The sequence below is a fragment of the Helianthus annuus genome, chromosome 7 (genome assembly GCF_002127325.2).
Source record: "Helianthus annuus cultivar XRQ/B chromosome 7, HanXRQr2.0-SUNRISE, whole genome shotgun sequence".
In the NCBI taxonomy this organism is placed as follows: domain Eukaryota; kingdom Viridiplantae; phylum Streptophyta; class Magnoliopsida; order Asterales; family Asteraceae; genus Helianthus; species Helianthus annuus.
The window spans coordinates 140,643,088-140,715,176 of NC_035439.2; the positions used below are offsets into that span (position 1 = coordinate 140,643,088).

At 33.4% G+C, this 72,089-nt stretch overlaps 3 protein-coding genes and 1 non-coding gene across 6 annotated transcripts; 3 read left to right on the plus strand and 1 right to left on the minus strand.

Moving 5' to 3' along the window:
• Positions 1–8,275: 8,275 nt before the first annotated feature.
• Positions 8,276–8,348, minus strand: TRNAR-CCG. The gene has a single exon. It is a non-coding gene; the product is annotated as a tRNA-Arg (tRNA).
• A 3,139-nt stretch (positions 8,349–11,487) lies between these two features.
• On the plus strand, positions 11,488–17,010 carry LOC110868843 (telomere repeat-binding protein 5). Of its 2 annotated transcripts, XM_022118114.2 has the most exons (12): positions 11,488–11,667; positions 11,831–11,923; positions 12,080–12,172; positions 12,964–13,070; positions 13,162–13,867; positions 13,963–14,127; positions 14,764–14,826; positions 15,329–15,408; positions 15,495–15,718; positions 16,140–16,406; positions 16,478–16,541; positions 16,614–17,010. In XM_022118114.2, exons 4-12 carry the CDS (start codon positions 12,987–12,989, stop codon positions 16,773–16,775), a joined length of 1,815 nt encoding a protein of 604 aa, XP_021973806.1. In that variant the 5' UTR covers positions 11,488–11,667; positions 11,831–11,923; positions 12,080–12,172; positions 12,964–12,986; the 3' UTR covers positions 16,776–17,010. The 2 variants fall into 2 exon arrangements, with proteins under 2 accessions (XP_021973806.1, XP_021973807.1); XM_022118115.2 differs by lacking the exon at positions 11,831–11,923 and having other exon boundaries at positions 11,577–11,667.
• A 44,414-nt stretch (positions 17,011–61,424) lies between these two features.
• LOC110868845 (scarecrow-like protein 30) lies at positions 61,425–65,686 on the plus strand. Of its 2 annotated transcripts, none has more exons than XM_022118117.2 (4): positions 61,425–61,520; positions 62,086–64,374; positions 64,474–64,589; positions 65,482–65,684. In XM_022118117.2, exon 2 carries the CDS (start codon positions 62,093–62,095, stop codon positions 64,301–64,303), a length of 2,211 nt encoding a protein of 736 aa, XP_021973809.1. In that variant the 5' UTR covers positions 61,425–61,520; positions 62,086–62,092; the 3' UTR covers positions 64,304–64,374; positions 64,474–64,589; positions 65,482–65,684. The 2 variants fall into 2 exon arrangements, with proteins under 2 accessions (XP_021973809.1, XP_021973808.1); XM_022118116.2 differs by having other exon boundaries at positions 61,426–61,520; positions 62,082–64,374; positions 65,482–65,686.
• A 2,827-nt stretch (positions 65,687–68,513) lies between these two features.
• On the plus strand, positions 68,514–71,784 carry LOC110867036. Its single transcript, XM_022116182.1, has 4 exons — positions 68,514–68,805; positions 69,414–69,512; positions 69,607–69,896; positions 71,629–71,784. The coding sequence occupies exons 1-4, from the start codon at positions 68,514–68,516 to the stop codon at positions 71,782–71,784; spliced, it is 837 nt and encodes a 278-aa protein (XP_021971874.1).
• The last annotated feature ends 305 nt before the right edge of the window (positions 71,785–72,089 follow it).

Below are 72,089 nucleotides of genomic sequence, written 5' to 3' on the forward strand. Positions count from 1 at the left end.
ACAGATAAACGACAGTCTGCTCATCGCCTCAATGTTTCATGTCGTTACCCTAAGTCAATCGTCTCTTGCTCTCAACGTCATTGTTCGTGCAATATGATCATCGCCTCGTCGACCACAACATTGTTATTCATAAGAAAAATATTATGCCATGAAATGCGCTTGTTTATTAAGACATGAAAACTTGAGACCCTACATTGTCACTATCTCTCTCAGCAAATTTAAATCCGGGCGACACGGTTGTCCAAATCACTCGAACTTCGCTCGCCGCTCGCTCGAAATATTTACTGCTCGAAAAATGTTCGCTTGATTTGTGGCTCAGTTTTAAATGAGCCGCTCCGCTCGGTTCGGTTTGTAAACGAGCCAAGCACGAGCAAAGGTCCGCTCGGTTCAGCTCGGCTCGTGAACAACCCTAATTTGAGTCTCGGACAGTCGCCCAACCCTAAAACTGAACCTGATAAATATATACATAACTAATGTACGAGACGAGATGTAAGAGCTAGAGCCTAGCTCGAGTTTTATTAACAACTTACAAGGCAAACTCGAGCTTTATAGATAAAGCTTAAAACAAGCCAAGTTTGAGCTCTCTAAAATTATGCAAGCCATGCCTGAGTTTAGGCAAGCTCGGACACGTCTCAGTTCGTTTATACTCTAATTTTAACCAGGCTAACGCATGTTAATTTCCTATTATCCGCCCGTTCAGTTATGTTTTCTTTTTTGCAAGTACATGTTTGATGCACAGTTTTGATGTGCTTGAGCCTTAATGTTTCCATAGCCTATTATTTGAGTGGTTGTTACGGGACTAACTTAATCAATTCACCGATTTTGTTTGAAATTGAGTAAGTTCGTCATCGATTTCTTCTTTGTGTAAATATCGAGTCTTTATAACTCAACAATATAGAAAGTGAAACTTGAAGCTCCTTTATAGGACGCCCATTTTTTCAATATTAATGACTCATGATTCTAAAGTTATGCCTTTGTTGGTATAAAGGTGGACCACCTTCTAGCAATAACATGCTTGGTTTGCGAACTAGGGGTGTAACTCGAGTTTCATTAAGCTCGAGCTCAACTTGTTTAAGTTACGAGAGCTTGATTTTAAGCTCGAATTCAGTTTGTGAGAATTTTTTCAAGCTCGAGTTCAGCTCGAACTTTGTTTGTTTGTTATTATTAGTAGATTAATATACATTTATTAATATTTTTTATATAATTTCATTATGTTTTTTACATAAAATAATATCTATTATCTAGTTATTTTTAACGTAAATTTATAAATATAGATCATATAAATAATAGAGCTCGCCAACCAGCTCTAGCTAGATAAGTGAAGCTCGGACTTACGCTGTGTTCCAGAGATCTACTTAACAGGGGGAGGGGAGGGGAGGGAAAATGGTGTTCCAGAGATCCACTTAATAGGGGGAGGGGAGGGAAAATGGGGTTTTTTTTGCCTGAAAATAGTCTTTCCAATTTGGAAAGACATGGAGGGGAGGGGAGGGGAGGGGAGGGAAGGGGAGGGATTTTTAACTCGGGAACACAGTGTTAGTGTCGTTTATTAAAGAAGCTTAATTTTAGTCTTGAACTTGTTTAAGCTTCGTTTAATTCGAGTTTCGAAGAGCCAGGCTCGAGTAACTCACGAGCGACTGACTTGTTCATACCCATGGTTGTAAAACAAGGTCTCCAAGGCCGAGTACTCCCCGAGTAGTCGCTACAAGGTAGGCTGCCGAGGCGACTTTCTTCAACTCCGACTAATTACTCGAAATCGATCAAATGCGGTCAACATTGACCAAAATCGGATCTAGTAGGTCAACTCGAGCCGAGTTTGACTTAAAATAAAATAAAACATAATTTCTATGCATATCATATTAAAGAATGAATATCAATTTCACGTATTTTGTTATAAATATTAGTAAATTTATGTTATTTGACATATATTTAAGTTCCTAAAACTAATTTCTTTATAATTTGGCATCTCCGGGTACTCCCGTGTACTCTCCGCCTAGGCCGAGTACTCTCAACTCCCCGGTCGACCGACTAGGGAGCGTCTAGCGACTTTTACAACCATGTTCATACCCCTACCTTCAAATAACCAAAGATCAAACACCACAAAGTATCCTATATGAACTCTTACTACATTCACTTTTGCCCAAAAATAAGTGAAAATATACCACAAAACAAAAGCTCTCAACAAGAATGTATTGTTGTTATCTACGCTACAATTTCATAGGTTTAGGCAATTGTTTTTGACAAGATGAGTACATGTCTTAGTCGCATAAACTATAAATTATAAGATAAAAATAATACACATAATTGTTATATCAGTCGTGAAGACAGATCATTTCTAAATGAATATACTCATATCGTATCCAACTAAGCGAGTTTTATTTAAGATCAAATATAAGAGTAAAACGCCTAATAATATGTAACATTTAATTTAACAAATATTTTAGTAGATTTTCAACAATAATTCAGTATATAAAATATTATTAAAGACGACTTATATTTTAAACTAATTGTAGATGAAAAAGGCAGATGTATTAAGTTGAGAAGTAAATCATAATCGTATGTAAGTGATTCAAAGTTGTAGTTTATAATAAAAACATGATTATCATAGATGTATGAGTGTATGTATGTACCTATGTTTTGAAGAGGACATGGATAAAGTATAAAAGCTATAAATAGTGATAGGTCAAATAAAGTAAGAATAATTTCAACCAATTGATTTTCCATATGTTGAACTTGTTTGAGACTACTCCTTTTTTTCATATCTTGGATTCCAAGATTTTAAACTTTGTACGGCCACTCATTTTTGCACCATATATACCTCTATGAAGATCCTACTTTCTCAACACTCTTTTATATATATTTTTTTCGAAATGTGACTATTATTCACAACGCACACCCCTTATATATTTTATATACTAAATTACTAATTAATGCGCTCATGGCTTTATAGCCTAGTGCCATTTTGGGGGTGGGATAAAGTTTTGGGACCAATAGGTCCTGGGTTCGATTCCCACAAGAGGGTTTTCCCATATTTATTGGGTTTCCTCCTGAATTGGTGTATCGGCATTATGCCTAGTGGAGATGGATATGATCAGGTGGTTCCGCTCGTGGCACGATGATACTCCAGTGGTCCGTCAGTGATCCAAATTTGTCGTTCAAAAAAAAAAAATACTAATTAATGCTCAAAAATGAATTCATTATGCTTGTCTCTATACTTTAAATATGATATTCAAACATTGTGTCTTCTAGATTATACTAGAAAAACCAATCATTAACATGATTGTTAAATGTCTCCAACCTGCTATGCAAAGGGGACTGCTAAATCATTGCAACATTCTTTAACTTATACATGTCATAATCAGGTCCAAAATGTCAATTCAAATGAGCGTGTCTTGTACACTAAAAATATATAAAAATAAAAAGTCAAATCAATACGATACATGCAATAAAATAGATAACGTACTATTTCATGTCAAATATAAATAACGTGCCCTAAAATAAGAACATGTAATTAACATGAAACATAAACTAAAAGCTAATTAGGCATAAAATAGACAAATTTGTATTTTTTAACAACAATCTTTTACGCTTGAATACCACATAACATAACCTTCTACTTGCAAGGATTTTAAGCAAGGAACGCAAAAGTTTTTGATGGGCAAAACATTCACTTCAATCAAACGGCGGATATGATAAAAGAGAATTCTTTCCTTTATGTTTCGAGTAGATCGAACTTTTGTAATCTTAATTGGGAGAGATGGAGAGATTTTAACTAGCAAGATGTAATTGTGTAACATTGGGTTTCAGTTTCTAGCTGGCCCATTTTTCTATATTTTTATAGAAGTTTTGTCGTTCCAAAAATAAAAGATTTTAACTCATATCATTTACGTGGGTGTAAGTACCATACCACTAGACACTAATTTATACGTAGACATGCCTGTATTAGGTTTTATAATTTAGGTGAAATGTGAGTTGATACTTTAACTCATTTAGTTTTTCATAGTCAGTTTGGTTACATAATATAAACCTATTTGTGAAGGGTACTAGCTAACTAGCTGGTTAATTTTTATAAGATTTTAGTATATATATTTATAGAATTAAAAAGTGTCCTCTTTTTTAATTCAACGATTCATTGAAGTAGGGACCAAATTAATAGATATTGTGCCTTATCACTTTGGGCGGTTTAAGCAATCCCCACAAGAATTTCTTCTCACGAACTTCTTTAAGCAACTAAACTTTCGAATATATATTCGATTTGTTTATCAACTTCATTATGTTTTTTTTTTCTTTTACAATGATATAAATTTGTTATTAAAGTTAAACTGTAATAACAATTTTTTGTTTAATACTAGTTGTAAGGTCAAGTTATTAGTAGTTATGGTTAAAAGGTCTTCATCAAATCCGTATTCAGAATTTTTTTTTTTTTTTTTTTGAAAGTGAATTCCATTTTGCTAACCTACTGGTATTGGTTCGAATTTTGGGTTATTTCAAATAGACAAATGTATACAAAAATATAAAAGTAAATAGAGTAAATAGTTTATAAAGTATATTTCTTAATTAAGATACTTTGGCCGGTTTGTTCGAAGATAAAAATTCTAAATTCATTTCAAAATCTGAATTTGATGTCCTGACAATTTGGTCTAATGGTTAGTCACTTGGTTTTTCTTCTTGAGGTTCCAAGTTCAACTTCCACTAGCATCACTTTGAAGGACATTGGCGGTGAGAATGGAGTTTAGAACTTGGCCTCTCTGGAGGTTGCTAGTTTGAAGTCGAACCGGGTTTTATCGTAGTGGGCCTTCGGGCAGGCGGGTTTTCCCTGGAACTGGTGACTTTGTGGCTCAGACATGCATCCAATTTTGACCGTTATGGAGCAGGGGATGCATTTGCTCGATTGAAGGCATTTCAGGATATTTATCCGATGATTTAGTTGTTCGTTCAAAAAAACCTGAATTTAATATCAAGTTTGATTGCAAAACCGTGTCAGAAATTCAACAATAGAATTCTAATTCATTTCAATTTGGTTTTTCAAGTTATTACGAATAATTACACCAATTGAAATTTAATTTTATCTCTCTTTCATTCTAGCATCTCATCCTAACACATAATCATATGTCTTCAAAATTCAAATTTACATTTTTTCGTACTATTTAAATATAATTTTTCTATCTAAAATATATATTTTTTCGACATCATCGTATCATGAAGGGACCAAGGTCATATGGTCACCCTTGGTTTGCTTTATTCCATTGAGATTTATTGTACTAGAAAGCAACTACCAAACCAACTAACACTAACTACCTTGGATGGTAATTATGTCAAAAGAAAAAAAGCATCACTCTACCCTTTTTGTTCTATTACGAATATTTTGAATTTTTCTTTAATTTGAATAATATATACAAGAAATTGTTGCCATTCATTGTGATTCATAAAGTTTTTTTTATGTCTCAATATAATACGTATAATAGTAGTAAAAGAGTTGCTATTTAATTATAAGATTAATATTTACTCCCAAAACAGTAAGATTAATTATCATCTGTTTTTTTACTATTAGTAGCTAAATTATATAATTAATAGTGTTGCCTCCCATTATAAAGTCAGCTAATTATGATTTTAGTCATGCGGAACATACAATATATGATGGACCCAAGTCGTTTGTTATCATCGACTTTCTAATGGATGTTCTTCCAATTTTATTTAAAGTCTTAATATCGACTTTCTAATGGATGTTTTTCAAAATTTATTTAAAAGTTTGGAACATATGTAGACTAATAACAAAGAAATTTTGGTGCAACAGCTTTAAAAGTCAGTCTTCCAATCTAGTGTGTAATATAGTATAGATAGGATTTAGGAGAGAAAGCTTAGTTGTTCAAAAAAGAAAAACCTATGTAAATGAATTGTTCGGTTAAATTGTTCATGAACAATTCGACGAAAAGTTTGTTTAATTTATAAATAAATGAAAATGAACATAAGTTTTTGTTTATTTAATTAAACGAACAAACATGAACACATGTGTTGTCCGTTCATTTATCTTCTTAACAAATGTATACAAACAAGGAAATACCGTTCGTTAAATTGTTTGTGTTCCATCCTTTGTTCGGTAAAAGTTAGATGAATGAACACGAACATGCTTTGCTTGTGTTTGTTTGATTCGTTTAGAAATCTAACTAAAACACTCACCAAATATTTAAATTAGGTTAAAAAGGATGGCCAAATTCAAAATATTAAAGGGGTTCGGGATTCTTAAACTAGGTAATGTCAAATTATAACGAGTAATGTTAAAATGAAATTGAAACGTCAAATAACTATGGTTCAAAACCATATTTGCATAAAATGAAAGAGCCGATATTCATACTATATAACTAAGGATAACAGATTAAAATTATCCTCAAATAGAATGATAACTTAGGGTTTGTTTGGTAACTTCTATGCTAAGAGGTCTAACTGGGTAACAAACTCTAAGCCAGTAAGAATACACCGATGTGGTGGTGGTTGGTGGTGGAGGAAGCAGTGGTGGGTTGAGGAGTGGTGCATGAGTGGCCGGGTGAGGATTATGAATACGAGTGAAGGGACAAAGTCACAAAGGGGTAAATTTTCATTCAGCATCATTTTAAAACTTAATGGGTAAGAGGCTTGTTGCCCGATTTAGATATGTCATTCTAGTGAACCAAACCGCCACTTAATGGATAAGAGGCTTGTTGACTGATTCAGATATAGCCACTTAATGGAATCATTAAGAGGCTACCAAACCGCCCCTTACACTTTTACCTATATTTCAAATTATATTACTAAAGTTCAATTATGTTGTCTGAGTAACTGAGACATTGGCTTATTGGCGTTACAGTGAGGTTTATGGGATTGTTAATTGATTGCAACCACTTTTGTTAAGAGTTTAGATTTATATGTGTTCCAATTTCCAAATTAAGGTGGCTTAGTAGATGGGCTGGCTATCATTGTGCCAAATATTTGGGCTAAGGTGTTATTTAGATTTTAGGTTATTGTACCAACAAAGGTTCGGCCCATTCACTTTGTCATATATAATAAAGTTTGTACACATGTTATTGCTGGAATCTGGATGTTTGTTCAACATAGAAATTTCTATGTTTAAGCTTATCTTTTAGGCCCATATATTAATCACTAAAGTTTCTCATATAAGCACAAAACAGTGTTACAACTTTTCGGCCCATGCATTTATCACGAAAGTTTCCCATTAAGCCCAAAAGAATATAATTTAACAAAGGTTAGGCCCATCCACTTTGTCACCAAAATTTTGGGCCCGATTATTCTATAATAAAGTTTGCAGACATGTTATTTCTGGATGCATTTTAATCATTCTTGTAAAATTCCAGACTAGCCTCAGATTAGTCGTCAATTAATAGCTAGTCCCAGGTTCACCGATTAATTTTTATCGAATCGGTCAATTAATCAGTAGACAGTCAACATTGGTCAAATCCAATCCTAATTGGCTAAAAATCGGTGGCAATCTAGCGATTCCGGCCAAATTTAGGCTAGATTCTTGACCAAAACCTGTAATTTCGGCAATTAATCAAATCTACTTGAAAATATAGGTTGAATAAGGTGTTAAAACATGTCTACTTGAAAAATACATAAAAGAGTAAAATGCACGGATAGTCCTTGTGGTTTGGTGAAATTTCACCTTTAGTCCTCAACTTTTCAGAATTACACTCTTAGTCCCTGTGATTTGACAATTTGTTACTTGGATAGTCCCTAAAGCGGATGAAGGTTACTCGGATAGTCCCTGTGGTTTGACAAGTTGTTACTCGGATAGTCCTTGTCATTTCACACCCACTTAACTAGAAAAACTAACCTACATCAGCTTTGGGGACTATCTAAGTAACAACTTGTCAAACCACAGGGACTAAGAGTGTAATTTTGAAAAGTTGGGGACTAAAGGTGAAATTTCATCAAACCACAGAGACTACCCGTGTATTTTTACTCTACATAAAAAATGTGTGTATCTACATATAAAACTGAAAATTATATATAAAATTCCAATCAAATTAATCTCTATCTGGTACCTCAACGGCCCGACCAACGACTAGCAATTCTTACAACCTTGATTCCAACATACAAATTTCTCTGTTTAAGCTTATCTATGCATATTTTTTTTACAACCTTTAGGCCCATATATTTATCATTAAAGTTTCTCATTAAGCCCAACATACAAATTTCTCTGTTTAAGCTTATCTATGCATATTTTTTTATAACCTTTAGGCCCATATATTTATCATTAAAAAAATAGAATTAAAAATCATTTAAGCGATCACGGTGGGACTCGAACCCACAATCTCCCGCTCCGGAGGCGAGCGCCTTATCCATTAGGCCACGCGATCATTTTTGTTAGCTTTTGACTTTTATAATTCAAATTTAAAATACATACTAGTTTTCCAAAATGTATTTACGAAATCAATTCTGAAAGTTTAGTGGTTAAAATAAAATTATTAAAGTAAAGGAATTTAATAACCCTACGATGTAAAAGAAAAATACATGAAGTTTAATGATGATCGATATAGATAAAAAATAGTTTAATGATGAATGTAATATTGTGATTTTTTATTAGTCATTTTTAGCATCATAAGGGGGTGTTTGGGATTGCGTTTTCAACCTGATTATTTGATTATTGTGTTTTGAAATCGCAAAAAATCTATTTTGAGTGTTTGGTAAAAAATTAATAAAAAGTGATTTTTTACGTTTTGTAGAGTTCAAAACGTGATAATCCATAAGTAGGTCACCCCTTGCTGCAGGAAAACGTGATAATCCAAAAACTGATTTTTTACGTTTTCACTTATTTATTTTTTTAAAATATATATACTTGCCAAACACTCAAATAGTTGATTAACTGATTATTGTGATATCAAACAACATAATCAAATCCAAACAATGTTGATTATCTGATTATTGTGATATCAAACAACATAATCAAATCCAAACACTATCCCTCTGCAGCACGTTTTGTTACAGCTAATTATCTGATTCTGATTATTCAAAACGCATAATCTATTTTCAAAACTCAACCCCAAACACCCCCTAAATCTAAAACCACAAGGCCTGTGACAACTATAACATAGTTTTTAAATAGGTAGTTTATTGGTTTCGACTTTTCTTACACATTTGCCTATGTCGTATAACCCCTTTTTCTTATACATGGTAAATGTGTTAGAAAGGGTAAGATTCAAATGAAAACCATTAGTTATCGTAAAAACTCGAAAACTAACTAACAAACATAACTTTTTTTTGCATACCAAATTTCGCTATTTAAATTATATAAAAAACTTTTTTTCAAAAAAAAAAGTTGTAGTGCACATGTGTAATAAAATTATACATATATATATGTATGTATAAATAAGTGAGAGAGAGAGAAACCAAAGTTCGCGCCGCTATGCGTATCACGGCCATGCTCCATAACTCCCCATAACGCCCGGGGGGGGGGGGTGTTCGGGACACCATGGGACATTATAGCCCAATATAACGCTATATAACCTCACACGACACAATGCATGGCCTTAGAATATAATTCCCACATCTCAATATTCAATTATTCGAACAATTTTTAACGTTGTTTTTCTAGAAGTTGTACACTTCAATTAATCAATCATTTATGTCCTTTCTATAACTTGTTGACAATTAGGTTATTGGTGGATTATAATCAATATTCCAATTTATCTCGAACACAAAGGATATGGTCAAAGACGTAACATGAGTTTTCATTTTAGTTGAAAGAAATGATGATTGCATTTTCAACATATATGGCTATGGAAGAAGCGTTTAAATCACTGTATTGTTCAAATATTTGTATGTTGACCGTAAACAATAAGAAGGTCATTGCTTTCGTTTTTTCTTTGGTATTTCTAAATGCAACACTTTATATATAATTCTAAACATTAAAGTTGTTTGTTTAGGTTTATAACGTTTGAGGCGTAAATATAAGTGTAAACGAGCGCAGTCATAATCTATACTATATAAAAAAAGAAACCTGTTTTGGGACACTTGTCATTCTCTCATTTAATTGATTAAAATTATTAATAATACTAAAAATAATAATATTTAATCTAAATTAATACAAATTATTATTAATAATATTTAATCTCATGTCCCCTCATCGTTATTATCAATTGACTATCAAATATATTGTTTGATATTATTTATTTTATTAGTATATTATATTTTAAACTAAATATAACTAACATATAGAACATTTATCCCTATTTGAGTTTAAAAAAATCCTTATTTTTATAATGGATAAATTCTAGGTATAACTAATATAAACAATATTTGAAAAACATGTCTCCTCATCGTTATTATCAATTGAATATCAAATATATTATTTGATATTATTTATTTTTATTAGCATATAGATTTTATTACATAACTCATAAATTAAATTGTAAGACATTTTTTATTATTGGGTATATAAAATTAGATTCATTCAACCAATGTAATACACTTGATTTTATTAAAGATATATATTTTTTATTATTTACTATACAAAATTACATTTATTCAACTCATGTAATACATGGAGTTTTAAAGATATATTTTAATTATTATTTGGTATATAAAATTAGATTTATTCAACCCGTACAATAACTAGGTTTTTTAAAGATATAATATTATTATTATTTAGTATACAAAATCACTTTTATTCAACCAGTACAATAAATAAGGTTTTTTAAAAATATAACTTTTTTATTATTTTGTATATAAAATTATATTTATTCAACCCGTATATTACACGGGGTTCTTAAAAATATAACTTTTTTATTATTTTATAAAATTATATTTATTCAACCTATGTAGTAAATGAGGTTTCTGAAAATATAAACTCATGTAAAAAACGAGGCTACTAAAAATATATTTTTTATTATTTTATAAAACTACATTTATACAACCCATGTAATAAACGATATTTTTAAAAATATATTGTTTTATTATTTAGTATATATAAAATTACATATATTTAACCCGTGTAATACACGGGGTTCTAACCTAGTATAATTATATATGTCTGAGAGAAGGACCCACTCTCCTTATCTGCTCTCACGTTAAAAATTACACACACCAAAACAACCACCATAACCATTAAAATGTCCCCTCTCGTCGTCACTCGTCACCCTTTCGCCATGTCGTCTTCACTTGCCCGTCCGCGTCCGCTTTTCTCCATTGGAGAAGAAGGTCTTAGTCTCTTACCATAAACATAACATTTTTGACGTATGTAACATATAAATTTGGACCACAAAATACACTTGACAAAACCAAAAAACAAAAGTGGAATTATACAAGACTTGTAAACCCCTAACACGTGTCAAAAGCTATCCACATATCCAATAAAACTTGTTATTATGGCTAACGTGGTCCTAAAAACCGTCCCAATGGGTTAATAGTTTATGGTCACATGCTCTTTCATCTTGGAAATTACCCTTCTACCCTTCCTCCCCAAAGAGGTTTATCAATTAACATTAACCCCCTATTTCTATTTCTTCTTCAATTCTGTTCTTACAAAATTCTCCATAATTATCACATTTTTTTTGTTACTATTGTTCATGATTGCACAGATTATCATACAGATTCGGAATCAAACGCTCGTTGTACAGTTATAGTTGTGTGTAGTTTAGGTTTTAATCATAGATCAATCGGTTTTTTCATCTAACGCAGGTAATTTTCTCGATCGATCTATCGTTTTATGTGATTTCGTTTTTTTTTGTTGATGTTTAGCGGTTGAATGGTTGAATATCTGTCTTCCGATTCGTGTGAATTTGTGTTTTTATTATTATTATGCATTTTTTTTTGTTTTAATTCTCTGTTTCTGATCGCACAGATTGTCATACGGATTCGGAATCGCATGCTCGTTGTACAGTTACGTGTATATTAGGTTTTAATCGCAGATCAATTGGTTTTTCATCTAACGCAGGTAATTTTCTCGATCGATCTATTCTTTTTACTTGATTTAGGTCTTGTTGATGTTTAGCGACATGAATGATTGAATTTCAGTCTTCCGATTCATGTGAATTTGTGTTGTTATTATGCACTTTTTTTTTGTTTTAATTCTCTGTTTATGATTGCACAGATTGTCATACGGATTCGGAATCACATGCTCGTTGTACAGTTACGTTAAATTTAGGAATTAATCACAGATCAATCGGTTTTTCATCAAACGCAGGTAAATTTCTCGATCGATCTATCGTTTTTACGTGATTTAGGTTTTCGTTGATGTTTAGCGCTTGAATGATTGAATCTCTGTGTTCCGATTTGTGTGAATTTGTGTTATTATCCGAGATTTGGTCCGATTTGACCGGAATTAAGCTCTAGTTTAGGATTTGATCTTGTATTGTTGAAATTGGTGATGCAGAGATCGGATCGGGTCGGATTTTGGATAGTTTGTGAGGTGTGGTTTTGCTATTTGAATTGCTATTTCGTGAAATTATATATGTTCGTTTAATAATTATTAGGTTTATGCTGTATTATTTGTGGATGAGGGTTTATGCTGTATTATTTGTGGATGAGATTTCCATGATATGAAATTGATATTGAATGATGTCATGCTGCTTTTCATTTTTGTGGGGACTATGAACAGCTTTTTATAGATCCATCATATATCCTCATTTATATGTATTTGTCGTTATTGAACTTGCCTCCTAAATTAGGGGATCATGTTTCTGATGTAACAGTGGCTGTCAGTTATCTGGTTATTTAGTTAATTTTTGTTGAATTGCTGCATAAGTTAATTCTGATTGGAATGAGAAAGAAAGGGAAATCAAATATTTGGATCAGTAATCGGTCTAGCGACATGTGCTCGTATTAGTGCTCTTATTGTTTTTCGCATCCACTTAGCATTGACTTGAAGTCTACTACTTTGTTTCAACACATGGTTTGCTAAATTAAGTTACACATAAAAAAAAACGAAATGCTCTTCTATATGAAGCTTCTGATTCTTTTGTTATCGAATTACAGACTTTGGCATGTATGCATAAGAGATGGTGTCAAAGAAGAGACTATATTACGGAGGACTTGACGGTTTCCGTGCCCCTGTGGTACCTAAAGCTCCCAGATCCTTAAGGGTGAGTAAACGATTAGTATCCTTAATCCGAAATTCTAAACGTTCCCTGATTTGTGAGAACTTCTAATCAACACTGTTCTTCATTCTTTTAGAGGAATTCACACAAGAAATCATCAGCGGGTAGCGAACTTTGCCCCTTTGAGTTATTGGCAGCAGTAGCCGGCAAGTTATTACAGGAGAGCGAAAGTTCCATTTCCAGCACTGGTCCAGAAAGCAAAGAACATATTATCACCCCTAAAGAAAGTGTCAAACACGAACCGCTTGAAGTAAAATTCAATCCTTTAACATTAGATTATCTTGATCAGGGATGCTGCGGTGAGAATGAGTTTGTTCCCAAACCCTCTAATTTAGCGTTAAAGATAGAATCCCCATTGAAGGATTCGCTACAGTCCGATAGTGACTCCAGTTTAGAACATGCTTCTATAGTCTGCAATGGCAATAATGGATCAAACGGGGATTTAAAAGATGTGAAAATGAATACTAGTGGCGGTTATGTACAAACAGATACAGTACAGAAACAAAGTGAAGACTTAACTGCAGCTAAATCATGTGTGGATCATCGTGTATTAAATAAATCATATAACGGTGTACATAGGAATAATGTAAAGATAGGTATTAGAGATGATGATGATGATGATGACGAAAATTCTTTTAGTTTTAATCACCGTATTACCAAGATGAGCGGGATTAGGTTGCAGTCGCGTGCGGGATATAGAAGAATGAGGAAGATATTGACTACTACTAAGCACTGGAAATCGGTTCCAAAGCTGAAAGATTACGAACCCTCTAACGCTACCAGTAAGTGAAGAACTCTCTTTACACTGTTTCTGCAATTTCGTGTCATGTGATTGTTTTCTTATTAAGTCGTTATTTTGGTTTCTAACTTTCTATAGGTCTTGGAGTCAAACCCTTTGACCACAACGGGAAAAACATGTACATGAGAGAACGTTGTCGAGCAGAGATTGGTTCTAAGAGACGGAAGCTGTTTCATCATAATAGCGTGAAACCTGATTATGTTCAGGAGACGAGCAGTGAAAGCATATCTAATTTACCTACAGGTCTGTAAGACTGTACTATTTCCCAGTTTTCTTTTTAAATAGATTTACAATATTTAAACATTTAATTAAGGGTAATTGGTCTGTAATAATCCCACCTAAACCTTATTGGCCATTAATAATCCCACCTCAGAATATTCCCCCCACCAGTCCCACCTTTCCCCTATTTTTCCTACAGTGGTCCCCCGTTAAAAAAACTTAACGGAGTTAAGCTTTTTTCCAAATTACAAACAGTTTTTTATGGCTTTTGATTAGAACAACGATATGAGTCCATTGATGTAAACCTTGCCTCGAAACGGTGCTCCAAATGATGAAAACGGTGCTTCAATTCGGGTGTTTAAATTTCCAATTAACCAAAATCAAGTCACTTGAAGCACCATTTCGAAGTAAGTTTTACATCAATGGACTCGTATCATCGTTCTGATCAAAAGCCCTAAAAAATATGTTTGTAATTTGGAAAAAAGCTAAACTCTGTTAAGTTTTTTTAACGGGGGACCATTGTAGGAAAAATAGGTGAAAGGTGGGACTGGTGGGGGGAATATTCTGAGGTGGGATTATTAATGGCCAATAAGGTCTAGGTGGGATTATTATAGGCCAAAATCACTTTAATTAATGATCGTGTTATATATTGTCATGCAGCAAAAGCAGTGACATCTTCGGTTATCAACCATAAAAGTTCCTTTCAATCTAAAGATGGTCATGGTACCCTCTCTCTCTCTCTCTATATATATATATATATATATATATAGGGATACTTTCAAATGAGAACTCTCTTTGAGTTGTGAGAACCACGAGAACTCCTACTTCCCGTGTGAGTTTTTCAACCAAATTTTGCACAACGTAGACTAACATCTAAGGCATGTGAAAAAAAATTGACGAGTTGGCATTTATTCGACATGTAAGTTTGATTCACGCTGGTGTAAATGACTGCTGACGTCATCAGCCCAGAACTTTAAATTTGGTTTACGCCACCGTAAGAAGTCATTTACAATTTATTATTATTATTTTTTAGAAAATTTTCATAAAAAAAAAACTCGTCAATTTTTTTTCTCAAAAACCTTTGGATCAAAAAGTTTTCACAGTTTTCACAACTCAAGTTAGTTCTCATTTTAACCCTTCCCTCTGTCTATATATATAATGTATCTATGTATGGTTACATTTTTGTTCGACAAATTTCTCACATGCATGACGTTTCTTCATTCAGTGAAATTTAGCATAAAGTCCTTTAACATACCAGAACTGTATATCGAAATGCCAGAGACGTCGACAGTAGGTTCTTTAAAGGTATACATTCTGATTTTCAAGATCAATTACCATATATGTATGAGCCACTGTGTGATTTGTATTAAAATCTTCTTTTTATTTCACAGACGGCGGTTATGGAAGCCGTGACAGCTATTTTAGAAGGTGAATTACATGTAGGGGTACTTCTTCATGGCAAGAAGATTAGAGATGACAGCATAACACTACAACAAACCGGTATTTCTGTAAATAGTGATACTTTGGGATTTATGTTAGAGCCGAGTTTTCCCCAAGATGCACAAAAAGAACATCAGTTGTTGCCGCCATATGACTATCATGAACCGCCGTCCAGGTATAATATAAAATATTCCTTTGTAGGGGTGTGAATTTCTCACACCACCTGAAAACACAACACGAACCTAACATGAAATTTGTGGGTTTGGGTTTAGTCTAAACGGGTTCAGGTTAGTTTCAGGTTGAGCCCCCGAACCCATTTAAAAATAGAAATTGACATAATATCTGTATTATATACCTTTGTTTTTTTAGTAAAACTTTAATTTTAATATATTAATTTGCGAAAAAATCTTAAAGTAATAAAATTTGGGTTGAACGGGTCGTGTTCGTGTCAACTTGCGAATATTTGGGTCGTGTTCAGGTTCATATGTATGACACGGTTTTCGGGTTCGGTTTTGGGTTGAACCTGCCAACCCACGAACACGACCTGTCTCGTTAGTTGACTTTTTTGTTTGACCTTTTCATTAATGTATTTTCAGTTATCTAGCTAGTCCCATTATGAACTCTTCAGTGGATCATCCTCTAGCAACTAATCAAGAAAGTCAAAAAATGTCAACAGAAGAAATAGTGGATACTAAAGCTATCGTGTCGATCAGCCCACTGAATGCCGAGGCACTCTCAATAGTCCCCATGAACCATAAAGTGAACAAAAGATCCGAACTGTCACAACGAAGAACTAGAAGACCGTTCTCCGTTTTGGAAGTAGAAGCACTTGTGGAAGCAGTTGAAATACTTGGAACCGGAAGGTGTGTACTGAATGGAAATATGTTATCCATAAAAACAGTAGTTTGAATACTTTTCTTACTGTTTTTTGCAGATGGCGTGACGTTAAAATCCGCGCATTTGATGATGCAGACCATCGAACTTATGTGGATCTGAAGGTAAGAAATCAAAATTACATTATTTGTGGATTATATAATTTTTGTGAATTTGATTTCGTATATATTATATAGGATAAATGGAAAACATTGGTTCACACAGCAACTATCTCCCCCCAGCAAAGAAGAGGCGAGCCTGTACCACAAGATCTACTAGACCGAGTGTTGGCTGCACATTCCATGTGGTCTAAGCCACATGGGAATCATCAGACCGAACCCATTCCGGTTAAGGTTTGAACCTTTGGGTTGGGGATGGTGTGTACAAAGTTAAAATAGGTTTAACTTGTTTAAATTACTGTAATATCTCGTATTTTTTTCGTTTGGCCTAAAAAGTCCTCTTATGATGCAAGCCGAGAGGACGATAAGGGCCGTTTGGTAAATTAAGTTGGTTCATAGCATTCTTTTGCACATTATGTTTGTATGTATTTTGTAAAAAAATCTAATGTAATTGATTCATTTTTTTTTTGTTGCATTTCTTTTGCGAGTCTCTGTTTGTGATTTATGTGCAGTTTGCAATGAAGTATACCATAGTTAGCTCTGATAGAATTAGTTTAAATAGGGATTTTGTTTTCTAAACTCAATCTAATTGCATCATTATTATTCAATTAAAGGAGCTCAATTTTTTTCTAACTATAAAACCACTCAAGTTTCAATAATGTTCCATTGGTGTGAAACTTTTTTCTAAACAATTAAATTAAGTTATCTAAATGAAACACATGAAACATATGAAAGTTTGTTTACGTTTAGTGGTTGTTAATTTCACAGTTGACATAAGGTAAAGAAAAAAGACACTGAAAAAGACAAAGGTAAAGTAGGGTATGAGAAGGGTAAGATGTAGACAGTCTTACCTCTACTTGTAAAAATAGAAAGACTCGGCTCGAATACAATTCAATTTAAACAAATATATATATATATAAAGTTATGAGAATGAAACAACATTAAAACTTCAGCTGGGAAAAAATATGATTTAATTTATTAAATTAAATTACATTGAAACTTACATTTTATGGTTTTGGGCCTTTTGGCTCGTGTTTATTTTTTATTATTTTTTGATGATGATGCATTGATGATTAACACCTAAATGTAAAATTTTTGGTTTCCTTGATTGTTAACAGTTAATTATATAGGATTTAATTAATGTAAAAACAAAAGGATAACATTTTATAGATAACAAGACAAATTATATAGGATTTAATATAAAAACAAAAGGATAATATTTTATAGATAACAAGACTACAATAAGATAAGAAGACGATAAAAGGGTGGTTGGTATATTCTTGACGTTGCAAAGATAGTGGAATGAACATGTGGAATGTGGATCCGTATCTTCCTTATTAAGATTCTTTCAACTTTTCTGAATAATAAACATAAACAAATATTACTAAATTAAAAAAAAAAATACACCAACTTATTAAATTACAGTAACAAGTCGAACTATATATAATCCATCTTTATTTTTGGTGACTATTTTTTTTAAGGGTGTAAATTATTCGCGAAAGTCGGGAGGTTTAGCATACGTTGTCTTAACCGTGTCTGCTTTAGAGAGCCCCTTCGCACAATAGATCCCCAATTTAAACCCCTCAATGAGAAACCCTTATCACCTAGACTCGAACAAACTCACCCGGACCCACCATACAGGGCCGGCCCAATGGGCTTTGGACCCTAGGCACAAGCCTAGGGTCACCCAAATTAGAAGGCCTCAAATTTATTGTGAGTTTTCTATATAATAGGCCGATTTTGAGTTTTAAAGGAAACAGCCCAAACATGTAAGGCCCGTTTTCAGATTCAGTTTTAAAGAAAACCCAGACAAAAAGGCCTCAGCCTCACACAGACAAACACACGCGACTTTCAGACCTTGAAGAACCAAACGTCGCCGCTGTACATGGATCAGGCGCAACACAGATGATGAACTTGAAGAACGAATCGTCGGTAAGTAATTACTAACGGCTATTTTTCCTTTTTTTACATCTATATCTTCGATTACATCTATACCTTCGATTACTAAATATCTGTTTAAATCAGTTCCACTGTTCAGTCGATTCAGTCTTCTGTTTAAATCAGTTCTTCTGTTGTTCAATCTTCGATTATTAAATATCTGTTCATTTGTTGTTCAATCGATCCAGTCCTTGTTCTTCGATTTGGGGCAGTGGCGGCAAGCGTTGTTTGTCGATTTGGGGCAGTAGCGGCAGGCTTATTCCGTTCTTCGATTTGTGGCAGTGGCAAGCGTTGCCGCGTTGATTCGATTTGTGGCACTGGCAGTGTGGTGTGGCACAGGTTAGATCTTTTTTCATAAGTTGCTATTTTTTTATTCAATTAGTGCTTATTTGTTGAACTAATCTTGTTATTTAGGCACATGTTAGATCTTCTTTCATAAGTTGCTATTTTTTTTATTTAATTAGTGCTTATTTGTTGAACTAATCTTGTTATTTAGGCACTAGGCTTGGTTGTTTGTCTATTTAATTTGTTGTTTAGTAAATTAGGGCTCATTGCCAATGTCAAATCGAATTAGAACTTTTAGAAGAACTTGATTATGATTCTTTCATCAAACAATTTGTCTCGGTTAAAGCTAGAAAAATCAATTTTATTTAAACGTATACTTAATTTATACAAAACATACAACTTTCAACAAAAAAAATAAAATAAAATTAACTTCACCAACTATAAACTTTTTAGTTTATAATTGCCGGTCCCAAGCCCGGGTAAAGGAGGAGGGTTTTGTTACTAAATATGTTGAAAGGGTAATTTTGCAAAAAAAAAAAAAAAAAACCTCCACTTTGAAGTTCGCTTAGGGTCTCCAAAAACCTAGGAACGGCCCTGCCACCATATGTGGAACTTAAATACCTGTGACCAACACTAAAGCAAAAAAACCTATAACTTGTAGTAAATAAATTATAAACCTTGAAACAAAAAAACCTATAACTTGTGGTAAATAAATTATAAACCTTGATAATAATCTTAAGTTTTATTTTGAAAATGTAACGGAGTGATTCAAGATAAAATCAATGTGAGAGAGACTTAAGACAAGTTAACATAAGAAATAAAATTAGAAAAACAACATATAAAATGCAATCAACGTTTTATACACTTATGAGTTGCAAAAATTAAAACAGCTTTATCTAATATATGAAAACACGATACATTCTATGTTCCAAATTAGTGGGATGACTCATTATCGGATAGTGGTTTATACCAATAATGGAAAATTTCAAGTAATCCAAAACATGCCGATAACAACTTGACATTGAAAAATGAAAAGATAATTATCGGAGTATTTAATACTTATTAAAATTATTTATGTATCCAAATTCATATATCCAACTACGTTATAAAAAAAATCTGAGTATACATCAACTTTGTTATAAAGCATCTTAGTATAAATGTATTTTATTTATATTAACTAGTTAATGTGTTGCCCGCGTTGCGGGGCGTTACGCCAAATATTTCTCCACCAATTAAAACAAAATGTTATCATAGTTTTGCTAGAAAAAAAAAAAACTAAAACGATGAGAAAACTGGTAATTATAAAATGGGGGGCAAAACTGTAATTTGTCATGACCAATGAGTGAGCGCTAGCGAATAAAAATTACACCGAGTCAACAGATAAAACAAAACACTACCATAGGTTTGCAAAAACGGAAACGATGGCAAGACTGTAATTTTGAACCGGGGGGAAATCGTAAGTTTGACTGGGGTAAAATCGTAATTTATCAAAAGATAAAACGATGGCAAGATTGTAATTTTGAGTTCGGGCAAAATCATAATTTTTAATGGGGGTATAAATTGTCAAAATCAACAACGATGGCAAAAGTGTAATTTTAAACTGAGAGCAAAAACGTAATTTTGAGTTGGGGGCAAAATCATAATTCAAAACTGGGGTAATAAATTTATTCGAAGCAATAGGGAAGTGTCAGACAGCTGCCTGACACTATTCCCCTGCATGTGATTTGTATAGTATATAAATACATAATACTTAAAATCATACAAAAAAAACATGACATTAATGTCTTCACTATAGAAAGAGTTATAAAGTTATCATAAACTTAAGCATGTTATGAATGCATCCATTATTAGTGATTATCCACATTTCTAACCCCCATGTCACATTTATGTTTGTATTAATGTTATAGCCTATAAATAGTGGCTCGTGTATTTTGTATGTGATATCAATAAGAAATTCATCTCACATTCTCTCATTCTCTTCTATACATTGCTAATAGGTTCTAGTTATTACACAACACGTTATCAGCACGAAAGTGCTCGAATCATCATTGGTTTTAATCATTGATTAAAGTCTTGGTTGACCCATGTCGTTGATGATGTTTTGTTGATAAAAGTTTTGGTGGCCCGAGGTGTTTCCAACAAAGATTGGATCTCGTAGACATGGCGATTTAAAAGTGATGGAGATACTATTTTCTTTAGTTATTTCAAGGTAAGTTTTTTTTTCCACCATACATGTTTATCTACATAAGGTACTACTCTTATACCTATATTGTTTCTTGTTGAATATGCCGTATATTTTCAACTTGATTTTACCATGATAAGAATAATCGTTAACCAGAATGTGATTTTTGAAAGTCGGTTGAACATGAGATGTTCAAATCCTACTCATAATTTTCATTTTCATTTTTAATGACCTTTTCTAGAATAAATGATCATCACGGTATTGAAAAAAAATAGGAAATATAAGTTTAATATATACATGGACACTTGTTACAGAAACCCGATGAGAAAATACTTGTTATTAATTTACTAAGTCTAATCTTATTTATTTGCTAGTTATATTGCAAGCTTATTCCTTGGTTTAAAAATTGATATATAGTTTGATAAATTCTTTTTATGCATGTTTAATAGATAAACCTTGAAAAGAAAAGTTGTATTATGATATCCATGATCTTGCATTTACTTGTTGATTATATTATTTATATCTATTTTAAAGTTATATATATTATTTAGTTTTAATTAATATAGCATAAATTAAATTAAAGTTCTAATATATAACTTATGAGTGTGGTTTGAATATTATTAATTATAAAATTCATTCCGATTTCCTCATCATTAATTTATGTTGATGTATATTTACCTATTTTTTTTTCAATTTACGAAATCAGTAAATAGTAATTAAATAGTCTTTTATTGTTGTTCTAATATATTGTTTTTATTATATTTTATGGTTAGTAAATAGTAATTAAATAGCCTTTTATTGTTGATTTTATAGAACAAATTACGTTTCAAAAAGGCATTACAAATTCTAAATCATTATGTGCTTTTATTATTATGGTTATGAGTTTTGATATCATTATGTGCTTTTATTATTATGGTTATGAGTTTTGATATCATTATGTGCTTTTATTATTATGGTTATGAGTTTTGATATCATTATGTGCTTTTATTATTATGGTTATGAGTTTTGATTGGTCCATTAATTAGTTTTTGTTATTAGTATTAATACAATTTATGATGACTACCAAAATACAATTTATGGTTAATAGTTATATTTGAAGATATCATTAGTGCAATTCTGTTAATGAATTTACAATAATGCACATGTTTATATGATAATATGTTATAAGGACAACTACTTAGTTAATTTTGTTGTATATCATTGTTATTGCAATTGTATAAGCCTTTGTTGCTATTTGATATTTAAATATGTGATTTGTTTCTATGAAATATTTGTGTGGTAAAAGATATTATTTGTAAATTAACATGACACTAAAATTCTCAAGACCTGTTATATTTTATTGAGCAACAAAATGTATTAGTATAAGAAAGCTCATTTACGAGTAATAAAGATTCATATGTTATTATATGATCGAGAAAGTTGATAGTGACATTTGTTTATGTTTAAACTATAGTGACAAATATGTGTATATATGATATACTTGTGATTGGCTATATCATGTTACATTTATGCATAAAATACACAACACGTCATAAACAAATGGGTACGTTACTTTAAATGATCTTTAATATCCATTTAATTTCAATCTTAAATTATATGGAGTTATGAACATGGATATTAATATATATGATGTTGGTTAATGCTTAGAAATTAAAATCATTAAATATCATTTTTCTCATTTAATTCATTCTTTATTAATTTTAATTCATTCTTATTAATATCTTCTAATTAGAAATTTGATTAATTCTTATTACTTTAAATGATCTTTAATAATTTTTTTTCTAGACATGACAAGCAAATTAATATGAGCTTAATCTCTTTAACACTCACACACATATACATGTATACGTGTAATGTTCTAGGATTGTATGTGATTTATATATGTAATTGATATGCATATAAATTGTGAATAATTAACATGCATATAACTTGCTTATGGGTAGATATTACGGATTTCATTTGTTTAGCAATACTTCTGTTGGTCTCATTGTTTTAGATAACATATATGTTATATGTATTGCCTTTTGACAAGTTAAATGTGCTAAATAAATTAATACAAATTTCATTGGTAGCTGGTTACCAAAACAACTACGCTGAGATAAACATTGTTATGCTTTAGTGAATTGATATTTCAGCTTGTTACAATACTATGCATAATCAACATAATTAATTGTATGGTTATTCTTCTAATTGTTTGTTGTTGCTAAACAAATATTAATAGACATTGATATAGTCATTAGAAATGTGCCCTCACATGAAAATGATGAAAAATAGCTATGAAAATAATTAGTGGACTTTAGCTTAAGTAAACTACTCTGATGTTAGTTACTTAAATTGATAGATAATAATTCATTTGAGTTAGTGTTGATGCTCACATGAATCCTAAATCAATGATGAGAATCCGAAGTTCTCCCAAAAGTATACAAAGTCCCGTTTGTTTTTAATAATGATTTTTCAAGTTTAACCCAAACTTTAGTTCATCGCACTTGGCGTTTTTGGCTAACATATAGCCTAGTGATGGAAAACCTTATGAATATATGTTTTCCCTCTAAACAAAGGCTAAAACTATAATATTTCACGTGGTAGAGACGCTATTGATACTATTTCACGTGTTAATAGCATATTAAATGCTCCAGAAGAGCATCGAAAGTTTACCCGCTGATATCGAATTTTGTAATTCATAGTGCATCATATTCTAATGTATACCGAAGAAATTTATTAAGTTTCCACTATGTTTGAATGAAAAGTCATCACCTTGGAATGGTGTAAAAGAAAATGTACTAAATATCTAAAATATATCATATAGCAAATATGGCCAGAAGACTATATTAGAAGTTACTAGAAATGATAATAATTTTCCACAATATTCCATTAAATCAAATATGGTGAGTAACCAGAAGTTACTATAATATTTATACGTTCACCACATGGCATGACCAAATAGGTCATCAAGATAGCATCATGATATGCTAAACAATCAAACATGCTAACCGATACCTTAGCACCTCTAAGTCATCTAAAAACATTGCTCCCAAAATGCCTTATCATATGTCTAGTTAGTTTTTTTTTTTTTTTTTTTGTGGCAAATAAATTTTTATGCCCTTCCAAACAATAGACTCCTACAAACAATCCCTCTTATATGGGACCATTGAAATGTACAGTTGTGTGGATTGTAGCATTCATACATGGTTACATGTGAGTTTTTAGCTACCCGTATGTAGCATATGCCCAACACTATGGAACGTTGTTTTTTTGACATGGTTTTTAAACGAGGCAGAATTATAAAGTGCATTAAATAACTATTTGACATATTTACAAACTCGAGACACGGGATAGTTCCACAAGAACAATATAGCGTCCTGGGTTATGATTGATATATATTAGACTTGCATAGAGTTCGATCTCAATCTAGATACAAGTTATGAAGGTCGAAGATTTCAGCATATTCAAGAGAAGCTCAAGCTATACTGTATGAAGACAATGTAAGACAACAACACCCAAATCAAAGAAGACTACGCCAAATATCAAGTCAAGCAATTGTCACAGAAGATTGGATTCAACATCATCAAGATATACAAGTAAAATAGAGGGGGAGTAACGTACCCATAATATACACGGTGTATGTACTCTTTTTTCTTAATGAGACAACATACCTGATCCAGAAGTATCAGGGGGAGACAATACACGTTGCACTATTTTTCCCTTAGCTGAGGTTTTGTCCCACTGGGTTTTCCTAGCAAGGTTTTTAACGAGGCAGCATCACCAAGCGTATTAAAGAATAGTATATCATCATGTGGATAGTCAAGTGAGAGTGTTATGAATGCATCCATTATTAGTGACTATCCACATTTCTAACCCCCATGTCACATTTATGTTTGTATTAATGTTATAGCCTATATATAGTGGCTCATGTATTTTGTATGTGATATCAATAAGAAATTCATCTTTCATTCTCTTCTATACATTGCTAATAGGTTCTAGTTATTACACAACAAAGCATATATTTTTCCTTAATATTTGGGTGAGTGCTTGTCATTTAATCTTTAACATGTAAAATGGGGATGTCACCCAAAGTGTATATTTAATGCAAAAAAAAACTCACAAATTACTTAATTTGATAAAAACTATCTCTTTCTACCACTAGAATAGGAAGAGGTGGTTTTGTTTTATGTGTATAAAAAACCCTTAAACACCCCTTAAATTTACTATTGATTCCATTGGAAAATAGTTTTTTAATATATAGGAACTGTTCATTCCATTTGTTTTTTAACATATAGGAGAAACTATCTCTTTCTACCACCAGAGTGGGAAGAGGTGGTTTTGTTTTATGTGTATAAAAAACCCTTAAATACCCCTTAAATTTACTATTGATTCCATTGGAGAATAGTTTTTTAATATATAGGAACTATTCATTCCATTTGTTTTTAACATATAGGAGAATTCCGTCTTAAAAGACAGAAAAGTCAATGTTTTTGACATGACACAATACTATTCATAGCAAAATTTTTCTTTTTAGAAAACCACCAAGCTAGGTATTCGATATGTGATATAGTGATATATCTCCATAGATATGTGAGAAATAATCACCACTATAGTAAAGTGTTACACGACAACATGGTCGCGTAACACCTTTTATACCTTTTATTCATATGTTACTTGGACAAAAAATCAAATAAAAATAACTTTAACGTACAAAATGTATGAACTGAAGGTTTACTGAAAAAACGCGGTGGCATTTTCGTAATTATCAAAATTACTCTAAAAATGATCCTGTAGAGTAATTTTGATCTTTGTAGAGTAATTTTGATCTTGTAGGGTAATTATCAAAATTACTCTACATGTGTATCAAAAATCAAAACTACTCTATAAATGTATCAAAATTACTCTGCAAGTTTATCAACCAACACACAGTTCAAAATTACTCTACAAAATTACCATACAAGATCATTTGTAGAGTAATTATGATACTCTGTAAAATTACTCTACATTATCAAAATTAACCTACAAGAACATTTTACAAAATTACTCTACAAGATCAAAATTACTCTACAGGATCATTTGTAGAGTAATTTTGATAATTACTCTACGAGTAAATAATTACGAAAATACCACCGCGTTTTTTTGGCTTTTTCATGTCTTTTATACATTTTGTACGATAAGCCAGTTTGTACGTGAACTTTACTCATGTTACTTGACTACCCTAAAGAATTTCCTGTTACAGATGTTACATGTGTTTCGTGGTAAAGATCAAATCATACGCAAATACGTATTGTGTATGTTCTTTAATCCGTAACGTTCACGTATCTAGTGATGCATGAAATATTAAACTCTTTTTCATGTCATATTTAGAGCCATTACACAAACGTTATTGCGATGTTTTTCTGATCTAAAAAAAGTGACCCGTGAAAGAGATTTCCACAATAAGCATAACAATATTTGGAATTTTATTTTCAAAGACAATTTCATAAACGTATGTATTTAAATTGCATATAATGACCACTAATTCAGAAAGGTGGGCCAAACGAAAGCGAGTAAGTATCCACTAAATCAAGGTCCACACGGATTTAGGAGGGCCCAGAGAACCCGACAGAAGTAAATTTTGACTGAATAAAGGTCCATAAAGGACTACAAGCCCATCAATGAATTTTAAAAAATTGTAATTTTGTTTTTTCTATACTAACTTAATATTTTATATTAGAGTTAAATGTCATTTTACTCCTTATGGTTTGAGTCATTTTGTCAGTTTAGTTCAAATGTTTTATCTTTCGCATGTGGGTCCAAAAAGGTTTCACCGTTCCCATTTTAGTCTACTGGGTTAACTTCATCCATTTTTTCTGTTAACAAGAAGAGCAATTCGGACATTTTAAATGTAATTTTGTGAATGAGAAGGGCAATTCGGCCATATAAAATGACCAAATTGCCCTTCTCGTTAGCAGAAAAAATGGATGAAATTAACCCAGTGGACTAAAATGGCAACGATAAAACATTTTTTGGACCCACAGACGAAAAATAAAACCTTTTGACTAAACTGCCAAAATGGCTCGTACCACAGTGACTAAAATGACATTTAACTCTAAGTAGTTTAATTATTTGTCTATATATTTTAAAATTTAACGATTTTTATTCAACCGAACTTTTTTAAACAAAATAAGTTATTTTAGTATGCTAACACGTTAAAGAAAACTCGTAAGTCTTACCAATACCCTACTAACAGCGAAATCAGATAAAACATAGTTTATGATTAGTATCTGGTCTTCTTGGGTTAAGAAATGAAACCGTTTGAATGAGGGAAGGAGATATTGTGGAAAATACAGTGTTATTAACCCTTAAGGGTCCAACGGGTTGCGAATAATAATCTATCAATTCTTAAGGGTCGTTTCGTCATTAGTAGTCGTTTCGTCATTAGAAGAATGGATTTTGCAATTTAAAATGGGGTTGCGGCGCAGCTTTTTGTCCGTTTACCTGCCACTTGTTTGTAATTTGTTATTTTGACATTTTAAACCTAAAAGAAATAAAATAATAGTATTAAATTATTTTGGAATTAGTATGCTATAAAAAGGCTATGTCGTGGTGGGGTATTTTTTTAATTTTTTTTTCTTTTTTTTTTTTTTTTTTTTTTGTCTTTTCCTAGGAACATTTGACTTTTTTTTTTACTTTTTTTTCTTAATTTACGTTTTCGGCCCTTATGCTTTGTGTGTTGTTTCTTAAATACCAACTTCTTTTGCAATTTACAGTTTTCATCAACTTTTTAACTTTACGTTTTTAACCCTTGCATTGATTTTTTTTGTTCTGTTTTTTTACGTATTTTTCCCATCTCTTGTGATGTACGTTTTCGGCCATTATGCTTTGTTTGTTGTTTCCTAAATACCAAGTTCTTTTGTAATTTACAGTTTTCGTCAACGTTTAAAGTTTACGCTTTTACCCCTTGCATAATTTTTTTCTTTCTTTTTTGTGGTTTTGTTTTTTTACTTATAACATTTAATTTTCAGCATTGACTCTTACAACCTCCTAACTTTCTAAATACTTTTTAATCAACTTTTACGTCTTTATTATTATTATTTTTTTTGCGTGTGGCTATAAACTTTAGTTGATTACCATTCACACTGACAACCTTTTTACTTTGTAAATACTTTTTTAATCGAGTTTCCTACTTGATATAAGATATGTGTCGACATACTTTTGTATCGGATTAAAAATCAGGTCGCCCCGTCGCAAAGCACGGGTGTAACACCCTAGTTATAATAAAAAGGCTATACTTTAAATTTAAATAGGGAAAATATAAGATAAGGATGTATACCTGGCGCACAAAGTTATAGATTAGAGTTTTCAGTATGCCTCTTGAAGCTATTTGTAATTGTCATTTCCATAAAAAATGGACCGAAAAGGGAAACTTCATTATCTAAGATTAAATGTCGTTCCCTTTACGTGGTCAAGGAGATGTACGTTGGCATTCACCCATTCCATTTGATTTTATCATCAAAATTTATTTTATTTAATTTAAAAAAGGAAACGTTTTTTTTTTATGAGTGAAACTAGAAATTTATATAGAGACAACATGACAATATATTAACTAGGGAAAAGATCAGATAGAAAGTTAATTTTCGCTACGAAGGATAGGAAGCTATAGATTATGACATGTGGCAACATTTAAAATAAAGAAAAAGGGTATTTTAGTCAATCCAACTCCTTCTTCTTTCTTTTTCAAAATCCAGTAACTTCAAAACCCATCATTTTCAAAACCCACCATCTTCAACCATTTCTTCACTTTCTATATCAATAATCACTACATTATAGTGCGATTTTCATCACCAATCAATGATTCAAAACCCGATCAACGTGTTCTTCAGTTTTTTTTTTGAAGAAAACCCAGTTTAATTTCATAAAAAAAATCTCGTTTTTTCCGGTGATTTTGGAGATAATCACTCTATTCGTTCGATTCGAGCGTTGATAAGTGTTTCTATCATTCAAATTTCGTCAATTGATGAAGAAATCAGCTTCGATCCATGTAAGAAATTCTTTAATTTCATTTTCACGATCTGGGTTTTTTATTTAGTCATTGCGTTTTACGATCTTGGCGTGGGTCCGGGGGCGGCAGCCCCTGGTAGCGGGGTCCCATGGGCGGCAGCCCCTGGCGGGGTCCAAGGGGCAGAGCCCCTGGCTGGGGTTGAGCTGTACTAAAAATAAGAGAGTTTTCTGTGGTTTCTGGCTATTGTGTTTTAGAAAAAAACCACATTTTTAAGTGTTTTTAGTCATTGCGTTTTAGGTAAAACACATTTTTTAGGTGTTTTCAGTCCATTGCGTTTTAGAATGAGTCATTTTTAAGTGTTTTCTGGCCATTGCGTTTTACAAATAAGACATTTTTTGTGTTTTTGGTGCATTGCGTTTTAGGTAAAACATCTTTTTATGTGTTTTTGGTGCATTGCGTTTTTAGGTAAAACACATTTTTATGTGTTTTTTGGCCATTGCGTTTTACAAATAAGACATTTCTTTGTGTTTTCTGGCCATTGCGTTTTACAAATAAGTCATTTTTTGTGTTTTTTGTGCATTGCGTTTTAGAAAAATGTTATTTTTAGGTTTTTTTTTCATTGCGTTTTACGTAACTGGTGGTTTTTCTATTGCGTTTTACGCAACTGGGTTTTAAATTTTTTTTTTAAATATAGCAATAGTATACTCGTTTTAAAGATAAAAAAACGCTCGTTTTTTTGGTGCAATTTTTATAAAAAATAATGTCGTATGAAAGAGTTATTAACGTTTAAAAATGGGGGGGAATTGGCGGAGAGAGAAACTATTGACTTGGATTGACTAGAATGCCCTTAAACAAACTCACGCGCCTCTTTTCTTCCTTTCAATTTCCCTGATTTAATCTTAGCCCTTGGTTAACTTAATGGATGGTCAAGATCACTTCCTAGCCAAATAAACTTCCTATTGTATCTCCACCCAACTATATGTCATTTGAGGTCTATTGTATGAAAAAAGAAAGTATGTATACATGGCGCACAAAGTTATAGATTATATAAGAGTTTTCAGTATGCCTCTTGAAGCTATTTGTAATTGTCATTTCCTTCATTCTTTATTGTTATAATCAGTGTCACATCATCTCATCTTCTTCTTCTTCCTTTAGTGTTATATCAGTGCCACATCATCATCTACTTCATCGTTTATCTCAATTATATGAGTGTTACATTACCATCTCCTTAATCGTTTATCTCAATCCCTAAATCTATATTATAGTCATCCCTCACGTTTTCTTATATATATTTTTTAACATAAACACATATGCACAAATAAGGGGAGGGGTCACCATATGATGATTGGGGTGGCGGTTATGGACACCACAAAACTTTCAGGAAATGGGAGGGGGCATGATGTTCCCACCCCTCCCGATCCTAAATGACTGCTTCTAAAGTTCTTTTTCTAAACCACAACGGATATTCTTTAAGATGCTATTTAAAAGATATTCTGATATGAATAATTAGTTTAGGTATTTGGATAATCAATTTCACATTATCCATAAAAAAGTGATTACTCAACTCAAAATAAATCATTTAAATAAATATATAAAACTAATATTTTATAATTTTAATTTTTTCTATACAAAGATTATTTTATTCTCGCTAATTAACTAGTGAAATTATCCTGCGCTTCATGGCAAAAATTTGGTTGATATCTATTTTTGCTGTTACGGTATCGACATTCACTATAGAAATCGAGAACACTAAAAACAAGGGTTGAGTTATTATGCAAAGGATTTAAAAATAAGAAGGGTAAGAAGCCACCAGAGAGTGACAAGTGTCCTAGGAGAAATTAAATGGAAAGGGTAATTTTGTCTACAAGAGAAAAGAGAATAGAGAATATGCACATGCAAGTCACATGCTATCCCCCCCCCCCAATTTTTAAACGTCCGTAACTTTTTTATACATCATTTGTTTTTTTTTAAATATACCATAAAATCGAGCGTTTTTTATCTTTAATATGAGTACCATATTGTTATATTTTTTAGAAAAAAAAAATATCAAAAACCCACTTACATATTACACAATAAACATGATGTAAAACACAATGTAAAGTAGATCAAAAACACAATCAATGACAGCAGATAAAGACACAATGGACAACATACTAAAACACAATAACCATAACGTATAACACAATGGCGATAACATATAACACAATAAATATCAGACTAAATAAAAACACAATTGATGACAATAGATAAAAGACACAATTAATGACAGCAGATAAAAGACACAATTAATGACAGCAGATAAAAGACACAATTAATGACAGCAGATAAAAGACACAATGGAGAGCAGTGAAAACACAATAGAAAACAAACTAAAAACACAATACACAACAAACTAAAACACAATGAACAAGATAATAAAAAAAAATTGAAAAAATTATTAAAACACAATGGAAAACATATTAAACACAATGACCTGAACTAATAACACAATTTATAGAAAACCCAGATATAACACCATCTTCATTGTGTCATATATTGTGTTATAGGTTCTTATAAAAACGCAATGGATAGAACCCAAATTAACATTGTGTTATAGGTTTTGATAGTAAAACAATGTATAGAAACTCTACTAAAACGTAATGACCAAAACCCAGTTAAAAGACACAATGAACTGAACCTTTAACACAATGTGAAAAAACCCAGTAAAAATGAAAATTTTTATTTTTTTTGTATGATAATATGATAGTCATATTAAAGATTAAAAAACGCTCGTTATTATGGTGAAATTTTTTTAAATGTCGTATGAAAAAGTTATGGACGTTTTAAATCGATGGGGGAATTGGCATGTGCCTTGCATGTGGAGAGAGAAAATCCATAAATATAGGATTCCCTTTATGCCCTTTTATTATCTTCTTTTCCCTACAACTAATCTCAACCCTCCAAATCTAAGATCAATGGACTAGAAACCTTCTTACCCTTCTTATTTATTTTATCATTTGTATTTGATCCTAACCCCTAAAAACAAATATTGGCACTGGCACCGATGTTGTTCAGTTTATGTCGCTTTGGTTGATTTGCATTCCATGTTTACTTTTACTCAACATTGATATATAAATTTTATTGAAAACATATACTGTGTCGCTATCGTATTAAACCGAACCAAAACCAACTGAACAACATCTGTATCAGTACCAATGTTTATTTTTATTGTTTTTGCTTTTGATAAACTAACCCCGTATCACTATCATACCTAACTGAACAAAACATCGGTATTTGTATGTATTCATTTTTATGGTTTCTTGTTTGATAACGGATATAGTGCTGCTACCTTAGTGAACTGAACCGAAACAGAACGAACAACATCGGTTTCAATATCGATATTTAGTTTTAGTATTTTCTTTCGATAAACTGACACTGTACCGCTATCGTACCGTACCCAACAACATCAGAACCAGTACGTGTATTCATTTTTATGGTTTCCGGTTTAGAAAAGTTTTGATTTCTACAACTTTGTCTGCGACGATAAATGAATATCGGTACTTATACCTTGACAATCTGAACTGATCGATACCGTTTGAACATTATTGGTGTCGGTACCCGTGTTTGTTTTAATCGTTTTCGATCGATGTAAAACATGTATTGATTTGTATACCGAGTGCATGTATGGGACATGTACTGTAATGAACCGAATCGATATCGATCCCATACCCATGGTAACATACCTTCATAACATGCGGGCAATTAACTTGAAATATACGCGGATTTAGATTTGTTTTTAACGTAACGAACACAAGTTATTAATAAAAATCAAATTATCGCACCTTCAATTCATATGCATATATTATGGGTCAGGATTTAGAGAAAACGGTGGAAAGTGTGAGAACGCTTATGGATCGTCCGATCAAAACAATCTATGGACTAGATTGGCGCGGTGGCGTTTTCGTAAATAACACGAATTCTATTAAGTGGACGCGCTTCATTAATGGAAAAAAGGTCTTTACACTTCTATATCAAAATGCCAAACTAATGAATAAAACGTCATTACGGATAGGGCTGGCAAATCGTGTCTTAGTAGGTTTAACAGGTATCTCTGATAATGCGAACAACAAAAATTTTAAACATGAATACGACTCGTTTAACTACTTTATATCCAATGTCTATAAGACAGATCTATATTTTATGCACCTAGAAGGAGAAATAATGGATCATAACTTTCAAATTTTGATTATTTTTATAAACGTAAAAAATCACATGGTGTACTTTTATGTTATCGTGTCTTAGCAGGTTACCTACAGGTTACCTATTCCCAGCCCTAATTACGGACCAAAACACATCCCTATATAAACAAAAACATCCCAGACATAAAAACACCCCCCCCCCCAAAACCTAAAACGCCAAATTTTCTACTATATAACATTCATCTTACAAACGCCAAAATCCCCAAAACATCAAACACACCTTCTCAAAAAACAGCGTATTTTACTATATACCAATCATCTTAGAAAACGCTAAAACACTCAAACATCAATGATTCCAAAAAATCGATGTTTCTTTCAGATACACTATTTCCTCATTAAAACGCCAAAAATGGCAAATATCGTTTCTTGTATATTCAATATTGTTCTACGCCAAGTTTCGAAGAATGCATTCTTCCCTGAGGTGCTGTGACTCAAATAACATTTTGCTGCATGAGATGGACAAATCATAAACAAAAAGATGCCGGGGTCAGACTTATGTCATATTTTGTGTTTTGTATTGATGAATATTATAATGGCATGAAGAGACGAATGACACTGATGAGTTGTTTGAAGATACATATTCAAAAAAAAACCTCATCTCATTTTGTCTTTCCAAACGACCACAAAAACACAAGCATGACAAAGCCAAACCGCTAGTGAACATGTTTCAAAGAAAAAAGAGACTGATGACAGTGAAGATTAGGAAGATGAATTGTTTCCATTTTTATTTTTTTTTTAATTTTCTTTTTCTGTTGTTTGTTATGTATTTTTCAACTTAGAATAAAAAAATACATTATATTAATAAAACGCCAAACAGTCATAATACTTGTGAAACGCCATAATGCAGTAAAACACCAAAAACACCCAAACTATAATAAAAGTAATTTGCAGAAGTATTATTAAAAGCTAAAAATAGAAAAAAAAAAACGCCAAAAACTACTTGAAGCCATTAAAAAACGCCAAACTCGGGAGATGGAAAGTCTATGACCCAAAAAACTCATAAAAAACTGAACAAAAACAGTAAAAATACACATTAACTGAAAAGACGGCTACTTTATTAATATCATTTATTATAAATAAAATACCGCCTAAACTACGCGCCAAAAACATCCTATAAGAGAGACGTCTCTGCACAATCAACTGATCACAAACAAAAAACAGCGTCATATTTCCTAGAAACCATTCACTTTAAAAACGCCAAAAAAATAGTTAAAAAAGCCACAGATGCGGAACCTCGTTTCTTCTATATTGAGTATTGTTCTGAATGAAGTTTCACTGAATGGATTCTTCTCTGAGGTGGGTATCTCTATAATTTTTGCTGAATGAGATGGACAAATATTCAAGAAAAAGAGACTGATGACACTGATAGTCATCATGTCACTTTGTTCTTGATGGATATATTGATGGCATGAAGGGATCAATACATTAGAGCAGGCGTTGGTCTTCAACATGTTATCAAACAAGTATATATCAAACCACAATAAAGGATGCCACAAAAAATAAGAATCTTCTAAAGACGGGCGTTATGTAAGAAAATAAGGATCTACATAAGGTATTCAAAAACAGGTTCAAAACGCCAAAAAAGTTAAAGTAGAAGAGGCTGATGACAGTGAAGATTTGGATGAGAAATTATATTATAATTTTTAATTTTTTTTTCATTTTCTATTGTTTGTTATCTAATTCTCTGTTGTTTATTATCTAATTCTCTACTAATAAAAAATTGAGTATAAAACGCCAAAAACTACAAACACCAAAACGCCTGATAGTGTGAAAACTGTGAAAACGGATGCTAGCAAAGCACGATGTTGCTATATAAAACGCCAAACAAAGTATTACTGGAAAAATCAACACTAGTTGACAGATGAAATTGAACGAAACAGTAATTGCTAAACAGTAAAATGAAGAGACGGTAACATTATTGCCAAACATTTATTATATTAAAAGCCACTACATGGAAAACTGAATTTATTTATCTTTTCAAAACGCAATAATTGTCTGTCACATTATAGGCCTGTATCCTACATGGCACAACACTTGATAGAAAAAATAAATAAATAAACATCAAGAAAATTACTGATGTTTTTTACATCATAGGCCTGCATCCTGATCTAAAAACAATAAAAACGCCAAAAAATACTTAAAACGCCAAAATATTTACTATGATCCTGATCTAAAAACAATAAAAACACCGCGTATTTATTAAACGCCAAAAAATGGAAAGATGATATGACACGCGTTTAAAAAAAAGAAATATGAAAGGACAAAAAAGCCCCTCCGCCCTTCTCTATGTCGCGTGACACGTGTTGCGCCAGGATCCGTTCTCACCGTTCTCACTCTTTTGAGCGTTTTCTCCTGATCCCGTTTCTATATATTATATATGAGTGAGAGTTGGTTACAAATTCCATTTTTCTTACAAAGTGTAAAAAATCATAAAACACCATAATGTCAACCATAAAACACACTCAAAACCCACAAATAACATAATTAAGATTACTAGAACACCATATTTGTGGGTTTTGTATTGTGTTTTGGATGATAAAGCTTTGATTATCGGATGACTAACATTAGTGTTTTTATGTTAATTATAATGTCGTGTTTTATATTCATAGTTGTACGAATGTGTGTTTGAAGTTTATAAGGACTGTTAGGGTTTGGATATTGTGTTTTAGTGATCTTCATTATGTTATTTGTGGGTTTTGAGTGTGTTTTATGACTGAAATTGTGATGTTTTATGACTTTGTACATTTTGTAGGAAAAATCGACTTTGTAGCCGAACCCGGCCCATATATATATATATATATATATACATATTATTATAACCTTATTAAAAACCAACTAATGTATGCATATGATAGTTGTAAAATTAGCTTTGGGAGTTTTTCAAAAAAAAATTGGAATTTTCCTTTTCAACCCTAAAGTTTTTAATCTTTGACAATTTAAGTTTAAAGTTTTAATCTTTGTTTCATTTTTAACCTTAAAGTTTTAATCTTTGACAAATTAAATTTATAGTTTTAATTTTTGTAAATTTAACCCCTTTGATTAATTTGATTTTTCACTTCTAATTCAAAAGTTTTCATCTTATACAATTTAACCCCTTTGATTAATTTGATTTTTCACTTCTAATTCAAAAGTTTCCATCTTTTGCGATTTAACCACTTTGATTTTTTTACTTATGTGTTGTAATCTTGGATTTGAGAGTTTTTCAAAGAAAAAATGGTTATGCATATGGTTGTTGTAACATTGGCTTTTAGGGTTTTTAAAAAAAATTGATTTTTTTTACTTTTCACTCAAATGTATTTCATAAATTACCTTTAACGCAAAACTATTTGTTTTTTACTTTTAACATAAAACTTTTTTATTTTTTGCAATCTATCCTCACAACTTTTTTTACTTTCAACTTTGGTCTTTTATAATTTTCATTTTCCGCATTTTTTTTGTTTTATGCTTCGTTCTAAATTTTGTGACTAAACACATCGAAACATGCGTCTTTGGTTTAATGTTTTTACGTTTCGTTCTAAATTTTGCGAGTCAACACGACGCAATGTACGTGTGTGGGTGAACATTTTTACATTGTCTATTTTTTTCCCGTTTGAAAGGTTCAACATAACGTGCGCGTCCTAAATCGACTTAGTTATAACTAAAGAATCCCCGCCGCAATACGTGTGTGGGTGAACATTTTTACATTGTCTATTTTTTTCCCGTTTGAAAGGTTCAACATAACGTGCGCGTCCTAAATCGACTTAATTATAACTAAAGAATCCCCGCCGCATTGCGGCGGGTCGTAATTCTAGTTAAAAAAAACTATTAAAATTTCAAATACAAATACTTAAAAATTATTATGTACTATTCATCGCACCTTCAATTCATATGTATATATTATATATAATATCACATGTCTTTGTTATGTGATGATGAGTACAATTTACCGATTCACATAATACGTTAATTTATAAATCAATAATACATTGAGAAGCGTAAATACTACATAATTTACATGTACATAACATATAGAATATAATCAGAATAATGGGAAAGAAAAAATGGAGTTGTCACGTGACAACCTTATATGTCATATTCAGAGCATTACGTACAATGCACTATACAGCTATCGTAGTTCTAACTTATTATTGGGTATGAAATAAACGGTGTTATATACATACACATAATATAATTTATACGACACCTCAAAGTTATTGGTATTTGATGCGTGTGTAGTGTAATATATTTTAAGCCCTTTTACACTTTTTAGCCAAGTTTTAAATTTATAAAACACGATATTTAGTAACACTAAACACACATATGGGTAAGTGCACCCATCGTGGACGTTGTATAGTGTTGGTAAGATACCGAGGTCGTCCAAGGACACAAGAGCTTTTAATACCGGTTTATCCTCAACGTCTAATCAAATCAAAAAGTTAGAAAAAGGTTTTTAAACTAGAAAAATAAAACTAACTAAAATGTTGAAAAGTAAAATAAAAGTAAAAACAGATAGACAAGATGAATCACTTGGATCCGACTCGTGTGTAGTGTAACCTTTGATTATTTCCGCACTTTTGCACTTGTTTAAGAGATTATCTTAGTTATTGTAGTAGGCCGAAGGTGACGTTACCCTCAACCCAGTAGTTGAGTCAGCAAGGATACAATCCTAAAGGGTCGGATTATTGAAAGATAATTAATTAAATTATTAATGCATAATGTGGTAGGCCCCTCTTTTGAAGGTGACGTTACCCTCGGCTAAGTAGTCTGAGTCAGCAGGGATACAGTCCTAAGAAGCTGGGTTAAAGTTTTAATAGTAGTTTAACTTATGAGGGGGTCAAAGAGTTTGGACCCTCGCCATCCAATACTGTTGGGTATTGAATGAGGTCCTATTAAATTTGACCCAGGTCCTTTGCAGGATCTATACACTGAACAATGGCAAGACTCTTACCAAACCGTTCCCTTAACCCCCGACCAGGTAGCCAACATACCTCCATATAGACCGTGGAGATATGAATGGTGAAAATCTTTTATTTTATATAGACAGTAAAATAATGCCAAGACACCACGGACAAACGATAAGGAAGAATCACCTTCAACATAAGAAACTAGTTATTAAAGTCATTAATACATAACCAATTAAAAAGTGCGAAAAGATTAAAAATAAAAAGTATTACACTAAACACTTGTCTTCACCAAGTGATGTAAGAGACTTAGGCAAACATGACCTTTGATTGTCAAGAACTCTTACGATCAATCTTGGATCCCGAGACGACTCACACACTCTATGATGGACAATGGATGATGGTGGTGGATGATGGTGTTGTGATGGTGGTGGGTGGTGGGTGAAGTGTGAGAGAGGTGGTGTGCCAAGGGATGCCTTTGAAGTGAACCAAACACCCCTATTTATAGCCTGCACAGAAGCCTGGACACGGCCCCGTGTCCACCCTTTTTCTCTTTCTTCATTAATTACACTTTGTCTTTTTAGCTCCACACCCGTGTCCGCTGGGCACGGCCCCGTGTGCAGAAGCGTATTTGTACTATCAGGATTTGCAAGATTCTACGAATCTTAGCGTTGACCACGGCCCCGTGTTGAGCTGGGCACGCCCCCGTGTCGGGAATAGAAGCTTCTATAGCTTTGTCTTTTCTGCAGAAGCCTGGACACGGCCCCGTGTCCGCTGGGCATGCCCCGTGTTCAGCTGGGCACAACCCCATGCTCAGCTGGGCGCATACCCATGCTCAGCTTTCTTCTTGTTTTTTTTGCTTTGGGAGATGTTGTCGAGTGGTCGGGCATGCCACGTTTCTTCCTTTTCTTTGTATTTATGTTGGTTTTGGCTGTATATTTGTTCCTTTAAGCTCATTTGACTCTGTAAATTCAAAAGGAAGACAAAAACACACTTTTTCTAGCATTAGTACTAAAAAAGGGTTAGTTTTATGCCACAATTGATGTAATTTATATGTTGCATTTTGTGCACATCAGTATTATATAAATTAGATATACAAATGTTGTTGTTGCCTCGGTTTCTACATGAGGTTTTTATTTTCTTAAAGAGGTCTGCATCTTAGCGTATTTTTTTAATAATATTTTATTTATAACTTAGTTTGAATTTAATACTAATAAGTTACATTCGTTAACTTAAAAAAAATTCCGATTGCATAACTATATTTAACTCATTATTATATGCAAAAAGCAACGTAAAGGTCTGACAAGAAACGAATAGGCGTGTCTATTCCAAGCAACATTCATAAACCTATGCGTTGCATCTTTTACAAAACCGTCATGTCTACTCCGTAACATCCTTCGGTGATTATAAATAGGGTCGGTAGGGATCTTTGTAAATAAGTTCATTCATACAGAATCATTAAAACAAAATCGGGTTGTTAATTTTCCATGTTCATCTTGATCATATGTGTTTATTGTTCTGATTAGAGGGTCATCAAATTGGTACCAGTGCAAAGGTTGTGAAGAATTGATCAACAAGAAAAACACGATTAAGCGGGGGATGCGTCGTTTCGATTACCGATCATATAAGAAGAAGGAAAGAAATTAGGGAGACCGATTCGGTTGTTAAAATCCCAAAGTTTTGTTGAACGCACGAAGAAGTGCATTGATATGATTTTAATGTATTAATTTGTTTAAACTACGATGTTGTTGCCAAAAATTGTGATTGATTTCTAGAAAACTAACTTTTGATCCGAAAGAAATGATTGTGCATGAATTCGTTGTGTTTTGTGATAAATTATAATTAAAAATATGCGTTGATAATATATTTATGTATTAATCTATTTGAATGACGCTGATTTTGATATTTGAACGATGATGATGGAAATGATTTATGTATGAATTCGTCCTGTTACGTGATAAAATGAATTTATAGATGTGCGTTAGTTTGATTTCTCCATATTTTGCTATTTGAACGATGACGATGTTGTTTTAAATTGTTGTTTCTGATATGAAGCAAATGATTTCATATGAATATGGAATAAAATGCTTTTACAGATGTGCTTTAATTTGATTTTCCTGTATTTTGCCGTTCAAACGATGATGATACTGATGTAAATTGTAGTTGATATATCTAGAAAACCGCCGGTTCATAGTTTTGTATTTTGTCATTCAAAGTTGCAAACCGCCTATTTATAATAATTTGTTCTTTCTTTTTATTGTTTTATCTAGAAGATGATGGTTCCATATCTATGTTCTTTCTTTTATTCACTTTCTCAAATCTATATGATCATGAGCTCATAACCAATTTCTTTTTTTTTTCTAAAAAGCTAATTTTCTTCACCGGACAAAGAACCAGCATCGCCGCTGATGATCGGAAGCATCGGTCCTTACACCATCTTCGTTGTGCTGGAACTTGGCCTGAACCCGATGTCTTAAAAACTGTCTTTTCTTTTTGAATGTATTTTTACATTGGTTTTGGTTTGTTATCCTTTCAACTTAGTTATTCTTTACTATGATAATTTATACGATTTGGTCTAAGTTTGGCGAGTTAACATTCCATAACGCGCATACATGATTCAACGTTTTTACATTTATTTTTAGTTCGGTTTAACTATCCCAACTGGTACCTTCTTGATCTTTTCTAGGGTTTGTGAAAATTACCAAATTGGAAGAAACGATGGGGAAGAGAAGAGGCATTTGGAGGGATGTTCAAGGAGAACCTGGAAGCGTCATTTCTTCGACGACGTTGCAGGGCCGGTCATGGCGCCGATTGAAGACGGCTGCGATCGATGAATAAGTATGTGGGGAGTGTCCCCATTGGTGGCCCTTATGATGTTAACGCATCCATTTTCCGGTAACAACCAATGTGGACCTGGGGAAGGAGTTGTGGGCGTATGGATTAGGTATTGTGCGAACCATGGTAAGGAGTTGTTTGGGTATTCATATGTCAGAGAATGAAAGGGGGTGAAGTGAAGAAACTAATTTTTTAAATGTGTTATAACTGACATTATTTTCCTTCTCGAATTGCAAGTAGGTTAAAGCTTTCTATTCAAATGCTTAAACTATATGTTGCTACCATGTTTATCGTTACTTTTAAATTCTTTTCAATTGTGATCCTGGTTCCGATATCCTTTAACTTTTCATGCTAAATAGTACATCAAAATGTTATTTGTGTTTTTGATCATTTAGTCTGAATTCTTGAAGTTTTATATAAGTATTGAATTTGAATAAACTTGATTAAACTTTGAGAACATTTGTTGTTTGCAAAAATTTCCTTTTCTAACAAGTTTTGAATTCAAAAGTCATGGTTCCAATCATTAAGCATTACTTGTGTGTTTTAAACATTTAGTCTGAATTCTTGGAGTTTTATATAAAAGGATTGAATTTGATATATAACTAGAATTACGACCCGCCGCAATGTGGCGAGGATTCTTTAGTTATAACTAAGTCGATTTAGGACGCGCATGTTATGTTGAACCTTTCAAACGGGAAAAATAGACGATGTAAAAACGTTCACCCACACATGTACGTTGCGTCGTGTTAACTCGCCAAATTTAGAACGAAACATAAAAACGTTAAACCAAAGACGCACGTTTCGATGTGTTTAGTCACAAAATTTTTGAACGAAGCATAACGCGAAAAAATTTACGGAAAATAAAAATTATAAAGGACCAAAGTTGAAAGTAAAAAAAAGTTGTGAGGATAGATTGCAAAAGATAAAAAGTTTTATGTTAAAAGTAAAAAACAAAGAGTTTTGCGTTAAAGGTAATTTATGAAATACATTTGAGTGAAAAATTAAAAAATCATTTTTTAAAAAAACCCTCAAAGCCAAGGTTACGACAATCATATGCATAACCATATGAAATACATTTGAGTGAAAAGTTAAAAATCATTTTTTTTAAAAAACCCTCAAAGCCAAGGTTACAACAACCATATGCATAACCATTTTTTCTTTGGAAAACTCTCAAAGGCAAGATTACAACAAATAAGTAAAAAAAATCAAAGTGGTTAAATCGCAAAAGATGGAAACTTTTGAATTAGAAGTGAAAAATCAAATTAATCAAAGGGGTTAAATTGTATAAGATGAAAACTTTTGAATTAGAAGTGAAAAATAAAATTAATCAAAGGGGTTAAATTAACAAAGATTAAAACTATAAACTTAAATTGTCAAAGATTAAAACTTTAAGGTTAAAATGAAACAAAGATTAAAACTTTAAAATTAAATTGTGAAAGATTAAAACCTTAGGGTTAAAAAAGAAAATTCCAATTTTTTTTTGAAAATCTCCCAAAGCCAATTGTACAACCTTGATATGCATAAGTTTGTTGCTTCTTTATAGGGTTATAATTGATTAAACTTTTAAAAACATGATATCCTTCGGTTCGAATTCCAATTGAGAAAATTTGAATTTAAATTGTTTTTTCAATTGTACAAATTGTGAAGTGTTTTTCAATGATTTTGTATCACATAACCGGTTAGATATGTGCACATTTTTGCATCTCATATAGTAAAAGTAAAGGAATATATAATCAACGTCCTGCCGCAACGCACGGGTTAACTCGTTTGTCAACATTAATTAATTAATTAACTATAATACATTAGCAAAATTTGTGAATAGTATTCCACTTTTTGATTTTTTTATTATTTTTTTGTCTTTTTGATACTTTTAACCCTCTAATTGTCCGCATTAACAATTACAACCACTTAACTTTCTAAAGACTTTGTAATCGAGTTTTACGTGTTTATATTTATGTATGTGTCGGTATAAATTCAAATTGATTTACGTTTCGATTTCAATGTTTGTTTTCGATCTCGATACGAGTCGGTTTAGGCATCTTTCGGTATTTTTGCACTATAGGTGCCGAACTGGTTTCGTACTGCCATAACCGGTACGATTTTTAGTTTGTGTTTTTACTTATTTTTTGTTTTGATAATAATACGTTATCGTCAACTAGTGCTTTTTTGTTAACATTTTGGCATAAAATTTATTGGAAACGAAGTTGTATATAAAATAAAGTTTTTTTGAATAGTAAATTATACCGAGTAAGGGAATTATACCAATACCATACCGAACTGATCATATCCGAACATTAGTATTGATACAAATATTCTTTTTACTAGTTCTTTATATGATCATATATTTTCAAAATATCAATAGTTTCAAATATTATTCTGAATCGATTATAACATTTTCCGTTAAAAAACTATTATTCTTAATCGATTATAACATTTGCCGTTAAAAAAAACTAAAATATAAGTTTTAAAGAATTCTATGTAAACAGTTTCCAGACACTTGCCATATATAGAATCATCACACGGATAAATTATTACTTTATATGAAAAAAAAATATTGTCCACATTTTTATATGAAAAAAAAAATGTTGTCCACATACATGAACCTACCTTGTCGACTGCATTTGATTTTTCCTTTCCATTTCCTTTACAAAAAGTAAATAAAATTGATGTGAGTTGGCATATGTGTCACGGGGTTTGTCAGTCATCACATATTTTTTTTCCTCAAAAAGATGATTTTGATAAGATAGTGAAGACTACCAACACATTATTAAAACCTATATAAATTAGCAAACTTTTTGTGCATAAGGACTTGTAAGTTGTATTTTGGGTGTTTTTCAAAAAAAAAACTTAGATTTTTTTGTTTTAACCCAAAGGTTTGTATATTTTCCAATTTTAACCCTACACAATTTGTTTTTTTAAATTTAACCCAAAACTTTTCATTATTTGCAATTTAACTCAACTTTTATCACTTATACTTTTCATCTTTCACAAATTTTCGTTTTACGTGTAGTTCTAAAATTTTCGAGTTAATACGACGCAACGTGCATGTGTGGTTCAACGTTTTTACCTCTATTTTTCCATGTTTGACAGGTTCGTCGCAATACGCATATTATAGGTCGAGTCAGTGTTGGTTGTCGATGACGGTTGTGCGACATTAGTACTATTTGACACCGTTTTACGCCCCGCCGCAATGCAGGGTGTGCTTTAGGGATTTTTCAAAGAAAAAATTGTTATGCATATGATTGTCGTAACGTTGGCTTTGGGGGTTTTCCAAAAAAAATTGATTTTTTTACTTTTCACCCAAAAGTATTTCATAAATTACTTTTAACCCAAAACTATTTGTTTTTTACTTTTAACCCAAAACTTTTTATCTTTTACAATCTATCCTCATAACTTTTTTTACTTTCAACTTTGTTCCTTTATAGTTTTCATTTTCCGCAAATTTTGCGCTCTATGCTTGGTTCTAAATTTTGTGACTTAACACATCACAGCGTGCGTCTTTGACTTAACGTTTTTACGTTTCGTTCTAAATTTTGCGAGTTAACAAGACGCAACGTGCGTGTGTGGGTGAACGTTTTTACATCGTCTATTTTTACCCCGTTTGACAGGTTTAACATAACGTGTGGGTCGTAGATCGACTTAGTTATAAATAAAGAATCCCCGCCGCATTGCGGCGGGTCGTAATCCTAGTTATATTTAAACCATAATAATCTATAAAAACTTCAAACACACACTCGTAAAACTATGAATATAAAACACAACATGCTAATCAACATAAAACACAATAATGTTTGTCATTCGATAATCAGAGCGTTATTATTCAAAACACAAAACACAACCCACATATATTATCATGTTTTAGTAATATTCATTTTGTTATTTGTGGGTTTTTTGTGTCTTTTACTGCTGAAATTATAGTTTTTATAATTTTTTACACCTTTAAGAAATTTGAACTTTGTAGCCAACTCCTAACCTATATGTGATACTGTTATTGTTGTAATCATAAAATATAATCGAAATATATTTAGTCTCACACACACACACTATATATATATATACATATATGCGTGTGTGAGCGCAAATAATAAAATTTCAAATAGTTTTAACCGTACAATAATAAAAAATATTGTATATGGTTTGATTTGTGAAATAAACAAAAAAAAAATAAAGAATATAAATTTAGGGTAAGGATAGTGTAAAAAGGGCCTAAAGTGTGAGAAGTGTATTATAACACTATATATAATACTATATAACACCATATAAACACCGTATAACAATATGTAACACCATATAATACCATATAACACTATGTAACACTATATAACATTATATAACAAATATAACACTATACATCTATCATAGACATGCTATCAGACAACCTATAGTGTTATATTTGTTATATAACGATATATAGTATTACATAGTGTTATATGGTATTATATGGTGTTACATATTGCTATACGGTGTTTATATGGTGTTATATAGTATTATATATAGTGTTATAATACACTTCTCACACTTCTCACACTTTGACCACTTTTTACAAGATCCTCTACCTATAAATTTATAAGACAGTATATTCTAAGATGGCGTAGGATAACTCTAGAACACGTTTAAACAAATATTTGTGAGATCCAATCATATTTACTTCCATTTTTTAATTCGTGTAATATTCTAAAGTAGATAGAGGATCCTATACATTAATCCAGAAGTGTGAGAAATGTATTATAACACTATATATAACACCATATAAACACCGTATAACACTATGTAACACCATATAACACCATATAACACTATATAACAAATATAACACTATATTTTGTCTGATAGCATGTCTATGATAGATGTATAGTGTTATATTTGTTATATAGTGTTACATAGTGTTATATGGTGGTACATAGTGTTATACGGTGTTTATATGGTGTTATATAGTGTTATATATTGTGTTATAATACACTTCTCATACTTTTGGATTAATGTATAGGATCTCTACCCTTCTAAAGTATTTGGATGCATATTTAATATCCTGTCACATACTTAATGCTTTTGTTAGCAACTTTTGGCGGTAGGTTAAATATTTCTCAATAATTAAAAAATGCTATCATATTTTTGTTTTAAAAATTTAAAATATTGGTAAGACCGTAATTTTGGGCTCAAGTCAAAACTGTAATTCGTCATGACTAATGAGGCATCTTCTGGTCATGACTAATGAGGCATCTTCTTGACATTAAAAAAAAATTAAATCGAGTCAAACAATTAAAACAAAACACTTATATAGTTTTGTTAAAAACCTAAAATGATGGCAATACTATAATTATAAACTGAGGACAAAATTGTATTTTTTGACTGGGGTAAAATCGCAATTTTCCAAAAGTTAAAGCGATAACAATACTGTAATTTTGAACCGTGGGCAAAATCGTAATTTTTGAACCGGGGCGAATTCTTTATATGAAATACAAATAACCATATATGATTTAGTTTTTGAAAGATAACTATTAGACGCATTTACGAAGCAAATATTATTTGTTAACAAAAGTTTTATCGAACCACTAACTATAGTTTTATGAAACGACAACCAAACAAATTGCTAGTGTTTGGTATAAGTAAATTAGAGACGTAATGGAATGAACTATTGAAAGAGAATAAAAAGAATGATGTGTGGTTGGTCAATGAAATTGAATCGTCTACTACACAGTACATTTCATTCACCCCATGTTTTCTTTTTTTCATTCCACCTGTATTTCATCATTCATTAAAAATACCACAACCCACTACCGTTGCCACAACCCAACTGCCGCCACCCACTACCGTCTTCGCTGCCACTCACCCCCGTCGTCCACCACCATCACCCCCGCCACCACCAACCACCACCCATCTCCGCCCCCGTCACCACCCACCACCATTGCCACCCACCACCGCTATCGTCGCCACCCACCTTTAAAGCCACAACCACCCACCACCACCACCACTACTACCACCGCCACCTATCACCACCCACCTTCATCGCCACCGACCACCACCCATCACCACCACTCACTAGATTTTATTCCTTCGTTTTTTTCTACTCTATCAAACAACACAAAGTTATAAATTGTTCCATTCTTACATGGTAACCAAACAAGATATGAGATGGTAATGATCCATTCTATTACCTTGTTCCTCAAATTTCGTGGTATACATACTGAAAACATCAAAACAATAGAACTTTTTTTTATCTTTTAGTGTGATAACAGGTAATATTGATGATTTTCTAATGTAAAATAGGTTACGTTTACACCAGTGGTGGCAAAGTGAGCAAGTTGGATGAGTTTAGATAATGAGTCAAAAGATAGGTTTGGGTTATGATGAATATAGGCCAGGATAGATATTTTAAAAAAAAGGGTTCGATAGGTAATGGGTCAAGATGGGTTTGGGGTAGGATGAGTTTAGGTTAATATAGGTTTGGGTAAAGATGTGATGAAAAAATAATTAAAAAACATAAAATAAAAAATACAAAAAAAAATCAATAAAAAATATAAAATTTCTAAAAAAATGAAAAAATTCTAAAAAATAAAAAAATCTAAAAAATTCAACAAAACTATAAAAAATATAAAAAATATAAAAATTATAAAAAAATCCTAAAAATTAAACAAATAAAAAAATTAGTAAAAAATTCAAAAATTCTAAAAAGCCAAAAAACTCGTAAAAAATCAAAAAAAATTCTAAAAAACAAAAAAAAATTCTAAAAAATGATAAAAATTAAAAATAAATCCAAAAAAATAAAAAAAAAAGTAAAAAATAAAAATCTAAAAAATCAAAACAAGTCCAAAAAACCAAAAAAATTATAAAAAATTATAAAAAATTTAAAAAATCATAAGAATTTTAAAATATCCAAAAAATAAAACAACTAAACAAATCATAAATATTCTAAAAAAATCCTAAAAATTAAACAAATAAAAAAAATTGTAAAAGATTCAAAAAATTCTAAAAAGACAAAAAAAATCCTAAAAATTCAAAAAAATCATAAAAATTCTAAAAAATCTAAAAATTCTAAACAAAATCCACTAAAAACAAAAGAAATCAAAAAATTGTAAAAAATATAAAATATCTAAAAAACTGTAAAAAACTAAAAAAAATTCTAAAAAGTCAAAAATTTCTAAAAAAAAACTCTAAAAAATAAAAAAAAAATCTAAAAAATAAAAAAAAATCATAAAAATTCTAAAAAAATACAAAAAAATCTAAAAATTCTAGAAAATCAAATAAATTTCTAAAAAATCAAAAAATCATAAAAAGTCTAAAAATTCCAAGCAAATCCAAAAAATCAAAAAAACTCTAAAAAAACTAAAAATCCTATTTTTTTATATTTTATAATTTTTTTGATTTTTTGGATTTTTTAGAATTTTTTGTATTTAATATATTTTTTTTTGATTTTATAGAATTTTTTGGATTTTTAGAATTTTTATGATTGTTAGATTTTCTTTGATTTTTTAGATTTTTTTGGATTTTTTAGAATTTTTTGATTTTTTAGATTTTTTTTTAGATTTTTTTGAATTTTGTTGATTTTTAAATTTTTTGTTTTTTATAATTATTTTGATTTTTAGTATTTTTATGATTTTTTTTATTTTTTAGAGTTTTTTTTTATTTTTTAGAATTTTTATGATTTTGAATTTAGACTTTTTAGAATTTTTTGGATCTTTTAGACCTTTTTTTTTTAATTTTAGAATTTTTTTATTTTTTAGAATTTTTTAAATTTTTTAGAAAGTTTCTTATTTTTTAGAATTTTTCTGTTTTTTTAGATTTTTTTTGATTTTGTAGATTTTTTTTTATTATTTTTAAACGAAGAACGACGGGAGTGTACTACGGCGGTGATTGGTGAAGTCGCAGTTGTGAAAAGATATCTACAAGGAGTAATTAGTTTAGTGATTTTATCTCATACCCATTCTGACCCGCTTAGGTTTCATCTCATACTCATTCTGATATACTCTTTTTTTATCAACCACTTGATAACCCATCCTAATCTAGTGACTAATTTTGTTTAGCCCATCTTAACCCATTTTAAAATTTAAAATACTCATATCAACTCAAAATGAAATGGATGAGTTTGTTTTGCCAAGTCTAGTTTACACATTGTAAAATGGTTTAACGAAGAAGTGTATAATACATGTTACGTAGATAATTTGGTTTAAGTAACTAACTAACCCTTTAACTGTAATGTTATAATTTAACTAATAATTTAATTAGAAAAACACTTTTGTATTTGCATGTCACTGACCTATATAGCGGACTCACATTCCACAACTGTCTCTCACCCTATTTTTAAAATAAAAGAAAATTCAAAAAATAATACATCTCATCCACTATTTATTTTTTTAATTTTGAAAATAGGGTGAGAGACACTGAAATCTTTGTGAAATGGTGGTGAGGTAGCAAGGGCGACAACACTCAACGAATGTTCTTAGGCTGAATGGTGTGGTTTAACATAATGTCTTGTCACATCAGCGTCACATAGCCAAGAGTCTTTAACTGTCCCACTCTTTCACTAGCCCGAGACAATTTAACCGAAGACTAAAAAACAAACAAAAAAAGAAGAAAAACTAAAATGAAATATGATTGGTTGATTATTGGTGGCCTCCAACTTTGACACCCCCTTCTAGTGTTACGGGCGTTAAAAAGATGAGATGACGGATGATGCTATGCCACACGGTATAGCCACCATGAAGGCCAATGCAAACCTCCAGTCCTATTAATCATTAAACAACTACTTTTGAGTTTTCAATCACGTTAAAACCGATTCGTGTAAATATAAATTATAATTCAACGGCCATTATATATATTTTATTTAGACGGTGGAGCATTTGTTCACTGCTTGCTAATGGCTATTACGGTGTTGTCGGCTTTTAGTGTTTGGTGAAACATCCTGCCGCTTTTCTTTTTTGAGTTTAAAGACATTTTAGACACCCACAAGTTCATTAAGTGTGGTAAGGAGGAAAAGATCATTTATGGGTTGGCTATGATAGCTTGCTGGTGCATATGGAAAGAAAGGAACAAAGTGGTTTTTAACCAGAAATATGGTAGCCCGCATGATATCATAGGGAAGATAAAGCCGAGAGGCTATGCTTGGGTTAAAAATACAACGTCATGTAATTATATTAGTTGGGCGGATTGGTGTAAGTATCCATTATACATGTTGTACCCTATTTGCCCTTTGCCTGATTGAGTCGGGGGCCTTTGTTGTTTGTTTGACATTTTTCCTGTTTGGGTCCGAGATGTGTTTTTACTTTTTAATGAAGTTTATTTAAGAGTTAATTACACAAATGGGTCCTGTGGTTTATACCTAATTTCTGTCACACCCCAACCGATGGCGGAAACATCGGGATGAGACCAAGTGTGTAGATTGCTCAAAACGTCATAACACTATGTGACAATAATTAATTTTAATTTAAATTCAAATTTCATTTCAAAACTAAATGTCATACATAATTCAAATTTCATTTCAAAACAACCAAGTGTGTATCTAGTCTACCCTAAACTTGTTTCATGAATCATCCATACTTCAATAATCAACCTGCAACATGTATTAAAATAGAGTTTCAATGCAAAAGCAAAGAGCGAGTATACAAGTTTGTTTACATAGCATAATAGAATAAAAACTCATATCCAACATGAACATAACAAAATAGTTTCAACGTGCTAGTTTACGTAGTCCAAGTGATAGCCCAAGTTTCCCAATGCGTTTAAAATACCTAACCCAAAGTTTAACGGGAGGTTGTTATGTCTCCTCCTAACAATACCCCAAAGACTAACGGGGAGGTGCATTACTCCTATAGCGCTACTATTGTTAAGGCGGAACTACACACAAGAATTAAACGTTCACATTGCACAAAAAGTCTCAAGATTCACAAGTTTCATGTTTCATGTTTAAATGGATAGAGTAAGTTTCAAATAAGTTTCAAGTGTCGTGTGCGTTTAATATAGAATACATGTTGCACCCAAAGTGTTAAAAGTAGAAATGGGTTCGAGTATACTCACGGTTTACAAGTGGTGACTTGAAGTTCCGAGAGCAAGTTTGTAGATGAGTTAGTTTGGAGCACCTTGTCCTTCTACACAAGGAAACATAGGTGTGTGAGTTTGGCGTATACGGAAGATTATAGATTCGGAGTTTTTAAAATATAAAGAAAGTAACATAGGTGAAAATAATCATCTTGTACACATAACTCTTGTTCTTGACACTATTGAAACTCAAAAGAGTTGGTATGATTTCATGGATTCTAAGATCCATTAGAGTCGTAACAAGGGCATGGTCATAGATGATGTAACGTCCACTTAACAAATAACTATTAAGTCATCATCAAGTCTTAGTTACTTAGATGTATACGTATAGAATAACTTAGATATTATATAGTTTTACAAATCTTAAGATTCAAGCATGAGGTAGGAGATTAATGTCTCCATTTAGGTACCTCTTTGTGTCATAGAATACATACATGAGGTAGGAAGAACAAGCTTCCATTTAGGCACCTCTATTGTTCACCACTACACTTGTTGTTATAAACAACAAGGAGGGTCATGAACATACAAGTATCAAAGTATTAACAACAACTAATCTATAGTAAAACATCAAGTAATGAGTGGATTCTTATGAAGGATAGCCCAAGCTAATCCAACCATCACACATTCAACAAGTTTCACACTTGAACATTACTTGTGGGTAAAACCCTAATTAAAACAGAAGGTTTATGAGGTTTTAACCTCTGATTTAGATGTCTCAACCATGTTTTTAAGCTTAACCAACCATAAGAGGGGTTGTAAGCATTAGGACATTGGTTTGAGATGTGTTAGACACAAGTTGGATAAGAAATAACATGTCATTTGAATAATATAAAACAAACAGAAAGTTTTAGTCCATTTTAGGGCAAATCCAAGCATGATTCTTCCAAAGAAAAACCAAGGATTCGAACCCAAGGACATAACAAAGCATTAGGAAGAAGAACCAAGTGATTTGGTTGAGAAATGAACAAGTTACACTCACTTTTGTGAAGCTTCACGAATCTGTCCAAAACTCAGATTCTCAGCTGATTAGAGAGCAATTTAGTGAAGATTTAGGAGTTGTGAAAGTGTAAAATGGGTTGGAGAAGGTGAGTATTTATAATGGAAGAGATTAGAGGTGATTAGAGGTGGATTAAAGGTGATTGGGTGAGGTTGGTTAATGGGATTTCGTGCATAATCAGCTCAAGAAACACAATCTGCCGAAAACAGGGGCTCGCGTAGCGCGAGCATCAAGCCCCATACCCGTCGCGCTACGCGACGGGGTCCAATTTTCTGGATTAAGTTTGAAAAATGACAATTTGGCCCCTGTAGTTCATAGTTTAGGGTTTTTAAGAGTTTTAAGGGATGTTCTTGTCATATAAGCATTGTTTAAGGGCAATACAAGTATGATTATCATAAACCAAGTATAATTGAGTGCATGAATGTCGAAATTAAGTATCGTTCTCGTTCAAAACACGTTCAATGCATAAGTTTAGTTTAATTATAAGTTTCGCACATAGTTTCCAAGAATCACGATTAAACATAGACTGATTCACCAAATCGAACATACGAGTATACATAGAATGCGTTTAACATAGATGTAACAAAATATAAGCTTCATTAATGATCCAAGTCTCGATTTGATAAAGATTACAAGGAAAGAAACGATTACAAGAATACAAAGTTTCCAAAAATAGAATTACGAATCAAACTTTCTATAAATGGAAAGTACAAAATAGCCGGGCGTTACAGTCTCCCCTCCTTTAGGAAATTTCGTCCCGAAATTTAGGAAGACGTAGGGAAAAGATGAGGATACTTTGACTTCATATCCTTTTTGAGTTCCCAAGTAAATTCAGCGCCACGTTTTCCTTCCCATCTAACCTTGACGATAGGAATCTTGCTGCGCCTTAATAGCTTGACTTCTTGCTCAACGATTTCCACTGGTTTTTCCACAAAATGCATAGTATCGTTGATTTGAAGATCTTCGAGAGGAACTTGAAGTCCTTCATCAGCGAGGCATTTCTTTAGGTTCGAGACGTGGAACGTTGGATGAACGTTGCTGAGCTCTTGGGGTAAGTCGAGTCGATAAGCCACCTTACCAATCCTTTCGAGTATCTTGAAAGGACCGACATAACGAGGGGCAAGTTTTCCCTTTTTACCAAAACGAACCACTCCTTTCCAAGGAGATACTTTGAGTAGGACATGGTCCCCAACGTTGAACTCCATTGGTTTTCGTCCCTTGTCAGCATAGCTCTTTTGACGATTTCGAGCCTTGAGTAGATTGTCACGGATTTGGAGAATCTTATCCGTTGCCTCTTGTATGATCTCAGGGCCAGAAAAATGCTTATCACCAATCTCGTGCCAGCTTAAAGGAGATCGGCATTTGCGACCATACAATGCCTCGAAAGGAGCCATCTGAATACTAGAGTGGTAGCTATTGTTGTACGAGAACTCGATCAAAGGTAAATGCACATCCCAACTACCACCAAAGTCGATGACACAAGAACGGAGCATGTCCTCTAGGGTTTGGATAGTACGTTCAGTATGTCCATCCGTTTGAGGATGAAAGGCCGTACTGAGATTTAAATGAGTACCCATAGCGGACTGAAAAGTTTGCCAGAGACGCGAAGTGAATCGACCATCACGATCAGAAATGATGTCGAGAGGAACACCATGATGGCGTATGACTTCATTGGTATAGATACGAGCAAGTCGTTCAACCTTGAAATCCTCACGAATGGGAATGAATTGTGCGGACTTGGTCAAACGATCAATGACCACCCAAATACTATCGTAACCAGCAGGTGTACGAGGAAGTTTAGTTATGAAGTCCATCGCAATGCTATCCCATTTCCAAACAGGGATCTCAGGTTGTTCGAGTAGACCAGAAGGTCGTTGATGCTCGGCTTTGACTTTCGAACAGGTAAGACACTTGGAAACGTACACAGCAATGTCTCTCTTCATACCAGGCCACCAATAGGATGTACGTAGATTATGGTACATCTTGTCGGCGCCAGGATGAATTGAGTACCTAGATTTGTGTGCTTCGTTCATGATAAGGTCACGAAGATCGTCGCGATCTGGGATCCAGACGCGATCACAACAATAGAGAAGACCATCAGGTTTCGAAACGAGTTGACTTTCAGAAGCTCCACGTATTTCTACAGCCATGGAACCTTCATTGATAGACGAGTATTGCGCTTCACGAATACGATTGTGAAGATCGTTCGAGATATGAAAACAACGAATGACATCTACATGAGCTTTACGACTAAGTGCATCGGCCACGACATTCGCCTTACCAGGATGGTAGCGAATCTCGCAATCATAGTCGTTAAGTAATTCCACCCAACGTCGCTGTCGCATATTGAGTTCTTTTTGGTCAAAGATGTGTTGCAGGCTCTTATGGTCAGTGAAAACCACACACTTAGTACCATATAGGTAGTGTCGCCAAATCTTTAACGCAAAAACAACTGCGCCAAGCTCGAGGTCGTGGGTAGTATAATTTTTCTCATGTATTTTGAGTTGGCGAGAGGCGTAAGCGATGACTTTGTCTCGTTGCATGAGCACACAACCAAGACCACGATTTGATGCATCACAATACACCACGAAATCATCATTCCCATCAGGGAGAGCGAGAATAGGAGCGTTGCAAAGCAAGTCCTTGAGAGTTTGAAAAGATTCCTCTTGCTCAGGACCCCAAGCAAAAGGTTTCTCCTTTTGAGTCAACGAAGTGAGAGGAACGGCGATCTTTGAAAAATTCGAGATAAATCGACGGTAATAACCCGCCAATCCTAAGAAAGAACGGATTTCAGAAGGAGATTTAGGCGCGGTCCAATTCTTCACAGCTTCGATTTTTGCAGGGTCGACATGGATTCCTTTTTCACTAACAACGTGTCCAAGGAATTGAACTTCTTTGATCCAAAACTCGCATTTAGAAAACTTAGCGTATAAACGTTCACCACGCAAAAGTTCGAGTATAAGACGAAGATGACGCTCATGATCGGCTCGAGATTTAGAATAAATGAGGATATCGTCAATAAAGACGATTACGAAGCGATCCAAGTAAGGTTTACAAACACGATTCATGAGGTCCATGAACACAGCGGGTGCGTTGGTTAAGCCAAAAGGCATAACCACGAACTCGTAATGTCCATAGCGAGTACGAAAAGCGGTTTTGGGAACGTCCTCTTCGAGGACTCGAAGTTGATGATAACCAGAACGAAGATCGATTTTGGAGAAACAGGTAGCGCCTTGAAGTTGATCAAAGAGGTCGTCGATACGCGGAAGAGGGTAACGATTCTTGACGGTGAGTTTGTTGAGCTCAAGATAATCGATACACATGCGAAAGGAACCATCTTTCTTTTTAACGAAGAGCACGGGAGCACCCCAAGGAGAGGTACTTGGACGAATGAAACCCTTCTCGAGGAGTTCTTGAAGTTGCGAAGATAATTCTTGCATCTCGGAAGGTGCAAGACGATAAGGAGCCTTGGCCACAGGAGTTGCGCCAGGTACGAGATCAATACGAAAATCAACGGATCGAGGAGGAGGAGGACCGGGCAAATCTTCAGGGAAGACGTCAGGGAAATCGCGCACCACTGAAACATCACTTAGGCTCTTTCCCTTACCTTTTTCTTCCACAACGTGGGCTAAAAAGGCAAAGTACTGTTTGCGTAAGTACTTGTTTGCTTGTGTGCAGGACATCAACTTTAGTCCCCTTGAAGGTCGGTCTCCATAAACGTGTAAAACATCACCAGAGGGAAGAGGTAAGCGAACGAATTTCTCGTGACAAGCGATTTCGGCATGATTCTTTTGAAGCCAATCCATGCCTATGATGACGTCGAAACTACCTAGTTGCATGGGTATGAGATCGATAGAGAAAACGTGCTCGTTAAGAATAAGACGACAATCGAGGAGAATGGAATCGACTAGGATAGACTTGCCATTGGCGACTTCAACGGAAAACGACTTAGGTAGCTTAGAGCGTGCACATTTTAACAATGATTCGAATTCTAAGGACATAAAGCTTTTGTCCGCACCAGTATCAAATAGTATCGAAGCATAAAGATGGTTAACAAGAAACGTACCGTTAACGACATCATTGTCGTTGCGTGCTTGATTTGCGTTTAGGTTGAAGACGCGTCCACGAGGAGGCTGCTGCTGCTCTTGGATCCATTGAGGGCATTGGGGACGAAGATGATTAACATCCCCACATTTGAAACATGCCCTAGCGGGTCTTGCGTTTTGGGGAGCAGGTGGAGCTTGTTGAGCTTGTTGAGCTGGTTGCGCGGGCTGAACTGGTTGAGCTGGCTGCCCTTGGCGACAATAGTTGATGGTATGACCATAACGGTTGCAATTTTCACAACGACGACACCTAGCATTAGCGGGATGATGGAAGTTACAAGTGGCACACTTGGGGTGAATCCCAGTGTACGGCTTGGGGGCATCAACAGGAGCAACAGGATTTGGGTTAACAGGCGACACAATCGCGTTCGCTTCTTTCCCCTATTATTATTCGATTGTTGGGTAATTTGATGGGCTGGCTTAGAAGAAACGGGGTTTGCGGCTTGCTTATCGCGAACGCGATTGTTGTTCAAAGACGCGGCCAAACGGTAAATGTCTTCGATGCTATCGAGTTTGGCTGCCTCGATTGTGTCACGCATACTAGGGGGTAAACCATTGATATACTTGCTTTTCTTGCGATCAGGGGTTGAAACAAGGTGAGGGACAATGAAACTAAGTTGCTTGAAACGGGTGGTGTAAGCTAGGTTGTCATCACCAATCTATTTTAATACCCAGAATTCTTCCTCTAACTTTCTTTGCTCATGCGGAGGACAAAACTCATCCATCATTAGGGCCTTAGTCTCCTCCCAGGTCAACGCATAAGCCAGCTCGTTCGAACGTATGTTTCTTTCATTCGACCACCACTCGAGAGCTCGGGCTTGGAATACCCCAGTCGTGCTGCGCGTCTTGAGCTCGTCAGGGCAATCGCTATTGATGAATGTGACCTCTATGCTGTCAAACCACTCAAGCATAGCGGTCACCCCATCATTGCCAGTAAATGGCTTGGGATTGCACGAAGAAAAGTGCTTAAAGTTGAACGAGGCGGGTTTGCGTATCTCGACCTTAGAGTCGACGGAAGAGTGAGGAGTTTCAGAGGCACGAATCTCGGAAATGACCTTTGGAACGACACGCGCAAATTGATCGGCCATGAAAGCCATCATCTTCTTGGTGGAGCGAGACTTTGACTTCTTAGACGCGTTGGAGAGACGAGAAGACATCTAAGATTTAAAGAACGAAATGAGTGAGACTTGGTCATAATGTTTGTTTATGAAAACGAAATTGATCACATAGCATAAAGAGTCACATAGCATAAAGGTTCAAGTTGATTTTCATAGCATAAAAGTTTAAACGTTTCATATAGCATAGTCATGAATTCCACATAGCATAACATGAATAAACGAAAGCATTGTAAATTTAGTTTGTTCACGAGGGATTATTATTGTTTGTGATTGCGATAACGTGCGAAATGTTTAAAACGACATTTTGAAATGAACGAACGTTCAAGTATAAAAATCATATATAAATTGAGATACATAAAAGAGAGGCTCAATAAAACATTGGAGTGTTTCGGGTAGAGAAACGTCGACTATTCCAAAGTGGGTCGAAAGTTCTTTCGAATTAGAGATATTGTGCTTTGGCCTATAAGTAAGATACTCTCGTCGAGAAGCGATTAACGGTATCTTACCCTTCCGGTTACTACACATCTCTAAATGATTGAAACATTCGGGACTTTGGCGAGAATAAAAATCAAGGAATGGGACTTAATCGACAAGATGCGGGTTTCACCCCTAACTTGACGATTTCGTACCCTAAATGTGGTTGGTACTCGTCGGCCAAAATAAATTTTGACACTATGACGAGGGTCCACTAGAGTTGAAATGGAAATTACCATTAAGTTGTGGATGTCACTCCTAGCTTAATGGTGAAATTTCGTGCAAAAAATAGATCAAAGGTAGAATGAGAGTCGTTTACCAAATTGTGGGTTTCACGCCTATTTTGGTAAATTCTTCTTGTTGATGTTACAAGAGTATAAAAATAGCATAAGTGTATTCGTGTTAGCCTTAGGGAAGGCACATAAATTTAATCAAAAGTATAGCTAGGAAGCATGCATGGTAGAGTACAAAAGTTTTAAACAACAAATAAGAGGCAAAATTCCTAGAACTATAGATTAGGGCAAAAGCATGGCAATTTTCCTAATTCCCTATAGTTATGGCTCTGATACCAATCTGTCACACCCCAACCGATGGCGGAAATATCGGGATGAGACGAAGTGTGTAGATTGCTCAAAACGTCATAACACTATGTGACAATAATTAATTTAAATTCAAATTTCATTTCAAAACTAAATGTCATACATAATTCAAAAGGAAATAACAACTTTGTTTCATAACATAACATAACAAATAAAATGATAGATTAATCTAGGTGTGTATCTAGTCCACCCTAAACTTGTTTCATGAATCATCCATACTTCAATAATCAACCTGCAACATGTATTAAAATAGAGTTTCAATGCAAAAGCAAAGAGCGAGTATACAAGTTTGTTTACATAGCATAATAGAATAAAAACTCATATCCAACATGAACATAACAAAATAGTTTCAACGTGCTAGTTTACGTAGTCCAAGTGATAGCCCAAGTTTCCCAATGCGTTTAAAGTACCTAACCCAAAGTTTAACGGGAGGTTGTTATGTCTCCTCCTAACAATACCCCAAAGACTAACGGGGAGGTGCATTACTCCTATAGCGCTACTATTGTTAAGGCAGAACTACACACAAGAATTAAACGTTCACATTGCACAAAAAGTCTCAAGATTCACAAGTTTCATGTTTCATGTTTAAATGGATAGAGTAAGTTTCAAATAAGTTTCAAGTGTCGTGTGCGTTTAATATAGAATACATGTTGCACCCAAAGTGTTAAAAGTAGAAATGGGTTCGAGTATACTCACGGTTTACAAGTGGTGACTTGAAGTTCCGAGAGCAAGTTTGTAGATGAGTTAGTTTGGAGCACCTTGTCCTTCTACACAAGGAAACGTAGGTGTGTGAGTTTGGCGTATACGGAAGATTATAGATTCGGAGTTTTTAAAATATAAAGAAAGTAACATAGGTGAAAATAATCATCTTGTACACATAACTCTTGTTCTTGACACTATTGAAACTCAAAAGAGTTGGTATGATTTCATGGATTCTAAGATCCATTAGAGTCGTAACAAGGGCATGGTCATAGATGATGTAACGTCCACTTAACAAATAACTATTAAGTCATCATCAAGTCTTAGTTACTTAGATGTATACGTATAGAATAACTTAGATATTATATAGTTTTACAAGTCTTAAGATTCAAGCATGAGGTAGGAGATTAATGTCTCCATTTAGGTACCTCTTTGTGTCATAGAATACATACATGAGGTAGGAAGAACAAGCTTCCATTTAGGCACCTCTATTGTTCACCACTACACTTGTTGTTATAAACAACAAGGAGGGTCATGAACATACAAGTATCAAAGTATTAACAACAACTAATCTATAGTAAAACATCAAGTAATGAGTGGATTCTTATGAAGGATAGCCCAAGCTAATCCAACCATCACACATTCAACAAGTTTCACACTTGAACATTACTTGTGGGTAAAACCCTAATTAAAACAGAAGGTTTATGAGGTTTTAACCTCTGATTTAGATGTCTCAACCATGTTTTTAAGCTTAACCAACCATAAGAGGGGTTGTAAGCATTAGGACATTGGTTTGAGATGTGTTAGACACAAGTTGGATAAGAAATAACATGTCATTTGAATAATATAAAACAAACAGAAAGTTTTAGTCCATTTTAGGGCAAATCCAAGCATGATTCTTCCAAAGAAAAACCAAGGATTCGAACCCAAGGACATAACAAAGCATTAGGAAGAAGAACCAAGTGATTTGGTTGAGAAATGAACAAGTTACACTCACTTTTGTGAAGCTTCACGAATCTGTCCAAAACTCAGATTCTCAGCTGATTAGAGAGCAATTTAGTGAAGATTTAGGAGTTGTGAAAGTGTAAAATGGGTTGGAGAAGGTGAGTATTTATAATGGAAGAGATTAGAGGTGATTGGAGGTGATTAGAGGTGGATTAAAGGTGATTGGGTGAGGTTGGTTAATGGGATTTCGTGCATAATCAGCTCAAGAAACACAATCTGCCGAAAACAGGGGCTCGCGTAGCGCGAGCATCAAGCCCCATACCCGTCGCGCTACGCGACGGGGTCCAATTTTCTGGATTAAGTTTGAAAAATGACAATTTGGCCCCTGTAGTTCATAGTTTAGGGTTTTTAAGAGTTTTAAGGGATGTTCTTGTCATATAAGCATTGTTTAAGGGCAATACAAGTATGATTATCATAAACCAAGTATAATTGAGTGCATGAATGTCGAAATTAAGTATCGTTCTCGTTCAAAACACGTTCAATGCATAAGTTTAGTTTAATTATAAGTTTCGCACATAGTTTCCAAGAATCACGATTAAACATAGACTGATTCACCAAATCGAACATACGAGTATACATAGAATGCGTTTAACATAGATGTAACAAAATATAAGCTTCATTAATGATCCAAGTCTCGATTTGATAAAGATTACAAGGAAAGAAACGATTACAAGAATACAAAGTTTCCAAAAATAGAATTACGAATCAAACTTTCTATAAATGGAAAGTACAAAATAGCCGGGCGTTACAATTTCGCCTTTGGGTACTAACTTTTTTTTAACATGTTTAGGTTCTATGGTTTCAATTTTGTAACACCTTTGAGTACTAACACCAAAATTAGTTAATTAATGACTAAAATACCCTTGCATTTTTTTAAGTTTATCAATGTAACACCTTTGGGTACTAATACCTAATTTTATTTAAGTTTAAAAAAAACGAGTTAAAAAAAGGCTTAAATTTTTTTTACATGAAAGATATTTATTATTATCAATCATTTCAATCCAAAATTGAAAACGACTAAGGTTTACATTATTTAAAACGAGTAAGAAATTTAATTTACATAAAACTATATAGCTAGTAGATTTTATTTAAAAAATATATTTAAAAAAAATACTGGTGTAACAAGTAGATTTTATGTTAAATAAGAAATTTAATAAAAATATAAAAATAAAAAAATAAATAGAGTTTATGTTAATTAAGAGATATAATAAAAAGATGAAAATAAAAAAATAAATAGATTTTGTAAAATTGATTTAAACTTAAATAAAATTAGGTGTTAGTACCTAAATGTGTTACATTGATAAACTTGAAAAAATGCAAGGGTATTTTAGTCATTAATTAACTAATTTTGGTGTTAGTACCCAAAGGTGTTATAAAATTGAAACCATAGGATCTAAACCTGTTAAAAAAAAAGTTAGTACCTAAATGCGAAATTAGGTATAAACCACAGGATCCATTTGTGTAATTAATTCTTTATATAAAAAAAATATATATTTTATTTAATTTCTTAAATATGAGCGGTTCCTTTTAAATAGTCAACACCCTCTCATTCATAGTCAATCTTCCTTCATATTGTCTGCACACTTTCTCTCTCTACATCTCTCTCAGTTTCTCTCTCTAGGGTTTTTGCTCAGGTTCACCTCTCATTTACAATTCATCCGTGTTTACATTCAATTATATATCTACTTTACTGCTTCTTAGATTCAACAATAACTTCTATTCTATAAATTACACACCGTGTTATCTGATTCACTCACAAATTCATGATATTGTTCATGTTATCAATTGAGTTTATTATTAGCAGATGTTGATATGTTTAACCTAATGTTTAATTTAATGTTCAATTTATGTTTAACTAGCTCTAAATCACGTTAATTCACCGATTCAGTCGTCTGTTTTATGAAAATTAGGATTACATGTGTGTTTGTGTGTGTGTAAATACATATATTTCATTTGATTTGATGTTGAGGATTTAATCGTCTTTTTTACGAAAAAATAGGATTATATATGTGTGTGTGAGTGTGTAAATACATATATTTCATTTGATCTGGATGTTGAGGATTTAGGTGATGTGATTTTGATCTTAAATGATTCATTTTATGTGGAAATGTAAATACATATGTATACTTTTGATCTGGATGTTGAGGATTTAGGTGTTGTGATTTTGATGTTAAATGATTAATTTTATGTGGTAGGTAGATCATAGATGGTCATGGATGGGAGATGGAAGGACGATTACGGCGTATTGAATCTAAGCGCGTTAAATTTCAATGGATCTGCGACGGTTCTGTCAGATCCGAAGGTTTTTAATGGAATGAATCTTAACGACACGTTTCTAGATCGAAATATTTTGAATCATACTCCAGAGTTGAATCTCAATGAAACGTTTTTAGATCGAAATATTGTGAATCGTACGCCAGAGTTGCCTGATTTGAGCTTTAAGAGGTCGAGTCCGTCTTCTAGCTCAAACAATGAAGGTGAAATACATGACGATTTCGAACTTAGTGATGTGGTTTTTAAGTACATTAATCAGATGCTCATGGAGGAAAACATAGAAGAGAAGACTTGTACGCTTCACGAGTCTGCGGCTCTTCAAGCCGCAGAGAAATCTTTGTATGATGCTATGGTAAACAAGTCAGTTTCCTCATGTAGTTCCGATCCTATGGTACCGCTGTATGATAATGACGGCAAGGATGAGATTACCATAGGGGATTATAATTATTTTGACGGTGATGCATTCATAAGTGGTACCAGTACAGGTTTTAGCTCTGATTTTAGCGATTACAATGTTCCGGTTATAACGAGTGTGTTCTCAAATCTTGATTCGCGGACCGGATCTCTGTCGTCTTACTGCTCGTCGAACAATAACAGCAGTGTTATAGATTGTTTTGCTGATTCGCCTTTGAGTGGTCAAAGCGTATCCGCTATGCAGTTCCCACTCAGCACCTATAGGATCTTAGATCAACTCGGGATTAACGAGGCGAATAATGTGGTGCTAAAGTCCGAGAAGAAACACGGAATCGGTTTCTCCATTCCCGAAGAATCACGAGGAAAGAAAAACCCGTATTCGAAAGATCTAGTTGATGACGGAAGGATATCCAAACAGTCTGCAGTTTATACGGAACCAACTGTGCGGTCTAAGATGTTCGACGACGTGTTACTTTGCGGTGAAGGAAAAAACCTTCCGCAAGGTAATTTCGTTCACAATGGGGTTAATAGAGTGCAAAAGAAGGGTAACGCAGGTAAGGGCCGCGGTAAAAAAGGCGTAACCAAGGATGTGGTGGACTTGCGAACGCTCTTGACGCTTTGTGCACAAGCCGTTGCGGCTAATGACCAAAGGGGTGCGTTCGATCTACTGAATCAGATACGAAAACACGCGTCACCGTCAGGTGACGGAATGCAACGATTAGCGCATTACTTCGCTGCGGGTCTCGAAGCGCGAATGGCTGGCTCAGGAACCGAGATATACAATACTCTTCTCTCACGGCCGACATCCGCTGTCGATGTGTTGAAATCGTACCATTTGTATCTTAGTTGCTGTCCATTTTTAAAAATCTCGAATTTTTTCTCGAATAAAACTATTTTACATATTGCCGAAAACAAGAAGAAGCTGCATATAGTCGACTTCGGTATTCTTTACGGCTTTCAGTGGCCATGCTTCATACAACGTCTCTCGAAACGGCCCGGTGGTCCGCCGGAGCTTCGAATCACCGGCATTGACTTCCCGTGTCCCGGATTCAAACCATCCCAGCGGGTCGAGGAGACGGGAAGTCGGCTCGCGAATTACGCGGAAACGTTTAACGTTCCGTTCAAGTTCAAAGCCATAGCTCAAAAATGGGAAACGATCACACTTGACGATCTCGAGCTCAAGAGTGACGAAACGTTAGTCGTTAATTGCGCGTATCGGTTTCGGTACTTGCTTGACGAGACGGTGATGCCGGATTGTCCGAGAAATAAAGTGTTGAACCTTATTAAGAAAATGAATCCCACTATCTTTATCCAGGGTGTTGTTAATGGCTCGTACAACGCGCCTTTTTTTATCACGAGGTTTCGCGAAGCGTTGTTTTTCTTCTCGTCTATGTTCGATATGATCGAGGCTAACGCGACGCGTGAGACCCCAGATCGGATGCTGATTGAAAAAGTGTTTTGGGGGAGAGAAGCGATGAATGTTATCGCTTGTGAAGGTGGCGAGAGAATTGAGAGACCCGAAACGTATAAGCAGTGGCAAGTTCGTAATTTAAGAGCTGGGTTTCGACAGCTCCCGCTTAATCAAGAAATTTTGAAACTGGCGAAAGAGAGAGCAAAATCGTGTTACCCGCATAAGGATTTTGGGATCGATGAAGTTGGTCATTGGATGCTTCAAGGGTGGAAAGGACGGATTATAAGTGGATTAGCGTTATGGGCACCAGCTGAATGATAACGTTCGTTGATTTGGGAGACGATGAGGGTACTAGATCAACACATCTTGCATCTGAGTCTGCCAATAAGGTGTGTGTGTGTGTGTATATATATATATATTTGTTTGTTTTTGTTATTTATTTGGAATTCGGATCGTGTGAAATGATGTATTGTGCGTTTGGCAAGCAGGGCGCGTAAGAAGGAAGTAGGTTGCACCCGAGTGTGCTACTTGGAATACTGATTTTTTCGGAACCTTGACGAATGAAGCATCCATGTTTGTGCCTTAAGGATAACGGTCCTTTATGGTATGTAATATCAACATTCGTTAGTGCATTTGATCATATAAATTCAAAACCAAAACTTGTAAAAATGGGGGAAAATGTGTTTATTGGGGGGGGGGGGGGGGGGGGTTGTAACTTTCATAGTCCATTAGCAATAGAATAGCATAGTGTCACGGATTGGCCTGTAATTGAACTAAACGTTCATGAACTTGTTCGGCATGAAGCTCGTTTATGTTTGTTTATTTAATAAACGAACAAACATGAACAAATTTTTTTGTTGTTCGTTCATTCGTTTATGTTCGTGAACATCCATTTATGTTGATTCATTTATGTTTATACTTGTTTGTTTATGTTTGTTTGTTTAAATTTTAATAAATACATAAGTAGTTATATTTATACAAATATAAACATAAAAGGCACTTTCTAACTACTTATACAAATATAAGTAATTGATGATTGGGCTTTTTAGTATTAAAAATGGGTTTTCCAATGGAACTTATCGTTTATGTTTGTTCCATTATGTTCATTTGTGTTAATATGTTTGTTCAGTTATGTTCGTTTGTATTGTTTTATGTTTGTTCAATTATGTTCATTTAAGTTTGTTTATGTTCGTGAACTGTTCCTTTAGACTTTAGACGAACGAACTTAAACGAACACAAACATGCCCATTTTCTTAATGCAAGAACATGAACAAAAAAATGTGTTCGAATTCATGTTCGTCTTCGTATTCGGTTAAAGTTAAATGAACACGTCGTGCCCTGCCCTTAACTCCCGACCAGTGTGGCCCCAACTCCTCACGTGACGATAGGTTTTTCTGTTAGTGTATAATGTATATCTTTAAATGCAATTTATCATTTATATACACAGATGAAGTGTGTGATTTATTGAACACGTTTATGCACATGGCTTGTCACAGGTAGCAGCTGAGGTACACCTTCTAGAACCAGGTTGGAGTGCATTTATTGATAGTATAACATGGGGGAAACGTCATAGATTACAATTCATAGGTTTGAATTCTTTAAGAATATGTATTATTTATTTTGAGATGCCCTTTGGAGTCTTGATGGACAACACTTATAATATTATCGTCAATTTAATTGTATTATATGACCTTGTTGACGTATTGCATTATACTAATTGCATTTATTAGGAGTAGGAGAAATGAGAAAGCCAACAATATGGTTAATGAAATCAGTGGCACAGATCTAGAAAATTCACATAGGGGTAACGTTTCAATAAAAAGGGGTAACAAAATCAAAAAAACGTCAATTCTTTTCAAAATTTACACTACCGTTGGAGCGTCAAGGGGCAACGGAGGTTACCCCTTCTATCACTCTAGGTCCGCCCCTGAATGAAATCACCAAAATATTAAACAATATTATATGATAATCAAAATATTTAGAAGGTTTGACTTAAGACCACCAAAACAAAATTAGAGGTAACCTTCTGTGAAGCTGCCTACGAGTTTATTTAAATAATTCATTGTGGATGAATTCAATTGTAAAAACATGGGCGCCGTAACGAAATTCTATAAGATGTCTTCTTAGCAACTTAATTACCTCAACAAAGTGAGGACGGATGTACTTAAAAACGACACAAATTTTAAAATAATCTGAGTAACATTGAAGTTAGAAGGTTGTGCGGAATCAAGTTCAGAGAGCTCACGGGAAAGCTGGCCCCGGACGGGCTCACGGGAAAGCTGGCCCCGGACGGGAACACGGCTCCCCGGTTTCCACCGATCTCGGTGAAAGGAAACCGATCATGGGGAGTGGCACAAATGGTCATATGACCTATCTTTAAAAAAATAACTATTATTATTTTACCTGAAATTTTTAAATACATTTCACTTTTTAACAAATTTCCACACTGAAATTCTACCATTCTCATAAATTTGAATTTAGTTAATGTAATTTAATACTTATTATTAGATGCTATTTATATTTTTTAAAAATAACTAAAACACCTTAAATATATAAGTTTAAAATAATTAAAGTAATTAAATTTTAGGGAAATCTAAGATGACACCATGCAATATGAGGAAAACTGAGAAAAATAAGAAAAAAACTGCCCTGCAAAACGGTTAAACTGTTTTAACTTTTTCTTTTTCAATATACCAATAAACAATATTCATTATTATAAATAACATATACATAAATGAATATTTAAAAGTTGAAAAAAAATATATGGACCTTGATTACTATTCAGGACTTATTATTATTATTATTATTATTATTATTATTATTATTATTAATAAAACTTGATTATTATTTGGTAATTCTTTTTCTTCAGAGTTACATCCTAATTTTAGGTTGAACTTGAAAAAAACCCTAATAATTAAATACTAGGGTAAATTACACTTTTCATCCTTTATGTTAGTAGCGGGTTGCAATGGATAGCCTTTAACTTCAATAATTACAGTCACAATCCTTTATTTGAAAAACACATTACACCTTTCGTCCTTTAGCACTAACCCAGTTGAAATTAACAGTTAAGTGTGGTCATGTGCAATACACATGAGGGTATTTAAGTCATTTTACCCTATCAATTTATTTAAAAGTATATTTATATATTAAAAAAAACAGCTTAAAAAGTCAAAAGAAAAAACATATATAAAAGTAAAAAACCCTATCTATTGTTCTTCACTTTCACCAGCCACCACCACTAAACAATCACCACCACCCACCACCTACCACCACCATTACTATCACCCCTCAGTCTCTCACCTAGGGGTGTTCAAAACTATCTGTATCCGAAAATCCGATCCGAAATATCCGATATCCGAATCCGAAATATCCGAAAAATCGGATATCCGAATTTCTCGGATTTAGATTCGGATAGTGATTTAATTTTCATTTTTTTCAGATATCCGAATATCCGAAAATATCCGAAAAATATCCGAAATATCCGAAAACTTACATTCGGATATCCGAAACTATCCGAAACTATCCGTTTCCGAATATGAAAAAAATAATAAAAAAATAAAAATTAAATAAAAAGTTGGATTTTCGGATATCCGATTCACTATCCGAATCCGTATCCGAAATTTCGGATATCCGAAATTTCAGATACGGATTCGGATAGTAAAATTTGGTATCCGAAAATTTCGGATATCCGGTTTTGAACACCCCTACTTCTGTGTTATGGTTTGGGTTTGAATCATCGCTTAACGTCTAACTTTGGGCTCTTGCAAGCATAACAACATTCTTAAAAGATTGTAGAAAAAAACTAGTTCACTTTCCACTGGTCCGGGAAGAAGAAAACTACAAAGGTTTGTTCTTTAATTCACTATTAACTTACAAATGGTTGAGCAGTTTCGCCAATCTCTATATGTACTCTGATTATGGTGTGGGGTATTAACCATTGATGGTGTCACGGTGCAGATGACAAAGCAAACAGGCGAGCATTTAGTCACCATCGATGAGCAACAGGAAATCAACATTGAGGTTGGTTCAAGTTCAAGTCTACCACTACCGAACCTGCCTTGTTAAGGTCTAATTAATGGTAAATTATTACTTGGTGACATCTTCAATCCAAAAAATAGGATGACATACTTTCCAAGCTTTTTGAACAACCAAAAAAGAAAAAAAAAACTAAAGATTACACAAAAAATTACTTGTAAAAAACATCTTATATGCTAGCTTTCATTGAAATTTGATCACCTGGACGTAACTTAGTATAAAGAATATTGAGACGCAAACAATACTAACTATTTTCGTTGGAACTATTTTGAAGGACCTAGAGAATCATACATTCAAATTGGCGTCCCTCTATACGAGGCATCTATAACATGTGACTGGGAAGCGGCAGAAGCCATTTTTGATAAGAACAGGGAGTTAAAGCTTGAAACATGTTCCATAACTGAGAATGGGGAAACACCCCTGCATGTTGCTGTATCTTCGAAAGGTCACAAGCATGCTGAGCTCTTTGTGAAAAAAACTGGTGGAAAGGATGCAAACGGCTGATCTTGAGCTACAAAACAAGAGTTACAATACCACGTTATATTTGGTAGCTGCAGCAGGAAACATTAAAGCTGTCAAAATTATGGTGGAAAAGAACAAGGCCTTGCTAACAATCGCCGGTGGTAACAGAAAGATGATGCCCTTGTACGTCGCAACCTTGTATGGAAACGAGGACGTCGTGAAATACATGTACAATCATTCAAATAATTTGCGTGATGGTGGTTGGATGCCTCTGAATCGTCGGTGGCTGCTTTTGAAATGCGTGGAGAATGATATGTTTGGTAAGCATTATAGTTTGTATCGATAGTGATTACATTATTTTTCATATAAGAAATGATCATGAACCTTAATCCCTATTAATTAAATTGAATGTGTTGTTTGGTTTTTTAGTATATATATGCATAATTCTAAAAAATAAATGTTGTGATTAAATTATTATTGAGAAACCCCCCCCCCCCACAAAGTTGTTTTCAAATCAGTCTTAGATGTTGCTCTAAAGATTGTGACAACTTATCCCGACCTTGGCACCGGGAGTATTCTCGAAGTTCTAGCTCGGAAGCCGGAAGCATTCCGCGAAATGAAGCTAAATGTCATCTCGAGAACCATCAGATGGTGTAAAATTTTATACTCCAAGATGCTTAGTACGCCTCAACGATCTCAAATTGAGAATCCAGAAGTTGGTAGGGAAAGTGGACTCGAAGATTCATCCCTAGGCCCTGAACCCTTTCCTGAAAACGTACTAGCATGATCGATAGAATCATCAAGTCAGGTAAAGATCTCTTCTACTTAATGATGTTCATCACACGTTATTTGTACTGGAAATAAATTATACACGACATACGCTAGTGTTAACCAGATCTAATTTGGCTTTTTTTTTGTTGTTTTTTAGAATCTATGGAAAAGAAAGATAACGCAATGAAGTTGCTAAGACTGATTTGGGGATATATTGCGAAAAAACCTAATAAAGAGATTGATGATATACTGCGCGGTCCTCGAGATGTGGTAATGCAAGACGACAAAGAACCGGTTTCTTTGGAAAAAAGGAGCAACGTACTCGTCTCGTATACTTTTTGTTGTTGCAGAATTTGGCAATCGTGAATTTGTTGTTGAGCTCATCCGGCTATACCCGGATCTCATATGGAAAGTAGATGACAACAACCAAAGCATATTTCATGTTGTTGTGGCACATCGTCACGAAGGTATCTACAACCTTCTATATGATATAGGCTCCATGAAAGATTTGATCTCCCCTCTCAGAGACCGGAATGATAATAATATGTTGCATTTAGTTGGAAAGTGTGCAAAGCAAAAGCAACTTGAGGATGTGTCAGGAGTTGCTTTAAAAGTGCAGCGAGAGTTACTATGGTTTAAGGTATATATATCTCTCGACCTAGGGGTGTTCAAAACTATCCGTATCCGAAAATCCGATCTGAAATATCCGATATCCGAATCCGAAATATCCGAAAAATCGGATATCCGAATTTCTCGGATTCGGATTCAGATAATGATTTTCAAAATTTTCGGATATTTCGGATATCCGAAAATTTAATTTTCATTTTTTTCGGATATCCGAATATCCGAAAATATCCGAAGTATCCGAAAATATCCGAAAAATATCCGAAATATCCGAAAAATATCCGAAATATCCGAAAATATCCGAAAACTTACATTCGGATATCCGAAACTATCCAAAATATCCGTTTTCGAATATGAAAAAAATAATAAAAAAATAAAAATTAAATAAAAAGTTGGATTTTCGGATATCCGATTCACTATCCGAATCCGTATCCGAAATTTCGGATATCCGAAATTTCGGATATCCGAAATTTCGGATACGGATTCAGATAGTAAAATTTGGTATCTGAAAATTTCGGATATCCGAATTTTCGGATATCCGGTTTTGAACACCCCTACTCTCACCTACGGCCTTCTACACCCATCCAATTATCTGGTATACTAAATGAGCCAAAGAAATGAGCAAATTCGAACATATTTAAAATCTGAACAAAAATATCACAAAATCGAAATATGTGCTGCCTTGATTAGAACCAAACTTGATGAGTCAGAACAAGAAGTCAACAGAATAAGATGAAGAAGACGAACATCAATGGTTGCAGGGATGAAGGTGGAAGCTTGGAGGTGGTTTTGATTGCAGTGGAGAAGATGAACACGTGAAGCGGAAACATTGATTGCTGCAGTTAAACCTTAGAAGTCAGATCGATCAATGAAGAACCTGTGATGGTTGCATCAACTATAACCCCTCTATGTTTGTCCCTTTACCGATGATTATTGATCAATAAACTTGATGTTAACCTAAGAAGCCAATCCCTAGACAAAGCTCCATCACCGTCTTCAAATCCTAATGCCATTTGTGCCCTTGGCTTAGATATCATTTCATCATCATCACTATCCAACGCAATTACATCATCGCTATAATGAGTGGTGGCGTCCAGCGATAATTAGTGGTGGCACTGTGGGAGTGGTGGTGGTAGAGGTTGGTTAGAGAGAGATGAAGAGGAGAGATTCTAGGGTTAGAGTTGGGGAATTGGGGAAGATGTTGTTTATTTATTAATGAACATTTTAAATAAAAACATGAAATGACCAGAATACCATTAAGTGGATAGACATAACTGAAAATTTTAACTTGGTTAGTGATAAAGGACGAAAGGTGTAATGCGTTTTTCAAATAAAGGATTGTGACGGTAATTATTGAAGTTAAAGGCTATCCATTGCAACCCGCTACAAACATAAAGGACGAAAAATGTAATTTACCCTAAATACTAATCAAATTTCAAATATACTCCATTCATATAATAACTTTTTTTTAAATAACTTAACATTTATAAGACAATTTCACAAGGTTGAAACGATATTGAAAATTAAGTATACTTGTTACACAAAATTTGTTATTTTTAAACTATATATAATTTAACACTCTATTGTGGTGCCAGAGTCTCTTTTTTCTAATAATATTGGTGCATTCCTACTATAAATATTTAGATGAATTTAGGTGGTGTAAAAGTAGGTAGCTTGTGTGTCACGACTTAAAAAATTTATAGCTTTCTTTTGGTAACGATTTTATTACTTTACTATTGCTATAAAAGATGAAAGCTATTACGGATAGAGATGGAAAAAAAATTACCTGGTTTGGGCCTATGCACCTGTTTCTAACCCGAGCTGAACCTGGTTTGGCCCAAAACGATTCCAACCCGCCAGTTTGGATATCGCTTTGTATTCTCGTCCTTGCAATTGATTTATGACCCGATCTAATTTGGAAAACATGTTAAAAACCCGGTTTAACCGAACCAAACCAGTTTCAACCCGACCCAAATTGGTTAGTATAGGTTCGAATACTTTGTCACTGAAATTGGTTTATAACACAAACCGGTTTTGGCACAAACCGATTTTGACCAAACTTGATGACCCTGGTTCGGTTTATAACCCAAACCGAACTTTAAAAAAAAGAGTAAACTGTCATTTTGGTCCCTGAGGTTTGGGCAGTTTTGACACTTTAGTCCAAATCTCAAACCTTTTGCAACTGGGTCCCTGTGGTTTCAGTTTTGTT

What these genes read in the sequence shown, in the direction of transcription:
- LOC110868843 (XM_022118114.2), top strand. Translation starts at nt 12,987, where the DNA reads ATGGTGTCAAAGAAGAGACTATATTACGGAGGACTTGACGGTTTCCGT. An exon ending in CATATCTAATTTACCTACAG is followed by an intron (nt 14,128 to 14,763) that starts GTCTGTAAGACT and finishes ATTGTCATGCAG; the next exon opens with CAAAAGCAGTGACATCTTCG. An exon ending in GAACTTATGTGGATCTGAAG is followed by an intron (nt 16,542 to 16,613) that starts GTAAGAAATCAA and finishes TATATTATATAG; the next exon opens with GATAAATGGAAAACATTGGT.
- LOC110868845 (XM_022118117.2), top strand. Translation starts at nt 62,093, where the DNA reads ATGGTCATGGATGGGAGATGGAAGGACGATTACGGCGTATTGAATCTA.
- LOC110867036 (XM_022116182.1), top strand. Translation starts at nt 68,514, where the DNA reads ATGCAAACGGCTGATCTTGAGCTACAAAACAAGAGTTACAATACCACG. An exon ending in CGTGGAGAATGATATGTTTG is followed by an intron (nt 68,806 to 69,413) that starts GTAAGCATTATA and finishes GTTGTTTTTTAG; the next exon opens with AATCTATGGAAAAGAAAGAT. An exon ending in GATTGATGATATACTGCGCG is followed by an intron (nt 69,513 to 69,606) that starts GTCCTCGAGATG and finishes TTGTTGTTGCAG; the next exon opens with AATTTGGCAATCGTGAATTT.